Below are 72,089 nucleotides of genomic sequence, written 5' to 3'. Positions count from 1 at the left end.
TTTAAAATATAAGTATTAAAGGTAGGAAAATAAGCCATAAAATCAAGCAAAGATAAAGAAAATAAAAATAATGTTTTACAAAACCCACTCATCTCTGTGTGTGTGTGTGTGTGTGTGTGTGTGTGTAGTTGTGAGTCAATTTAAGTGAACAAATGAACAAACAATAAATAGGACAGTTTGTGTTTTTATGTGTGTATGTCATGTTTGCCTATGTATTAGGAATTGATATTCTGATCTTACAAATAAAAAATAAAATAGTGTCATCATCTATATTAGCATTTGAATAACCTTGATGGAAATGTTGCAAATAAATGCAGAGAATTCTATTTAGAATGAGAATGCCCAAGTAACTTAGATTCCTGGATAAATAAACAAAAGAAATTATTTTAGAGCTTAGAAGGATTTAAAATGTCACCACTATGTTTGAGTTGGATATTGCTCTATTAACAGAATATACCCTTGAACACTGCTATCTTGTGCATCAGAATGTATTCACTTTATACTGCAAAACATTAGACAGAAACCCCATTTAAAATAAGAGAGGGAGACCAGAAGGGGGAGCTCTCATGCCCTGCATGAAGTATAAGAGGGAGTACTGGTTGTAATATCACTCCCAACTTCCTCTACCCTTTATAAGAGTTTCTTCTCGATTGTTTTAGTGAACTTACACCTGGCCCTTCATGATTGAATGTTCCAGATTGCAATTCTTTTTTTGTTCCTGAATAATTCCATTTTGCTGGAGAAATATCTAACTTTTTGTTTAACTTCAACAATATAAAGACAGTCAGGCTTCCATACTGGACCTATTGCTGGTTTAAAATGTCACCTTGAATAATATATCTCATTTTTTTTCCAGATGTATATCCATTTCAGATATGTGAGCAGCCTGAAGTAGAAATCTATCTTAAGAAATAGATAAAAGGCTTCTTTTATAAGCCAAATTATACTTTTGTTAATTGGATTGATTTTGTTTTTATCTTTGCATCTGTGTATTTATCTACCTATCCTTCCATCTATTCATCTACCCATTATTTTTTGTTTTGTTTTTGTTGTTAACCCTCACCTAAAGATATTTTTACCATTGATTTTTAGAGAGAGTAAAAGGGGGGGGGGAGAGACGGAAGAAGGGAGAGAGAAACATTGATTAGTTGCCTCCTGAACAAGTTCCAATCAGGGCCAGGATCAAGCCTAGAACCCAGGTATGTGCCCTTGATCCTGAATTGAACTCATGACTCCAACCACTGAGCAACACCAGCCAGGGCTCATTATTTTTAAATTTTTGTTGTTGTTTTATTCTTATGATATTGCCCAGTTGGTTTTATTTGTATTAATATAGACTGATAGAAGAATGTTTGCATGGAACCTCCACAGGTCAGCAAAGAATTTACTTAAACTCGATCTACTCAGATTAAAATGTTGCAAAAATATCATTACATATCTGAAAATCACAGTTCTTGGGGCTAGACAGAAATTTTATTTTTGGACTTCTTAGCTGACTATGAATCTGGTTACTTAAATAACCCAAGCTTTAACTTTCTCATTTATAAAGTGAGAATAATAAAGGACCTAATTTATGTAAAATTTTTCAAGTACTCAAAGTAACAGAATTGATTGTCATTGAATTAGGTAACTAAAATGACGCTTGGTATCTTAGTAGTGAAACAAATTCAGCAATACTTGCTTGACTATTGGAGAACCAGGCTACTTAGCGGGCGTGCATACGCCACTCTGACTACCTCCTAGACATTACCACCAGTCAGCAGTAGATAGAATGCCATCTGCGGACTGTCTACATGATTTACATGTGGCAGCTCACACAATGTGACATAAACAAGAGACACTTCACACTTACATCTGTGCTCCAGTTTCTCAAACAAGATGCCTCCAAATGTGAAATGAAACCCATCAATAATATGAGCTCAGAAATGAGTCCCTACCACTCACGTTTTAGAATTACATATACTATAATTGTCAAGCCCACCAGCTGTGGCTTAATAAATGAAGCCATCAGGTATCCACTGTATCCACCTTTTACGCATACACATCTAAAAACACATCAATTTCTTGTATTGATAATCAATATTTCATTTTATAAAATATTATTTCAATGAAAATTTTGCCATTCAATTACTCTAGTTCTTCTTATTTTATCCCCTACTGTGAAAAAGACAATGCAAATTTATCTGGGCCTGCAGTTATTTAGTTATTTTAGATTTGTGATATTTATTTCTGGAAGTCACAGAGGACCTTTCTCTTATAGCAATAATTATAAAACACATTTGATTTATAAAATTTCACATTGTATTTTTCTACTAATCAGATGTCTTGTGCAAATGGAAGAATAATGTATGCATTTGGTACTAAGTTTTCCTTAGAATGTCAGTATTTGAGCATTGATTTTTGTAGGAACTAGGCTTTAAACAAATAAAACTATAATAATTTTGATATTAATATTCTTCTAAAAGACTCACTGACTGAAGGAGCTGGTATCTATGCTCACTAATTAAAATAATTGTATAGAACTACCTTTTCTGAGGAAAAATAGCATTTCTCTGGCATCCATCCTTGACATGCAACTGTAGAAAATAGCAGTTATGATGACTATACCTCTTCCTGAAGGAGTTGGACAGCTAAGGAGCATATTGTGATAGAAGAGCAGCATTGCAGCTATCAATCTATCTGTGTCTGTATTTACATACAGACAATGCACTCTTACTGCTGTTCAAGGGCCCTGCTAAGATATATGATGGAACTGGTATACATTAGGTGTGAACTCTTTACAGGCACTACCTCACAAAACATTACAAGCTAGAGAATTTAGAGACTAGACCACCCAAGCCACAGATGTCAAGGCCAATATATCACGTTTTTATTGTTATTTGCTTGAAACTGCCTGTATACTTCAGTTTAATGTTATTTTTTAAAGAAGAAAGTAGGCCTTAGAAGAACTTCTACAGCAATCATGCCTTGTGATTCAGAAGAAAATAAATACCAGTAGCTCATGGCTAGGGGAAAAAAAAAGGAGGGGGACTTTATGACCCTTTTCTGTCCTCTCCCATTTGGCAGAAAAACCTGTGCCATGTCCAAAATGTATGAAACTAGGTTGAGGAAGCACCAAGGCTTAGTGCTAGAGGGAAGAGAGAAAATGATCATGATGCATTCAAATACAAACAGGAGTACTTGCACAATCTGAGTGTAGGGCAAATGCTGCGGTAAGGATGTGATACATCCCATCACAGGGAAGGACATCTAGCCAGGCACACATCTGCTCTGTCCCATCCAGAGCCACCTACCTGAACAAAGGTGAAAACCAAAACAAGTTAAACCAGAAAAATGACTGACAGCATACTACATCTAGACAGATAAAACTTACCTGTCTAGAATATCTGAACTGAAACCTTATTTTAGGAGATAATGCAGGATTATGATTATATTTGAAAGCCTGATTCTCTTTGCCTCATATGGTCCATTTGCTTGTACACTAAGACTTGAACATAAGGTTTGTGATAAAAAGCTATCTTTAAATAAGCTCAATGACATTTGAAGTTATCTTTTGGGAAAAACGATCTTACAGAAATTCATAATAGAATTGCTTTGGGGAAATTGCTTTTGATTTTGATGAGAAAATAGATTACTAAAGCTCACTGAGTTGGGAAGTAGTGATGGGAAGCAAGCATACAAATAACTAGCTAACATAGGTAACAGATACTCATATCAGACATACAGACACCAGAGTCAATCAGATCAAGCATGCCAGTAAATGTTTTAAAAATTAACAACAAAAACAATAAACAATTTGACTATTATAAAACCTGTAGCCATTGCCCTAACCGGTTTGGATCAGTAGATAGAGCATCGGCCTGTAGATTGAAGGGTCCTGGGTTTGATTCCAGTCAAGAGCATGTACTTTGGTTGCAGGCACATCCCCAGTGGGGGGGGGGGGGGTGCAGGAGGTAGCTGATGGATGTTTCTCTCTCATCGATGTTTCTAACTCTCTATCCCTCTCCCTTATTCTCTGTAAAAAAACCAATAAAATATATTTTTAAAAAAACCTGTAGCCATTTACCTTTAACTTATATCTATCTATCTATCTATCTATCTATCTATCTATCTATCTATATTTTAAAATAGAATGAGTGACAGCAATTAAATTATTTTCCTGAACATGTATTTATAGAGGGCTTGTTATATCCCAGATACTAAGCAAGGCAATTGATAAAAAAAATAGTATTCAAAAACTACTCATGGCCTTCAAGAAGTACAGTTTCTAACTAGGGAACTCAGATAAGTAAATGGGTGGTGACAATGTAGGCTTGCAAGTCTGATAACAAGGATAAGTAGTGAATGGACCCACAATGGAGTTAGGAAACTTCATGGAATTTAGAGAATGCTATTTACCCATTGGAACTATCATTTAAGGAATATGTTATACTACAAGAGTTTCTCTTGAATCTGGTTCACTATTAGTTCCAGGGTGGGACTCGGGGATTTTCATTTCCAACAAGTTTGCATATGACTCTGATGCTGTTGATCTGGGAACAGCATTTTGAGAACTGTTGGACAACAGATGTGGAAACTGCTCCTCTTCATCATCAATGTAACTTTTTTTAAATATATTTTTTACAAGGGAGCAGGTTAGGTTATTGTAATCTAATAGTATGGCAGTCAGCCAAAAGCAATCATGTGTTTATGTGTTTAACATCATTATCACCTGACAAGAGAGCAAGAGACAAAGCAGTGTGGAGTTTAAGTATGAGCCCTGATGCCAGATCACCTGGATTGGCCTACTTCTCATTTCTGTCCCCTTTTCTGCTCTGTAAACTTGGAATAATTAGTGAAACTCTCCATAACTGTTTCCTCATTTGTAAGTTAATAGCAGAAACGCCTCACACAGCATTGTGAGGATTAATGAAATACTGATTGTTATGCTGCTAGCAGTTTCAAGCACAGGAGAACTCGTAATAAATATTTGCAAAGGTAAAAGGAAGGAGCAGGAAATAACATTCATACTCATGATACATCAATTTGAGAAATGCTGCTGTGAGAAATTCTAGAATTTTTAGAATATTTTCATAACTTAGTGCATTAAAATAAATATGACATGGATCTTCAGATCTGGGCCTTTAAAAAGGTGACAATGTGCATATTTTTGGAAAGTGAAAGGACAGAGAGGGTCTAGAAGGTAATTATTACTAATTTTTAGTTTCCAAAAGAGCAGAATCCTTAATGGGGAGTTATTAACTGAAATGGGTAGCATAGTTGAGCTTATGAATTATTCACATTTTCCTGAATCTAAGTGAAATGTGTAAGAGAGTGAAGAAGTTCTTATAAATGCTTTTTTTTTTTTCTTCTCTTGTATTTAAGCTAGGGACAGCCTGGATAAATATGCACTGTGCTGTTTGTACTGAGTCCTGGCTAAGCATTATAATTCCCTTGATTTCTCCTAGAGAAATAACACAATTCCCTAATTTTGAAGATGGATTTTCACAGTGATTCTATTAGTATCTGATGGGGGGTAGGAGGGGGAAAGCTCAAAATCTATACAAATAGACTTGCAAAAATTTTCAAGTTGTTCAACAATTTAATAAACAAAAATTTACATAAGCTAATAATTTTGTTCTGTGGTGCCTGGGGCCCGTTTTTGGCAAGTATTCAAGTTCAGTAGATAATTTTGTGGGAGGCACTTTATAGCTGATGATTTTTGGATCTTTTTGTTGCTTTTCTTTTGCTTAGTTTTCTGAGATTGATTCATTGACTCTCAGCAGGGCTGAAAAAAAGAAATTTTCTGTCCCTTATTTCCTCCTTCTTCTCAAAGAAAGTTTGGTGTTTGAAGCTGTCTGCACCGAGGCACCTGAAGGACATTCCACTGGAGCCTTTTTTGGTGCTACTGATACCATTGTCATTAGCTAGTTATTAATAACAGGGAAGGAGCAAAGGGGAGGCCAGACATCATAAGCATGTCATTTGCACAGTTTTACCAGGAAACTGCAATCCCACACTCCCCAGGGAACCGCCGGCCCAATCCCTGCAGATTACTGAGGGAAGGGATTGGACAAAGGGGAAGATGGGCAGATGCGCAGTGAGGTTGGGGTGACATAGGGAAAGTGCCTGTACATCAAATCTGGGAACAGAGATCACTGGCCAGAGGGGGGCAGGGCCAACACAAGCCCATGAAAACTTGGGAATACGTAATCCCCTAGACCCGTGGTCGGCAAACTGCGGCTCGCGAGCCACATGCGGCTCTTTGGCCCCTTGAGTGTGGCTCTTCCACAAAATACCACGGCCTAGGCGAGTCTGTTTTGAAGAAGGGGCATTAGAAGAAATTTAGGTTTAAAAAATGTGGCTCTCAAAGGAAATTTCAATCGTTGTACTGTTGATATTTGGCTCTGTGGACTAATGAGTTTGCCGACCACTGGTCTAGACAAAGGAATTCTCTCTCTTGGCTCTTGGCTCACTTGATACTCTTGGCTCTCTTGTTTTGCTCCTGCATGTGTTCCCTCCATAGCCATGTGGACACCACACACAGTGGACTGGTGGTCTGCAGTGGGGAATACAAACTAGCTAGCCTGATGCTGGACTGGAGTATGGAAAGGAAACTCTGGGCAATGGCTTTAATTCTAGTCCTACTGACGTCACAGCTGGACTTTTCCCTTGGCAGGACCAAGGAAGAGGGGACCTTGGAAACTCAGGGGTAGAATTCCACAGAAATAACGCTTTCAACAATATCTTATCATCCTGTGCAAGTCTCAGAAAATTCTTTTTCTCGGGACAACACAAGAACCCCACTCGCCCTAGCAACCAGTGGGGATTAGGAGCTCTCCCCACTGAAAACACTACCAAGTGGCAGATGTTCTTGGTAGTTATTTTCAAATCACCAATTCTCCTTTCTAAAATTTCAGATTTGGTACATGTACTCTAAACAAGTATTTTAGATAAAGTTGAAAGGTATTCGTTCAACAGCTACTTATTGAGCTACTACTTTATCCCCAATGTGCAGATAAATTAAATGAGGACTTTAAATTAAATGAGGACTTTTTTTTTTAAACACTCTTATTGAAGAAAAAACAATTAAAGGTTTCTGGTTAGAAAGAGAAAAGGAAGATTAAAAAACTGGAAAAAACTGCTAGAGTAGAGATTTTTAGCAACACAAATATTGAAGATATATAGGCACGAGGAAAAATCACTGAAGGGCTCTGAAAAGTGTGCTGGTTGGAAGAGAAGGAAAAGTGAATATAAAACATCAGATAGACCCCCACAAGAGAGTTCTATTTGATTGTGAGATATAATGAGTGTTAAAGCAAACCTTGTGGACTAAAAATCTACCACATATGAAACCTGACAAGCTCAGGGTAGGCTGCATGATGGCCTGACAAACTCAGAGAGAGAAAGTAACCACATAGGACGGTGGGAACTGAAAACTTTCTAACTAAAAGCAGTTCTTGGCAGGTAGTCTGGTCTTAGGGCAGGAGTTTTCCCTAACAAAGGTCAACCTTCACCTTAACTGAGACTGTCTGTTGTCTTTTTTGCATCTAGGAAACATATTGATGACAGGCCTTTGAAATAACGAAGTCATTTCCTGTTTTCAGGATTCCTCAAATCACAATGACCATACCAGAGCTGAGACCACAAATCCCCTCATTGGTATTGTTATTGTGTTTATTGTTGACTGTTAACTATCCTGCGTGCACCCATGTAAAAGAAGCTTGTGTCTATTCATTTTACCTTTAATCCAATCCCAGAGGTTTCCTGGTTTTGCTTTATCCCACCTTCCTAATCTATCACCAATGGATTTCATGTAACCTCCTTACCCCTCCTCCTCTATTGTAACCTATAAAATAAGGTGCTTTTGCCATTCTCTGGTGTGTTTTTTCAATCCCTTGAGATTTTGCTTCCCAACAATTGTTGTCAGTTTGGCTCAAATAAACTCATAAAAAAGTAGGAAAGTAATGCTGACCCTTTGTAAAATAATGATAAAAGATGTGCTCAGGTTGCTAGAAAAGTGCATGCATAGAGCTGTGCACACAATCTAATCCAAAAGGAAGCTGGGATGGATGATGAGTATATGGTAAATCATGGCACATAGTGCTGTCTATTTTATTAGCTCTTTAGGTTGCTGTTGCTATCTAAACACAGAGTTAAATGTTTGTACTGTGTTTGGAATAAGAGATGGATAGGGCAGAGAACTGGATATGTTTGCAGAAATAGACCTCATTTCAACACAAAGAAAATTTCAAAAATAAGGTGGCCTATGAAATATTTTTGAATAAAAGTCTGAAATAAGATTATGCCAGATAGAAGACTGTGAATAACAATTCTCAAGTTTGGGTAGAGATGGTGAGTTTGCTTGTGTGTTATTCAGAAAATAATCCTGTGATCTGGAATTCTAACATGACTAGATGCTAAAAATTTGAGGAAATATAGGAGAATAAACCCCTTAGGGTCAGTTGTCAATATAAATCTATGTCCTCCTTGTGATATATATTTAGAGCCAACACAGAAAAATCTGTATCAGAAATTCAACGTGGACATTTCTCAAGGAAATGGAGTGAGAAGGAAACCTTGTTCAGAAATTAAGTTATTTTAGGAAGAAATGAACCATATGAATAGCAGGTGTCTATGCTAATAGAATGACTATGTTTTAATTAAGCCACATTTCCCTACAGAATAATTATATATGTTGTTTACTCAACTATTTTTTAAAAGATCATTAACACTTCTGTAATGCACTTTCTTCTCAGGCTACAAGTTAACAGCTTTAAGAACATTTGCTTTCATTATGAAAGAAACACATAATAGGTTCTCTGCCTATTGCAAATATTTATTCCCTATAAAATAGGGTGTCCAAGAATTCAAATATACTAATAGCCTTACTTTCATACTTTAAGTTTATAAAATTTATCATAACTTTGTGATAACGAATTATTCCTTAGGTTCTGTGGAACTGCAAATTTTGAGATACCCTCAAATAAAAATTACTATACCTATGGAAAATTCTACAGCGGTGGTAAGTTCTCATAGCTGCTGCTCATAAGAATGAGGGGGAGTGACGCAGAATACACTGCCTGGAAACCATGAAGTGTTATCTTTTGAATTAAATATTTCTTAACTGAAATGAAACTGTCCACCTGAAACACTCAGAACGGGAGCAATTGTGTTCCTTTTGGAAGAATCTTTTGGAAAATCACAAGAAATCGATGCATCTTAAAGGCTTAAAGAGGACTTGACAACGTGGACAGTACATTCCACTTCCTTACTTGGACTACCATAAATCTACAGAATTTTGGAAAAAGGATGTATTAGAGTTGTATTGGTCCTTAGATGAAATGAGCTAATTGGATTCTTTGACAAACAAGCTATTAAGTAGCCCTATGGAAGCAGCTAATAATACTATGTTTCAAAATGTTGAACTTGACATCTAAGAATTCTGTATTTTAGGGTTTCTGGTTTTTGTTTCTCTCTGCAGGGATAGTGGAATCATTGAATCTGTATCAATATACTCATTGTTAGCACAGGAATCTTTAGAAGAGAAAGTGCTTGGTTAAACGTAATTACGGAATTGAAAAGAGATGTCTCCTACTTTTTTAAATCTCTACCTATCAATTTTATAAATTGATGGCAAAAAAATACACTTACATAAGATTGGAAAATGATGCATGCAAAAGAATTTTTGACAAGAACAATTCCGGATATATCCCACCAATTTGAATAGGAAGGCACTATGTTTGAAATGTCGTGTCTGGCTACATCCCAGTTTCTCTAAAAAGGTTGACCTCTGAAGCTGTTAAAGTTAGATATCCAAAGGACAGAGCTTCACCCAATACAAAGAGATATCAATTCAAAATGCATTTTAAATGTATATGTCAACTGTAACAATAAACCTTAAACACATTTCTTTTTTTTATATCAACCATGTTCTGAAGAATGAAAAGCACAGTTAGGCAAAAGATTTTCATCACAGACAATCCTTACAGGGTAGATTTTATGACAAAAAGATTAGGAGTGCTTTTTTCCTCTAGTAAATGTCTGATATAATCTATATATCTTCCAGTTGTATTTAATACTATACAAATACTATTATGACCCCAAATAACAATATCAAAACATGAGTTCTTCCATTTTGGAATGATGAGAAATAATCTTATAGTTTTTTTTGTTTGAAAGTGCATGTTATCAATGTTTACCTAAGAATAATTTTAGGTATAAACACTTTTAAAGTTCAATTTGACTCTGAGTTGTTGTTATTTTCTCAAGCGAATGCTTCGTCTCTGTGTAGGTGTAGCACATGTTACCCACCATTGCTTCACCTTTACTATAAAGCAGTTGATCTAAAAAAACAAACAAACAAAAAACAGTGTCCTATGGTCTTCTGGAAGAGGAAGGAGTTTCTCTGTTTGAATGGCCTAAAATACAAGCTGCAAAGACATGGTCTCTACTCTCTAGATTTCAGAAGGCCCTAAACTAATCTTGCCATCATCTTCCTAATTTTTTATTAATATTGGTATCTCAAGTCATGCAGAAAATTTATAATTTTTGTCTGTTGTGCAGCATAGGGAAATATTGTGTGTAATTTGAAAAATATTCTGCCTACTTCCACCACGACTGAGGGTGTTTGTCTTTACTGCAGACATGGTCCTCTCATCTCTCCTATAACACTGCAAGGTTCCAACTACGTATGTTCTACTTTCTCTACTGCTGCTTTCTCTGTTCTCTTTGATGTTCCTGATATTCTCATTAGCCCGTTTTAGGCTCATTACATTTTTTCAGTGCAAGTGTTCTTTAACTTGGTGTTAGTTCTGAATCCCAGTAATGGTTATATGGCCCTCAAGGAGAGGTTTATATAGAAAAGAAAGGGACTAGCTGAGCTTGGTTTCCATGTAAGTAACTTTAATAAATGTTGCAGAAAATAAAGCTCTATAAGTGTTTTTGAGACTTTCCTTTTGAATTTCACCAAATTTCAGTTTACTTTCCGTTTGAATGGAAAGTTGGTTTGACATTTCAGGAAAGAGAATCAGTGGATCTCGATTTGTAACTATTGTTTAGATGGACACATTGTGCAGATTTTAAGTGCAGCCATGTGGGAGAATAGCAAGGTGGGGGTGGGGCTGGGGGTAGAGGGAGATATATAAGAAGAAATAGAGTTGCTAGCCTAGTTAAATTCCAATTAAATATGTAATATGGTGAGGAAGAAATTAATTTACTAAGGGACAATTTTAATGGCCTGATGAATCTAAAATTAAACACAGCAGGGTGAAAGGATTTATAGTGATAATCAAATATATTATAAACCATCACTTTATACGGGGTAGCATGGAATTTTTTAATTGTTATTCAACATTTCCTAATACAAAGTGTTATTATAAGAACCAATATCAAGATAATACCTTAAAAATCAAGTTGGCCTGGTAGAGGGAGAGGAAGCAGTGTGTGAACCAAAGCCTGAGGGGTTGTCAGTGGTCTGTGATGACTCCAAGTTAGCAGATGATGGTCCTGGAGAGGGGACCATTTGCACTGAGTCCAGCCAGCAGGAGCCCATCACCAATTCAGGCTTCACACACCCAAGCAGCTCTCCTTGTTACTAATTCCACCAAGTGGAGGACGGGCAGCACAGGTCCCTGCACCCTGTGAAGGCGTGCAGCCTCCTGCGGGAGTATCACACCCGGAGCGGAGCCTAGAGAAGTTCTCAGCGATGGTGGTGGAGATCGCTGGCGTTCCGCGTCTGAGGATGTCCCACAGCGACATAGATGTCGCTCTCCCAGCCGCTCACCTGCAAGTTGAGCACGTGTGAACTGGCTCTGCAGCCTCCTGTGGTCTCCAAGGAAACCCGGGAGATATTCTCAGATGACATCGGCAGAGGAAGCATCAGCACCATCAGGAGGCTCAGGAGGAGCACCGTGGAGAGCCCAGGACTGAGATGGAAAAGAACAAGTCCACATCCCCCTGGAGAATCCGCAGTAGTTCCCTGCCTTTAGTTTTTATACTTGCTTTGGGTGCCACCAGCACTGGGGGCCATGCGGCTTTTTCCATTTCTCCTCTCAGCGGAAGTCCAGGTTCCCCAAAACAGACTTTCTGCTGACCCCTGTGTGACCCACTGCCCGTCAGGGCAGTACTTCATTCTTCATTGGGAGTCTGGAAGAAGAATCCCCCCTCCCTTCTTTTGCCCAGATGCTGAGAGTTAGAAGAGCAGAAGCAAAGGCAGATGTGTGCCTCTAACTGCTCCAAAGAGAGGTGAAAACAGCTTAGTCCCTCCTGCCACAGTGACAGGGACAGTGATAACTTGGACCAGGTTCCTGTGCCTAGTTTCCAAAACTCCTTCAGCTAAGGTATTGAAGAGCCTTGAGGAGGTGGACAAGCCAGCTACTTCTGATAGGAGGGCAGGGTAGGGCAGGGTAGGGTAGGGTAGGGTAGGGTAGGGTAGGGTAGGGTAGGAAAAAGAAATAGAAGCTTGTGTTTAGCACCTCAGTCACATACACCAAGTGAAACTATTGGCTTAGGCTACCTTTTCCATCTGTTTTTTTTTTCTTCCCATGCTTTTATTTGAATTTGAACAGATTAGCTCCAGGGCCAGGGTGTTTCTACAACATGAGGGGGAACCAAGAGGATTTTAAAAACAGTGTATTTTCTACCTTCCCATCTTTATACCAAAATAAACTATTGACACCCACTAGGGGAAAACAAACAAACAAAAAGACAAGGTGGCATTCTAGTTCTAATGAAGGTATTCTTTCTCATGTTTCTAGTGGAGTTCTGAGGCATCATTGGAATTTATATATATATTGACTACTATAGGTCCACATATTACTTCCACTTACATTCTACAGCTATTGAAGAGTTTTAAAAATAGAATATATCAAGAAGAACTTCTGCATATTTTCAACATCCCCTAAAGATATCAACATATTTATAAGTTAATTTAAGAAATACTGAAATTCTGTATTTAAACACTTGTACTGAGCACTAATAGAAAATGACCTGGATCCTGAATAAAGAGATCTTGTACATTATTTATAGTAACTATATTACCTTGTGACTCCATACAGTGCATTGGGCCTACCACAAAATAAGAACTCAGGCTAACATTTACAGAACATATATTTTGTGATCAACACCATCCACATTTCATCTGTGAGGGAGATGAAATTAGCCCCATTTTAAAGGCTAGAAAAATGTAGTTAAGAAAAACAGTTGGTCCAAAAATCCACAGGAAAATTAGAATTTGAATACAAATTTTTATCTTAGTAATAATCCCTGATTTTTTCCATACCACTACAAATCCCTCCTAAAATATCTAACATGTAAATGACTTGGGTTTTCCCTACATTTTGTATGTAGCATACTTTTGATTATCCACAACAATCATTTCCTAGGCATAGAACTGGTAATATATTTAATACCTGTATGAAGAAACTAAAAAGAACCAGATGTAAGCTTTATTTTCTTTAATTTATTTTTTAACTTTTTTATTTGTAAATCATTTTGAAAAATAATAATCTTGTATTAGAATCATTTTTTATTTGTAGAAAAATTTCTAAGATAGTACAGATAGTTCCTATATGCTCTACATTCAGCTTCTTATATTGTTAACATTCATTAATGTTATAACCACAGTTGTTCAGAGAAAGAGAACCATTAGAAGATAGAAATATATAGAGCTATATATCTAATGATTTATCAATTGATATTTTTAATATATATATATATATATATATATATATATATATATATATATATATATATATATTTTATTTCAGAGAGGAAGGGAGAGGGAGATAGAAACATCAATGATGAGAAAGAATCATTGACTGGCTGCCCCTGCACACCCCACATGGGGATTGAGCCTGCAACCCAGGCATGTGCCCTGACCAGGAATAAAACCATGACCTCCTGATTCATAGGTCAACACTCAATCACTGAGCCATGCCAGCTGGGCTATCGATTGATACTGACTATAGGAATTGTTCACACAATTATGGATATTGAGGAGTCCTATAATCTGCTGTCTACAAGCTGGAGACCTAGGAAAGCCAGTGGTATAGTTTCAATCCAATTACTAAGACCTGAGAAAGAGGATCATGGACAGTCTAAAAGTCCCAGTCTGAGGGCAGGAAAAGACCAAATAGTACCTCAAGTGGTGAGGCTGAGCAGCAAGTTCTCCCTTACACTACCTTTTTGTTCTATTCAGGCATTCCAAGCCTGCTCACATTGGAGATGGTGACCTGCTTTATTTCGCCTACAATTCAAATGCTTCTCTCAGCCAGAAATACCCTCACAAACATACCCAGCAATGATGTTTAACCAGCACCATCTGACACAGTCAAGTTGATAAAATTAACCATCAGTGTTAGTATGTTATATCTGTTACAATTAATGAACCAATTTGACTTATTAGCTAAAGCATACTTTCTTCAGATTTACTTAGTTTCTATATAATACCCTTTTTCCATTATAGGATCCTATAAAATACCATCATTGGTAGTTTTCCTTTGATATTTATGTTTTTCAAGCTCTTGCCCTATTTAAAATTGATTAAATATCTTTGTGTATTGCTCCTGTTTTGATTTATTTCTTTTTATACATTTGTATTTGTAAAACTTCAGAATTTACATACATGTTATAAACAACAAAGTTGATTTCATTTTTACAAAATATAAACTTTTAATATCATTTGTAGAATAACTCCATGCCCATGCATGGATGTGATTTTTATATTAAATTAACAGATAAGATAGTACTGTATTGTGCAATTTTTTGGTATTGTTTTGAAATAATAACAGATTATTAAAGTTTATTGTAATTCTTGATTCTCTTTTAAACATCTTGTTTTAAAAATAAAATAGTATTTTATATACTTTTATATAAATGAAGACTTTTAAATCATTAACATAATTTCAAGATTTAGCACCAGATTATTCATGTTTATTTAATAAAGTAAAAGTAACCTATGACAAAATAAAAGTCATCCATGGCCGTAGGTTCTAGGGCCTTTAGTGGTGATGAGCCGGGTTTATGGATAGAGCAGCAGCATTAATGAAGAAACTCAATTTACAAAGGAAAGATCATGGAGTTAAGACCTGAAGAAACTGATACTCTTGTGTTGGGGGACTGGTATAAGAACAGGGAAGCTCGGGGCACTTAGAAGAATCAGAGAAAATTTAAAGTGCAATTTCAGCAATTAATAGTCAAAAAGCATTTCATAAAGTTTTACAGTGTGAGGTTCGTTGCAATTAATCCCCTGTAGGATCCTCAGACGATCTCAGCACAAACATGTAAGACTTTCAATGCTTTTGGATTTGGATGTGAGTTCTATTTGGATGCCACTTCATTCATTATACATGAATTTGCCCTGATTTCAGAACCCTGAAGATGCAACTTTACTAGGTTCACTTTACAGCTGCATTTTTAATTTTTACATTGTCATTCTAATGTATACCTTTAATAAGATGCTTATAAAAATAAATTTCAATGTTTAACACCTATCCTTGATATTCTGTGATTTACTAATGTTCATATTTTAACTTATTAATTTCTTAATTGACAGGAATCAGTCTCAAAGAAACAGGTTTTTACTCCAGTTCCACTTCTCACTACTCTTAAGGATTAGTCTTCTATTGAGGAATAATTATTTAGCCTATTAGAATTAGTCTAGCCAAAACCGGTTTGGCTCAGTGGATAGAGCATCGGCCTGCGGACTGAAAGGTCCCGGGTTCGATTCCAGTCAAGGGCATGTACCTTGGTTGCGGGCACACCCCAATAGGGGATGTGCAGGAGGCAGCTGATCGATGATTCTCTCTCATAGATGTTTCTAACTCTCTATCCCTCTCTCTTCCTCTCTGTAAAAATCAATAAAATTAAAAAAAATTAGAATTAGTCTATGCTACTGAGGAAAAAATTGGCATATAGCAGATATATTATGCATGTGCTTTGGTCTATTATATTCCATATATAGTCATTAATAAAAAACATATTCTAAACTTCATTAGAACTTAATATCACCAATGTTTGCCTTTTAACATTTTATTCTAATGACAACATATAGTTGGATTTTCTTAAGTAGGTTCTGCATCATATTATATAATAGCCTTCTCACTATGTCAAAGAACCTTGAATTCCCCTTCTACATATTATAATTGCCAAGTGCACATAACTATACCTCAAAAGTAAGCACATTTTAATGACCTATTAGCTTTTAAAGGAATGGTTGTTGGGAAATTAAAATGGATGTATAACTTGATTAATTCAGTTTGCTATTTAAATGCTTTTCAAAGTAATCTGTTTTCATTATGACATTTATAAATTTGCCATATCCTAATCACTCTTTATATTTAAACACATGTATTTTATTACTTTTAACATATGCCACATCAAGGCTGTATTTCTTATTAGACATAACTAAGTAATGGGAAAGGAGTTCTAAATTGTTGTTTAGCAACTGCTAAATATGAAAATATAAAAATGTTAAGGCATAATGCTATAATAAAAGTTAGATGTTGAAACAAAGAGTTGAAGGATGAATATATGCACATGTACATTTATACACATATGTCATGTCTTTGTGTTCATATGTTCACACAGACATACACATACACTCATTCATAGTATTTTATATTAGAGCCATTGTTATGTAGTACAAGGAAGACCAGATTTTCAGATTTGACATATGCTAGCTGGGCAAGATATTTAATTTAACTAGGACTTACTTTATAGATTGTAATTTTTACACACTTAGTAGAGGCCTAGTGCATGAAATATGTGCATGGCGGGGGGGCGGGGGGAGCCTCAGCCCTGCCTACATCCTCTCACAATCCGGGACCCCTCGGGGAATGTCAGGCCTACACCAGCAGTCGGACATCCCTCTCACAATCTGGGATGCTGCATGCACCAGTGACCCTACTTTTCATACAGGTGAAAGGCATCTTGCTGTTGTATGGGCAGCTACATTTTTTGCCCTGATTATAAAAAGTAGTACATAACATGATCCTTTTGAGGCAGTAGTACCATTTTCCTCATCTTATGGATGGAAAACTGAAGCAGAGAGAAGGTAAGTAATTGGCTTTGTCACACAGTTACAAGTGTCAGAGTCAGGGCTGACCACAAAATGTGTAAGCCAGAGTCCATGCATGTCATCGCTGCATCATCCTGTTTTTTCAGTGTTAGAGTAGCCTTGCCGGGTTTTAATTTTCAAATCTAAGAGACTGTTTCCAATATATAAGGTAGGGTCCCTAGGCCTGGCCGGCGATCAGGATCATCTGTGGGGTGACTGGTAGGGGGAGGATGACCGGGGGGCCCCCACTGGCACCTGCCTTGGCTGGCGGCCTGGCCCTGCCCGCTGGCCGGCCCCACCCTCGGATTGGCCCTGGAAATATCCAACAATATCTAGACAGCACTGTGCCCAAAATTATATGATAAACACATATGACCGAATGAACTTTAGAATAGACAGAAAAATTTAGGAAATCATATATGTACACATAAACATATGCATGTCATATGTATTAGAACATGTGAATTTCAGAAGCTGTGCTACTAAATTCATTCCATGCTTCTAAATAATTACTGAACCCAATACTATGTTTTATGAAATCTCTCAAATACGTTGAGCTGTTTGCATATATATATATATATATATATAAATAATTTTAATTGTACATTAATTCACTTATTAATTGCTAAAATCTTTTTTCCAAATCTAGGAACTTAAAAAATATATATAACCTGGTAATTCATTCTTGAAGCATTCCTAGATAAAGTGATCAAAATTATACACAGCATTCTGTCACCTGAGCAGTGTCCCAAGAAAGTACTTGGCTAGGTTTTATTTTTTTCTAATGTAAGCATATTGCTGGTATATCATACTTCAGACTTTATCATGAAATCAAATTAAAACTTTCAACTAGTTAATTTGTATATTATGTTGTAGATTTTATCCTAGAGGAAAAAATTATCAAGGTAGGCAAGCATAACTGTGGAAGGCATTTCTCAAACTGAGTAGGTAAAGTACTTCTCCATGCATATTATTTTAATTGGCATATATATTCAGATAGTTTATGATAGGGGTGGGGAACCTTGTATCTGCCAAGGGCCATTTGGATATTCATTAACATCATTCACGGGCCATACAAAATTATCAACTTAAAAATTAGCCTGCTATATTTGATCAAACATTTAATTAACTCACCCCCAATGCCTTGGCAGGGCCAGACCAAATGATTTCATGGGCCTTATATGGCCCACAGGCTACACGTTCCCACCGCTGGTTTAAGAGAAAGAGGGTACCTATTTAATGTAAGCTTAGGTTCAGCTGTTGAAAAAGTAAAAGCTAATCTTTGCAATGCTGTTGTTGCATTAAGTGATAATTTGATCAGCACATACATACACATGCAAAGAAAGGTAGAGAGAAAGAAAGATATGATAAAAACAAAATTTGGATTCAGGAAGACAACAAAATGATGGCAGAAGTTGTTTAAAGTGTTGGAGTTGTCAATTTCAAGGTCTGTGTGTTTTCAAATGACCATTAATCTTTAGAGCTCAGACACCATTCCCCAAGCTCACAATTCACTGATAAAAGCTTTAATGGATTCTAACACTTTCCCACAGATTAGATATGTGACTTATAAGTCAATGTACTCTGATGGATTATGCAAAAATACCATGTAGGTAAAAGTTAAAGTAAGTGTTTGATAATTCTCATGCAGTGTACAAATTGGTATAAATATGAAGGCCACTGACTTGTGTCCTAATCCTTAGTGTTGAAGGACAATAATTCAAACATTTTAAATTCATCAATACAATTTGAGTTTCAGAAAAGAATAAAGTTTGGTGCAAACAAAACAGTTAAGTTGTGTTTATACAGATATGCTAAGTGTAATAGTGTACAGCTCTTACAACAGCACAGTGGGATATGCACTTTTGCAGTTAACAGTAAAGGACCTAGATTTTAATATAGTAATAGGGTCTGATTTCAGGATTGATATATAGATTTCAATCCTGACTCAACCAACTCACAAATTATGTGAAAACTGTCAATAAACATACACTCTCTCTATCCCTATTCATCATTTTAAAAAATTGCATTACTACCCTTCATCTGTCCCTCAGACTCTCAAAGTCAGTCAAATACTTGCCTAAATGCCATTGTTCCATCTGTAAGATGGCATTGTTGGCATAGGCAGCTAGTTAGGTATTAACAAAAGAGAAGTGGAAAGGCTGGCAAAACTTAATTAGAAAGGGAAATGACAGCTTCCCATACTCCAGGGAAGAGCCACATTGCCCGTCTGCCAGGGGGAGTAATGTCCCTCCATCTCTCCAAATAGGGAGGAAGGACAGGCTTTCCAACCCAATCACCCCAGGGAACAACCAACTGTTCACCTGGATTGGGGCAGGGGTGCTGGTGGGGCGGGTGGGGTGGGGGAGATAAGCAGTTAGGGGGAAATTCCTCTGCGGAAGCAGTAAAAGCCAGATGACAAAGCGAAAGTATGAGGCATGCACAGTAGGGGGCAAAACAGTGACCATCAAGGGGAGCAATCTAGCCTGGGAAAGTCTGGATAAAAGAATGGGTAGAATAAGGGTACAAAACCCTGGAAGGGACAGGAGAGTTTAAAAGAAAGCCTACTCTTCCCCAAGCCCAAGGAAATATAATCAAAGCCTGACAAAGGCCCAAGGTGGGCACCCTCTCTCTTTGGCAGTCCAGCTGGCTGAACCGCAGCACCAATCATGAGCTGGATGGAAACGGAAGCAGCTCTGGGTCCTGACCCTCTGCCTTGGCTTGGTGAGAACAAGTGTGGGCCTGTGGCTCCAGAGGCTGCACTTTGCCCACAGGCAGACGAAGCTGAGCCACCTAGTCCAACATCAGACGTGGTGTCACTGGGGGAGGAGTGGGGAGGGGGGCAGTCCTTAGTTTTCCCTCCAGTACTTCTTGCCACTAGACTTCAAATCCTCCTATGCATGTTTCTCTGAAATGCATTCCCTGTGATACTGTGGAAGAACCCTATTTCCTCTGGCAACAGTATATCATCTATATTTTTAGTTAGAGTAACAATACAGTAAATTATTATAGTGAAAATGCTTTCAATTATGTGCAATATTTTGAAATTTTTTTTGTTCATGCCAATGATAAGAAATTCAAATGGACTGGCTGCAGGGGAGCCATTAGTGACCTTGGGTCAAGGAATGCTAATTGACCCCAATTGAGAAGTTAAACGCATTTTCTGGCTTCATTAGCACAATTCTCTTATCCACTGTTTAACCAGTCACAGACCCACGTTGTCAAAAACAGGATTATGCACTTTAGCAATAAACTGATATACATAGAAAACTACAGGTATTTATGCAAAACACAGTTTTAAAAAATTTTACTTCCCCATAACCTATCTCTTTTTTTTTCTTTATTGATTAAGGCATTATATATGTGTCCTTATACCCCTCATTGCCCCCTCCCCATATCCTATCTCTGAAGCCTAAATCTACACTGATTGCCAAAGTCACTTAGTAAAAAAACAGGATCTTGTGCTTTGCTCAAGTATATATTTTTAAACAGTTATTAATCATACATTTTAGAAAACACCAACACATCCATCAAAGCAGAAATCTTGTCAAGAAGAGGTTTTTGTTTTTTTTAAAAAAACTGATTGAAAAATATCCAAGCTCAGAAAAAACGATGATATTCTTACCTTCTGAAAATTCAAAATTGGATGAACAAAAATTAACAGTTCACTTCAGATATGAAGCTATTTCATATGGAAATTTAGGCAAAAGAAGATATTTTACATCTTACAAAAAATAAATTCCTAAATGATCACCACAGGGCCCTGGCCAGTGTGGCTCAGTTGATTAGAGTGTTGTCCAGTATACCAAAAGATTGTGGGTTTGAACCCCAATTGGGCAACTTATCAATGTTCTCCTTTGCATCAATGCAAAGGAGGAACTCTCTCTCCTTTCCCCTCTCTCTAAAATCAATAATCATATCCTCAGACAATCAACCTTAAACATAGGTATTAATTTCCATCATAAGATATACATGATCTATTTACTAAATTATTTCAAGATTAATTAAATTCCTAAACTATTGTTTATTTCTGCTCTTGTCTGTATGACAGAGAGAGTGGAAGGAACTCTTTGGTTAATTAATTACACAGAAGAAATAAACAAAAATGCTGGATAAAATATCCAAAACAAAACAAAAACATGATGACAGTTGTGTTAGTGAGAATAAGTTAAATCTTAGAATGCTATAAATAAGATAAAATTGAGAATCCAGAGGGGGGAAAAAAGTCAGTCCTGAAGTAGTGTTTGCTGTAGGAACTTCTACCAAAGACACTAGCCCCAAATTTAGATTGTAACAGGTCTCACATGAAAGACAATATAAGGACTCTACTGTGGGAGGATGAAGCAAAGACTTCCCAAACAAGCCTTGGTCTCCTAAAAGACAGTACCTTCAATGGGCAAAGTAAACTCAAAAAGAAAAACAAAAAGAAGTATTAGTAGAGGGAGACAAAATAAGATGATTCTTCCCTAACAATTTTTAACTACTAGTTGAGTATCACACTGTATTGGAACTGACATTTATAACATTTGTGTCTACCTAAAAACGCACAGGCAAAAATAAAGTAATGATTGTCCTAGATTTTTAAGGCCATGAGGGATCTGTCAGAAGCAACTATAAATACTTTCTGGACAAACTCAGTTAAACCTTCAAAAAATGCCCACAGACAAAGTGCAAGTGCCATGGACTCAACATCAAAGATCACAAAAATATATGAAAAATATATGCAGAAATAACCATTGTGAATGGGAGTTATGAGAAATAACAAAATGCAACACCATTAAATATATATACATACTAGAGGCCCAATGCATGAAATTCATGCAAGAGTAGGCCTTCCTTCCCCCTGCTGCTGGCACCAGCTTCCCTCTGGCACCCGCGATCCGGGCTTCCCTTGCAGCCCCGGCTTCGTCCAGAAGGTAGTCCAGAAGGACATCTAGTCTAATTAGCATATTGCGCTTTTATTATTAAAGATATATACTTTGACACTTTGACATTAGAAATTCAATCCAGAAATAAAAGTAGATTATATTCCACAAAATATGTATACAGTTGGCATCCTGAAGAATAGATAAACTACACAATATAATATAGACAAGAAGACAGTAAACATGAATGTGTGCTAAAGACATTATTAATGGTATAAGCTAGAACTATCATATTACAAACTGGACTTAGAATAGGTGGTGATAGTGAGAGTGGAGAAAGGGAAATATTAAAAATATAAGGTGTTTTTTCTCTCTTCTGCATTCTCTTCCTATATCTATTCTCTTCAACTCATGAAGATTCAGTCCTAAAGCAAATAGGTGGATACAACTCAGGTAGCAATCGAAAGCTGATTGGACTAGAAAGGATATCTACATGAGAAGTGGTGGGAGGGTACAATATGTTGGAGCCTGAATAGTGTGAGGAGAAAATCCACATGTATTTTTTAAATACAGTGTTCCTTATACAAATAAATAGATACATTAAGTATAATTAAAGCCAGTTTCTCATTATTAGAGAAGGTAATTATAAATAAAAAAATAAAAAAACTAGAATAGACCTTATAGTTTTAGATTAGATTTGAATATACCTATGTGCACTCAAAATTTTGATGACAGATTAATAAATGATAGATAGAAGCATAAATATTGATGGAAATGTAACTAAATATAAATTTCCTAACTCATTCAGAGAGCTGGAAGCAGCAATACCCCAATAGCAATAACATACAGAATCTTCAAGTTTTGGCTTACAAATACCACTCTCCTTTAAAACATTCTCATTGAAGAATGGCTGATACAGGCTATAAACAAATAAAAGTGTACAATGATCCTGGAACAACCTATTTTGACAGATAGAAGGAAACTGCTCAAGGATGCAACCATGTCAAAACATACAAACTGAATATACCTACTGGTCAAATATCCATAAATTTGAACATCAAAATAATAATAAAAATAATAGATTATAACATTAAATAAAATAGGAAAACAATAATCTAATGTTATTTTTTTTAAAAAAAAGAAGTTTCATAAGAAGCAGGCATTTACACAGTCTCAAAGTATCTCCTAAGAAAATATTTATTAATTACAAAGGAAAAAGTATAACTTTTGAGTAATAAAATCTGGCAGACATCACCTTATTCAAGTGATCAAAGTGATCATCACTGCTAATGGGACAAATCTAAAGTTTGCACTAACTAATAGGATGCTATAAGAAGACAGTATTATATCTGTGATGTTCCTGCTAACATGTCGTAATGGAGGAAACATTACAAAATTCCATGCTAAGGAACATTCTAAAAAAATAACTACCATAATCTCAAACATGTTAAGGCCATGAAAGTTATATAATAACTAAAGAATTGTTTGAAGTTGGAGGTGGGAGTTTTTTCTATACGCTATAATATCATTGGAGGTCCTATATTGTACATATCACATAGAATCCTTAAGTATTTTGTCGGTGAATTCATAATTTAAAAATTGCACTTACAGAAATTAATTTTTATTACAAAAACTTATACTAAGGTCAATGAATAGTTTCATAGACCCTGAGTATACTTTTCTATTAAAAAAAATGTAAGTCTGAGGGACAGTGAGGGCACCATGATTCGAGAGAAGGTCTGCAAAGTAATTTACACCTTTTTTTAAAAATTAGTTAAGCAACTCTGAAAGTCTGAATTCACAAAGGCTTTATATAGAACCCCAAATACAGTAAGAACTCTTTGAGTGCTTAAACTGCTACTGGTTGCAAATTAAGCAAAAGAAGTTATGTTTTAGTCCCCAAGTTATTATTGCAAAGAAATTACAGCATACATTTACTGTTCAAATTTTACCCTAGTGACCTGAAATGTTGAATGTGGGATCTCTTTAAGAAGGAAGCTTATGCACTTGATTTTGGTTTAGTAATAAATACTGAATTTTAATTTTAATAAATTTTCTGTAGTGTAAAGAATAGTTTGTATTTCAAACTATATTATGTAAATACCAACTGCAAATTATTACAGAAAGTAAATATCTTTAACCACTAAAGATACTTAAATTAAAAATATGAAATAAATATATTTAATATGTGCAAAAAACTAATAATTCAGAGTTATCCCAAAAGAAGTAACAATGTTCAAACAGCCTACAAAATTCTAAACTACTCATAAGGGCAAAATTTTTCATTATTTCCAGCCAAAAATACATATTAATATACAAACAATATTGATAAATAGTGATTATCAATATAAGCATGAAAAAAGTAAAAACTTTCTAACAATTCATGTTTTATGACATTGAAATGAGCTTTCTTATGAGAAAAATCAGTTCCATTTCCTGAAGGCAAAGAAAAAATAGGCAATCACCCTTCAGAGAAATTAAAAAGAAGATAATTATATGTTAGTGCTGACATTCTGTTAATTCATGGACAGGGAGGCCTTGTGTGGAGTTATTGGTAGGTATATGTTATACTCATAAATATTGTAGAAAATCACACACATCATAATATCATAATAATCTGGCCACTCAGTATATATATATCTGAGTGGCCAGATTATTATGATCTCTGAATGAATAACAATCTGGCCACTCAGTGTATATCCTATATAATAAAAGGCTAATATGCAAATTGTCCCCTCGACCAGGAGTTCGACCATGTCCCCTCCCCCTGGCCAGGCTGGCCGGACCCCACCCAAGCACGAATTCATGCATGCACCGGGCCTCTAATACATATATATATATATATATATATATATATATATATATATATATACACACACACACACACACACACACACACACACACACATACATACATGTATACACACATATGTATATATATGTATATATATGTATATATATGTATATATATGTATACACACACACACATATACATACATACACACACTGAGTGGCCAGATTATTATGCATTCAGAGATCATTATAATAATAATCTGGCCACTCAGTGTGTGTGTGTGTGTGTATATATATATATATATATATATATATATATATATATATGTACACACATACACACACACATACACACACATATATACACATATATAAATATATATGTATGTGTGTGTGTGTATATATGTTGATTTGAGAGAGGAAGGGAGAGGGAGAGAGAGATAGAAACATCAATGATGAAATTATGGCAAGAATCATTGACTGGCTGCCTCCTGCATGCCCCTACTGGGGTTTGAGCCTGCAACCCAGGCATGTGCCCTGACCAGGAATCAAACCATGACCCCCTGGTTCATAGCATGATGCTCCACCACTGAGCCACACCAGTCAGGCGAAAAGACATATTTTTGTAAAAAGGGCCTGACAAATGTACCAAAAGTATTGCAGCCTGCTAATTATCCTCCAAATGCATTTCACCACTTCACCTTTTAGTAAACAACGCCTGGGTTTTGTAGGAACAACTAGAGAAGTCGCAGCCTCCCTGCCGCCAGCTGGTCCTGGAAGTCTGTTCAGTGACTCTGAGGGGAAGGGTTGTGTGCAGGTTCCAATCATATCTGAATGAGGACCCGTTTGTTCTCTGCTTTCTCTTTTCCTTTCACACAGGCCAGACAGCAGAAACTGTGAGAACATATCAATTTCGACAGTGCAGACAAGGAATACTTGGAGATAGCACATTAAAACGTAGAGGGAATTCTGAGTTTTGTAGTCACTTCATTTGGGGTCTATTACTGTGTCTTAGCCTAGTGGCTTCTTATGTGCAGGTATGGGACGACTATTTGGAGAGTGTGGAAGCATAGATAGATTTAAGGGAATTCATTTTCAAACCTACAAAGTATTTGCCTGAGAGCATGACTGAGTTACTAAAATAAAGCTCTTCAACTCTACAAAAGAACCACATACCCAGTTAACTACCCCTACCTTAGTATCGTATCATTCTCAGGCTGTGGAAACCCACTTAGCATAAAACTGGGAAGTTTTTTAAATGATTAAATAAGAATCCATAAACTCACAGGACTTCTCACATTCCCCGTCACAATTATAGTTAAGTAACATGAATAAAAGGAGGAATCTAGATTCAATGAAGGCAGTTGGTTCTAGTGCCTGTTCTCTCCATCTCTCTCTCTCTCTCTCTTTCTCTCTCTCTCTCTCTCTCTCTCTCTCTCTCAAAGTTTTTAATTGCCTTTTTAAGAGAGAGAGGAAAAGGGAGGGAGGAAGGGAGAGAGAGAGAAACACTGATAGGCTGCCACCGAGGATCAAACTGGCAACCCTTTGGTGCATGAGATGACACTGAGCCACACCATGTCTGTTCTTTTCATCATAAGACAGACTCTAAAAAGACAAGCCGAGAAGAGAGAACCATCACATACAGAGCTCTGCTCATTGATATTGTTTCTAAGTCATATCAACAATCATTCTCAAGGTGTAAAGCCTCATTTGAATCACCCTTGAGTCTCCTAGGAGTCCTAGTTTAAGAATAAAAATAACAACCCAAAGCTAAAATGTATGGAACATTAACCATATGCTAGGCACTGAATAACACCATTTTCACTCTGCATTATCCTCATTTTACAGAATGAGGCACTAAAAGGTGAAGCAGATATTTTAAAGTGACATGGAAAGTGGTTAAGTAAATATTAAACTATCAGACTTGAAGTAATAATTTGTACTTATATAGTCCAAGGCCTCAATTATAGGTAACTTGTCTGATAAATAAATATCAATAAAGGTGAACATAGATTTATGATCCCTTCTAGACTTTACCCTATCGAATAAAAGAGTAATATGCAAATTGACCGTCACTCCAACACACAAGATGGCTGCTCCCATGTGGTCAAAGATGGCTGCCCCCATGTGGACACAAGATGGCCGCCACAAGATGGCCAGCAGGGGAGGGCAGTTGGAAGGGATCAGGCCTGCAAGGGAGGGCATTTGGGGTCAATGAAGCCTGCAGGGGAGGGCAGTTAGGGGTGAGCAGGCCGGCAGAGGAGGGAAGTTGGGGGTGACCAGGCCTGCAGGGAAGGGCAGTTAGGGGTGACCAGGCCAGCAGGGGAGGGAAGTTAGGGGCAAACAGTCTGGCAGGGGACCAGTTAGTCATCAATCAGGCTGGCAGGCGAGAGGTTAGGGGGTGATCAGGCTGGCAGGCAGAAGCGGTTAGGGGAAATCAGGAAGGCAGGCAGGCGAGCAGTTGGGAGCCAGCAGTCCTGGATTTTGAGAGGGCAGTCGGACATCCCTCGAGGGGTCAGAGATTGGAGAGGGTGCAGGCTGGGCTGAGGGACACCCCCCCGCCCCCATGCACGAATTTCGTGCATTGGGCCTCTAGTATTCTATAAAAGGCCATAGATTTTGTTAAGCAAGAAATCCTTTTGATTACTTAAGACATCATAGAAAACCATACAATAATATTGCCAAAAATGTTGATGCTTTGCATATGGATAATGTTAACTACTTTACTTTTCTATCTATGTAGTCAATCAATTAGTCACATTAGATGGCTTGTCTATTTGAATCCTGGGTTTGCATGAAAATCTATGCTGCTATAGATCTTTATGCATAAGTATTAGGGTAGATATGGGTAAAAACATAGGAATAAAACATCTGGGTTGAATAGATAACTATAAGTGCAATTTTATTAATAACTTAAAATATTTTCTAAAGTAAGTATAGGTTTAACTACATTAATAACTTCAAAGAATTTCCAAAGTGATTATACCATTTTACATCTCCTCTTCTACCAGCACTGCCTGAAAGTTCTAATTGATAAACATCTACACTACTATCTCAATATTTTAAATTTTAGCCATTTTAGTGTGTATATAGCTGTGTCATGCTTTTTTGATGTGCATTTCTCAAAAGATTAATTTTGAACATACTTTTATGTGCCTGTTAGAAATTAATTTATCTTGTCAATTGTCTGTTCAAATCTTTTGGCCATTATGTTGGCTTATTTTTCCCTTACCATTAAGTTGTAAGAATTCTCATTATTATTGTTATAAGTGAAAACACATGTTTTTAACATTTTCTCCAGTCTCTGAGCTGCTATTTCCTCCTCCTTGTTTAAGAAAAGAAGCTTTTAATTTTGATAAAAGTAGATTTATTCATTTACAAATTATGAATGCTTCCTCTCAATTATTCTTTCCTTTCCTGATGTCACACAAATGATCTCAGAGATTTTTAAACAGATGTTTTAGTTTTCACTTTTATGTTTGTATCTATGATTCAATGTGAGTTAAGTTTTTGTATAATGACTGTTAATGCTCAAGGTTCATTTCCCCCCCATAAATATATGGAAGTTGTCAGCTTAATTTGTAAGAAAGATTGCTCTCTCCCTCATTTAATATTCTTAAAGTTTTGGCCAAAGATCATTTGAACTTATACTAGCATGTGGAACTTACTTTTAGACTCACAATTCTTTTGATTTAACAAATATGTCCATTCTTACTCCAGTGACACACTGTTTTGATTACTCTATAAAAAATTCTTGAAATAAGTTCATGTAAGTCCTCTATCTTTGTTCTTTTTTGTATAGTTTTTGACATTAAATGACAATTGCATTGCTATACAAGTTGTAGCAAAAGCTGAATAATTTTTGCAAAATACCTGTTAGCTATTAATTGTACTAAATGTATAAATTAGTTTTCAATAAATATATAAAATGGAATTAGATACTTAGTTTATATATCTATTATAAATTGTAATTATAAATATGACATAATAAATCAAGTTATAGATTTCAAAGACTGCTTCTATAATTTAACATTGTAATATCCAAATATGTCCATATTAAAAAATATGGACCTTATCTCATTCATCTTTGTGGCTACATATCACATTTTTCCATTATATCAATACACCACCATTGATTACTTTTAGAAAATTCAGGATGTTTCCATTATTTCTCTAGATTAAACAGCTCTAAAATAAAAATCTTGTACAGAAATTTGATATAGCAGCCTGCTTATATAACCAGGGTAAATTTCTAAAATAGTAATAACTAGATTTGTACATTTTAATTTTTCAAATGCACATTTTAAAAATGTGAAAATATCCTTCATAAATACTGGCCCAAGTTAGATTTTTATGACTGCATAAGAGGGCCCATTTCCATAGACACCTGAAAACTTTAAGTATGATAAACCTTGTCCTTTTTATTATTTTTCTAATTATTTTGATTATTATCTACTGATAAAATTGTGAAGAATTTACCTGACTGTACTAGAACCTATTAGACATATAATGATTGTTTAGGTGTTCTTAAAGTTTTGGGTGAAGCCAGAAATGTGTAAATTCTAGAAGTAAACTTAAAAAATAGTTGCTCATTCCATGATAAATGAATCATTAGTTAAATATGTCTGAGTACTTCCTATGTTTGCAAGCATTATTTATATACTTTAGATAAATTGGTGAAGAAGACAGACAAATACATCATTTTTCATAGACCTCAACTATAAAGGTGTTGAACATGTAATAAACTAACAAATAGTTATAATAAGAAATATAAAATACTCATTAGTTTTCAAGAAATATGTATTGAGCACCTACACCCCTTAGGATATATCACTGAATAAGGCAGAAAACATTTGCATTCTTGTGGACCTAATATTTTAGAAAAAAACTACATAACAAATATGTAAATAAATTGTATTGTACGCCGAAACCGGTTTGGCTCAGTGGATAGAGCGTCGGCCTGCGGACTCAAGGGTCCCAGGTTCGATTCCGGTCAAGGGCATGTACCTTAGTTGCGGGCACATCCCCAGTAGGGGGTGTGCAAGAGGCAGCTGATCGATGCTTCTCTCTCATCGATGTTTCTAACTCTCTATCCCTCTCGCTTCCTCTCTGTAAAAAATCAATAAAATATATTAAAAAAATTGTATTGTACGTTAGATGCTTGAAAGTAGCATAAAACAATGGTCTAGAGTAAGGGGAATTAGAGGGCAATAATGAGGGGTGCACAGAGTACTATGACAATGTTATGGCAGAATGATGAGTGATCACTAAGAAAGTGATATATATAAGCTGAGATTAAATGACAAAAAAAGAAAATATCCATTTGAAGATTTACAGTCAGAGGGAATAGATAGTGCAAAGGCTCTACAGCAGAAAAACAATTGGCATATTTGAAGTTGAACAAAAAAGGTTGGAGCTTAGACTTAATACAAGAATCATAGGAGCTGGTTTTAGAAGCTGGAAAGGGCCATGGACTTAAGAAAGACATGTATAGAAAAGCCCATCATTTTAAATCATGAAAAATTAAATATGTATATATTCATAAATATTCATATAATTGTGTGTGTGTGTGTGTGTGTGTGTGTGTGTGCGCGCGCGTGCACGCGCGTGTATGTTTCTGGAAACAACCACATAGTGACATGAATGATGGTACTGAGCCCATGTTGTCATTTGATTCCACTGACTTTTTAATAGGATTGGGTAAATTTTCTGAGTTGTTCGAAATGAGATGTCAGGAGCATGCCTTGTTGATTTGTTACATTCAGGAGTGGCCAGAAATGATAAATATATATGCCAGAGAAGCCATAACATTGAATGAGAGAAGATGGCCACAAGGTGTCTGAAAAGAAGGAAATGATAAAAAGAGAGGATGGCATGTAACTGAAATGCCAAGAGTAATACACACACACACACACACACACACACACACACACACTCACACATAAACACAAAACAAAAACAAAAAAACCAACAGGACATAACTTCCTTTGTATTTATTTAACTCCATTTTACTTCTGTTATGTCTCTATTTCATCAGAGGAGACATGATTAAATATCATTTGTGATTCTTGCTATTATCTACTGTTTTGTCTAAATTGCATAGATGGGAGAGGAAGAATTTTTTGTCTTCATTTTAATCTGTCTATGTTAGTCTTGTCCTCAAACACCAGTCTACACACTTGCCAGTGAGTTCCCCTCCACAATCCTTCTTAGACCTCAATTTTCTCCCCCAATATTCATATGGTAAACACAGCACCATATTCATTCTGCTGTCCATTAATATGTCCATCATTTTCTAAGGTCTGTTCTTCCACTTCTTTCTTCTCTTTCCTATTTTCTAAAGTTGTGTCAAAGAAGAAGGACTTAACACCCTTCTACTTTTAAATTTCTTAAAGCATACAGGTCTCTCTGTATATTACCATCTTCTTTCTTAGGAGTTAGCACAGGAGCAGGTTTTTAAAGATTACGCCCCTTTTCCTGGAGGCCATTCACTAATTTCACCTTTATTTTTCCATCCCTGGCCATCCTCAACCCCACAAAATCTGTCAATCTGCTTTCTAAAATCATTTTTTACTGTTGTGAATCATAATATGCCTTGAGGCCCTAGATTTGGAAAACCAAAATGCAAAACGGAAAAGTGAAAATAATGATGAGTTCTTTTGCTTTCATATGCCTCCCATGAATGAATGAGCACAGCACAAGTGTCACCTGATCTGGTGATGGTGTGAGTATATGTGCACATGCACACTGGGGAGGGATATTAAACCCCAGGGTAGATCAAGGGGCCCAAAATATAGAATGCAAGGCAAATGCACCTGCTAATCTCTTAAAATTGTTATACTGCTACCGATTAATAACATTTCAAGTTGAAATGCCAGAGCAGGACACAAGATGGAAAACTTTATCTTAAAGGCAAATTGAATTTGCGAAGTATTTAGATACTCACTTTTATATGCTTGGTACAACTGACCACAAAATGAAATGAACTTAAAATGTTGCTATCATCTAGATGTGGATTTTAGAGAAGTCCCTTGAGTCCTTAGAATAAATAAAGGAAAAAAGACAAAGACCACAACTAAATTTAAAACATAAAATTAGTTTTATTTATTTTTAAATGAGTTCCCGTTTTTGCTTACCATTCATGCAATACATTATAGCAATTTGTAAGAAATAGTATCATTACTAATTATAGTGTTTTGAACTTCAAAGAGCAGCAATATAGTGAAAACTAAGCTCATGGAAGAAGAATTTGCTCTTATATATAGAGATTTGCTTTCACATTTTATTAACCTGTCTATAAAACCTTCCCACAACAATGAATTCAAGTATAGTGAGAATACATACTTTAGCTTTAACTAGCTGTCATTGAACAAAGTCTTTGAAAGTCTTTAGATACTATCTAGCTACATATACATCTGTCACTAAAATGAGTGAGTGAGCTAATTAGAAATCTAAAAGGTAAGGGTAAAAAATTTCCTTGTTAAGTATAATTGATAGGACAAATCTAATTTGAAAGGTTAACAAGCACTTGAAAACTACTGAATCAAGCAAATAGTGATACACCTAATATAATTACATGAAATTTTAGGGCATTTTTATTTGTTAAAATTTGTACTTCATCATGTCAAACAAAATCTGAATAAAATATATTACAGAGTATATTATGTAAAATATGAACTGGGGTTTTTGATTCAAATTTCAAATCCACTTAATTAAACAGTATTTGTATGAACTATTTCTTTTGAAATATCATTATAAAATGTATGCATTTTATACATTTGGTGACTATTATCTGGGTACTTGATATATCTCAGACACTAATTAACAAGGCCCTGACCCTATTTTCAAAAGCTAGTGTGATCCACACAATGATAATTTTAAAAAGTATAATAAGTAATTTTATAGAGGAATTTAGAGTACTTAATGCAGAAAATAGAAGATGCACCTAACTCAGAGATGGGAGAGGGAGGATTTGGGAAATGTTTCTAAGTGGAGTAGACTCAATGATTAGACATTATCTAGACCACGAAAGAGAAGAAGATTGCTCTAAGCAGAGAAAAGTCAGCAGGTGATAAAGCTAAGAGGAAGAAGAAATTAGGCACATTTGTGCCACCCTAGGGAGCTGAATAACCACATCCCAAAATGGACAAGAGAGCATAGTAAGAAAACTGGCAGCTAGATGCCTGAGGCTTAGAGGTTGCATGTATCAAAATAATGGTTTGAACTTTGTTTTCAAGTCCCCTGTGGGATTTTAAACCTAATGGGTTCAGAGATGCATATTTTATCTTATTTCAAAAGGAGATTTTCTTTTAGAGATATTTAGCAGTAAACATGAAATCCAGTATACAAAAGCAGTAAATATGACAGAACCAAGAAGATATGACCCATAAGATATAACGCAAGGCATCTTTTCTCCTTTCTTTTTTTTAAATTTTCATCTCATATTCCTCAGTGGGTAAAACACTGTCTGCCCTTCCTTGTGGGATATCACAGCAGAAGAAGATGTAAAACGTTTGGTCAACTGTAATAGTACAATTGTTCCACCATGATTTTTAGATTCACAAAATCTAACAAGGATTATGTTTTCCAGATGTTGAAATATACCTCAAAGATTAGCATCAGACTGGTTATTTTCAAAACACAGAGCAGTATATAACGTCTCAAGGCACTTAGGGCCATGTTTAACTCAAAAGCAATTTTGAGGTGATCTTTGCAAGAGACTAGCATTACTGATTATTTAGGTCCTAACAGTCTCTTGCACTGACATTCTTTATCCTGAAAGAGAAAATATTTCTTCACTAGTTGAAAAATGTATCTGTATGTGTAAGGTATTTTGGTCATTCATATATGAGAGTATATTTCTAGAAGGATTTTCCCCTTATAATATTTATACTAAAGAAGGAAAAAAGGGAAAGTAGGGAAGGAGGCATGGCTGGAACTCAACCCCAGTAAAACCTCAATCACTTATTCAATTCCAAGCCTATCTGGTGTCTAATCTGCCCAGAATCTAAGAAGTGGGTACACAGACTGGACTAAGAATAAGAACTTAATGAGAATAAACAGAATAAAAGTTTTGTAAAGGGAGAAGTTAGACATCTCCCAATGAGTTTATCAGAAAGAGCTAATGGGTCAGTGAGATCAGACACACTTATCATGTTTAGAACAACAGTTCAGGAATGAAAGTTTTACTTTGCTAAAAACAAAAACAAATAATTAATATGGTACAGACAAGTAATGAAGGCAAAAAAAAAAAAATGAGGAAGAGAGGAAGGGAGAGCACCCAGAGAGACCTTTAAGGAGCTTCTGAAGAGTTAAAGAGATGATATTAACTTTGCAGGTATTTTTACTGTCTAGGTCAAACGTGTATCTCATGAGCTTACACTAGAAGATAAAACTAAGTAGTAGGTTCTAATAACCAATGAAGAAAACTAGGGATCAACCAATGAATGCAAAAATAAGTGTAACAAATCAGTGTTTCTATAAAAGTAAAAAAATAAACACCAGGGATCAAAATTGTCCCTGAATTAAGTTTGAGTGTTAGGTCAAATAAGTTGATCAGAGAAAATTTTAGCTCAGGAAAAAGAATCAAAAGCAAGAGCAGTCAATTCAATGTATTGCAGAACTAGTTACATCTATTAAATTTTATTAATGAATTTTTCAATAGGGAATCTATTTCCCAAGAGAAAAAGGGCTTACTGAGAAAATGAGTTAATATATTAGGCCTAGCTCTAATAATAGTTTTAAAAGAGTTCCTAATTCTCTCTTAATTTTTTAAAACAAATTCTTTTTCTTCTTGTCGCTACTACTACTGCATAATTTTTTTAAGTCTGCAGGATTGTTCAAAAAGAGCAGAGAGTTAAGGAATTCGGATATTGCTATGCTTTACAACAGATTTGTAATTGAAGCAGAAACGTATTTGATGAAAATCACACTCAAATATAATGAAAAAAAACCCTAGGTCCTCTTGGAAACAAAACAAGGCAAAATTAAAGACATAATAAAGAAAATGACACAGAATTTTAGTTATTTAAGTAACAAGAGACTCCATCATTCCTTATAAGCTGAAACCAGTCATCTTCTCTCCTAATGAATTGCAATGGCATTTTGTATGACATTATTTATTATATATTTACAAGAGGCCCAGTGCATGAATTCATGCACAGTGAAAGTAAATTAATTAGAAGGTGGCCAGTGGGGCAGGATTGGGTGAGATGTGCTGGACATGCCCTGGAGCCAACCTCCTGTGATCCCTCCCTGGCCGGCCACACCTGGGATGGTGCTGGGGCTCGAAGTGCTTCTGCAGAGTGAGCGGGGTCCTTCCAGCAGGTGGGGTCCCTTGGCCTGGCCTGCAAGGATCAGGCTGAAACCGGCAGTCCGACATCCCCCAAGGGTGCAAGAGGGCATTCTGCAAAGTTGCTGTTGCTTGGCAGCTCCTGCATTGAGTGCCTGCCCCTGGTGGTCAGTGTGTGTCATTGCTACCGGCCGGTTAGCCGGTTGGCTGGTTGCTTAGGCTTTTATATATATAAATTCATTGATTCATTCATTGCATAATCATGAGCATCTACCAAGTGGTGGAGACTGTGTTTTTCAATTACCAGTTAGCCTACTGGATCTAGAGATTAGTTATGAAAACTGCCTTGTAAGACACAGAGGAACAATTGAACAATTGCATCTGAATCTGGTAAATATTTTAGAAGGGAAAGCATAATAAACTCAGAGGTACATGGGGTGAGGGGTATGTGTAAAGACCCAGAGTTGCAAGGATGGTCACAAAGGATATGAAGAGAATGAAGTTTGAACTGAGACCTGAAATGTTTACAGGAGAAGTTAGCAAATAGAAGGCAAAGTACATAAAAAATGATATTTCAGGAAGAGGTAGCACTATGCACTATAATAGCAAGAGAAGCTTGTTCTAGGAAATAAAAATGAAAAGAATAGCATAGCTTATACACAGAATTGAGAGAGAAAGAACAGTAAGAAGTTTAGTTGCCTATTCAGATTTACAAAGAATCCTCTAACTGCAGTATGGAAACAAATAAATACTTGCTAAATAAATTAAAACATTTTTGTAGTAATGCCTGCCACAGATGGCAGCTTAAAGTACAGTAGTGGTGATGATATAAAAATTAGTTGCCAGATTACAAAACTATTTAAGAAGTAGGTGTTACCAGTTTTACTAATTAAATGGATGCAATTCTTAGGGATTGTTGCAATAAAAGTTTCATTAGATTGAGCGAGAAATACAGGACCTGACAAATGTAGATTTATAGCTCTGAGTATGCAAAACAGAGTTTATTATTATTATTTATTATATTATTTTCCATATGAACAACTGTAAACCTACTTTTGCTCCACCCTGTATTATAACAGAATGAGCAATGAATGTATAATCAGTAATTAAAAACAAATATAAATCTTTCAAAAAGTTTGGCTGGAAAGGGAAGAGAAAAATTATTTGGCAGTGGTGTGTGTGTGTGTGTGGCGGGAGGGGTGAAAGGTGAGAAATTTGAGCATGGTTCCATGCAGAGCAGGAAGTAATACAAAGAAAAAATGGAAAATATACCAAAAAAGTAAGATTGGAAATGAAGTTCTATTCTTAATGAGGCAAATGTGGTTGGATTCAGAGCAAATGTAGAAGCATCGTCTTTATAAAGAAGTATAATTTTTTACAGTAAGTAAGAGGTAATAGATATGTTGTTCTTGAGGGAGTTGTGGCAGGAGTTTGAGGGACAGATAAATATTAAGGCTGAGAGTTAAACTGATCGTGAATTTAGGGAAAGACAAGAGAGATCTGGGAAACTGTGAGTATATGTGAGGAAGTAGCTATGAACCATTACATTTAATCTGAAACAAACAAAACAAAAACACAGGAAAAATAGAAGTGAAATAATAAACAGAGAAGAGAGTGATGAGGGGACTGAGGTCCCCCTTGAGTTTGAAGAATAAAGAAGTGGTGAACAAATCAAAGACAGGAAAGGACCGTTGATGGAATGTTTCTGTGAGTCACTTCATCAGTAGGCGTATCCCACTTATAGGGAAAACAAAGCAAGACATTTGCCAGAGGAAGATATGGCTAAAATGGGTTGAAGGAGAGAGTGAAGCAGATTAGGGAGATCAGGACCAAGGGCCAAATGGATTTTTGATTGGCTATTTAAATATTGAAATCATGCCACCCCTTCTCTCCAAAAAAGGTAAACAGAATAGCTGGGTGGCAAAAGACTTGATGAGAGGAGACAGCAATAGGAAGAGGTAGGACATAATATGTCCAAATGGCTGTTGCCTCAAAAGGGCATGAGGGTGACCCAAGGATGAAGAAATATTGATCTGAAATTGGTTTGGTATAAATACAGAAAACTGGTCCCTTCTCTCACCCTCTCTCACCCCCATATATATGAATGTGAAATAATCAACCTCCTCAAAATCAATAGCCATTTAATCCAAGCCATCAAAAAGTTCCCTTACAAAACAAATATTTTATTCATACATCTCTCCTGTTCCCTCCTTCCAATTTTCTCTATTTATGTTAAGCCTAATATTAATTTCCTTTCCACATCACAGACAATGTGTCCACTTTTATGTCTGTGGTTATGATATAGGATACCAATTATAGTATTGCCAGCACACTAGCAACCTGGCAACTAAAATTTTGTCTCGATAATTTTCCAGCATTTTTCCCTAACATTTTGCCAAAGCCTAAGAGGACTTTAACTAAAAATTTAAACTAGAAATTTTACCAGTATCGGAGAACACATATTTTGGTTAGAATATTTTCAGTCTGGAAGCACACACACACACACACCACACACTTCTAGTTCAAAAATGCTTCAAGCCCAGCCAGTGCGCCTCAGTGCTTGAGCATCAACCTGTAAACCAAGAAGTCACGGGATTGATTCCCACTTAGAGCACATGCCCTGATTGTGGGCAGTAGGGGGCATGCAGGAGGCAGCCAATCAATGTTTCTCTCTATCCCTTCCCCTTCCTCTCTCTCTAAAATCAAGACTATATAATAAAACCCTAATATGCAAATTGACCAAACAGCAAAACGACCAGTGGGATGACCGGTTGCTATGATGCGCACTGACCACCAGAGGGCAGACGCTCAACGCAGGAGATGGAGGCTACCCTGCATTGGCAGCAGCGATTGGGGGGCGGGGCTGGCCAGCAGGCGGCGTCAGGCCGCCAGCCAAGGCAGGTGCCAGTGGGGGCGCCACATTGCCCCGCCAGCCAGTCACCCCACAGATGGCCCTGATCGCCAGCCAGGCTTAGGGACCCTACCCTATATATTGGGAACGGTCTCTTAGATTTAAAAATGAAAACCTGGAAAGGCTACTTTCACACTGAAAAAACAGGATGATGCAGCGATGACATGCATGGACTCTGGCTTGCACATTTTGTGGTCAGCCCTGATTCTGACACATACAACTGTGGCACAAAGCCAATTACTTAACTTTTCTCTGCTTCAGTTTTTCCACCCATAAGATGGGGAAAATGATACTACTGCCTCAGAAGGATCATGTTATGTACTACTTTATAATCAGGGCAAAGAAATATAGCTGCCCATACAACAGCAAGATGCCTTTCACCTGTGTGAAAAGTATGGTCATTGGTGCATGTAGCATCCCGAATTGTGAGAAGGATGTCCAACTGCTGGTTTAGGTCCGACATCCTCCGAGGGGTCCTGGATTGTGAGAGAATGCAGGCTGGGCTGAGGGACACCCCCCCTCCCCCGTCATGCACAATTTCATGTACCGGGCCTCTAGTAAAAACATATTTAAAAAAAATTCTTCAAGCTAAGCTGACTTAATCATGTAGCTAATGCCTGTCTACTTGAATTGATTTATTGTTTCTCATAATATTCATTATTGAAAAGACTTCTGATGAGTTTGATTATGAAGTGATTATTTTCAAATTGTCTGTTAGGTATTAGACAGTACCTCTAAATTTTTCTGATGATTGTAAATTTTAATTTCTTCCAATCTTAATATATTAAATCTCAGAGATTCATTTTACATTCTAACCAAATATATAGTAAAACAAGGAAACATTGGTTATTAAGGGAGCTCTGCCATAAAATTCTGTTAGAAGTTTATTCAATTCTGATTACAGGACTATTGGTCATAAGATTACATTTTTAGCCTTGCAATTAAAACATTAAGATGATCCAGTTTCCTCCAGTTCCGGAGAGCCTCAGAAAACTGAATGTATATCGTGCTATGTTTGTTTTTTTTCTTTATATTATAGGTTTTGTCACAGGAATTGGGTTTTAGAATTGCATTGCTTCATATGTTCCTTGCAAGATAATACTATAGCTGTAACCTTTATCATGTTTTGTACTTTCTCTATAAGGTCAATTTGATCCTTAACCTTTATTTGCTTAGAAGTCAGTGAGAAGACAGAGGCAGGTGCACAAAATAATATTGGTAATTGAAAACTGGCCAAAAGTCAGCAAGCCATACCTGTCTTTCCAGGGTATTCTGTGCTTTTTGACTCTGATTCATCATCCTTGAAACCTAAATAAGCATCAGAATGAAAACAAAATGTCATAAATCAATTAATAAAAAAGCAAAATAATTTTTCGGTGGTTTTATTATGCCACTTCCTGCACAAAACAGTTTGTCACTGAGATGATTATTAATTTACCACATGAGAAACAGGAGCAATTCCCTCCAAGTTCACGTGTATCTGTGAAACCATCCGCAACATTACTTAATAGGAAAATTTTCTAACCTCTCACAAATATTATTGCATTATACATGTCAGTTCAAAAAGTACAAATAACTAAAGGGTATAGTTGCTGCAGTTATAATCTTTAATAGCATGTATCTGCAAGGATGTGGTCTGGATGTGGTTTGTTATTAACAAAATTAGTTTTGACTGTCTATCTTTAGGATCCCTGATAAAAATGAACAAACTTCCAAAATGGCCAAGTGTTTTGAGAACAGGATCTCAAATGCCATACACAGCCACCTGCATTCGTTATTTTGTCTGCATTACCCCAGTGTCATCAGACTCTTCTAGATGATGCCATTCACTTCTGTGCTAATATGTCTCAGTGATGCATCACTAACACTGAGCACTCTTCTCCTTTTGTCCATGTTCTTAGCTGTAAGATGAATATAATTCAGATCATTTACTTGACTTCCTGGTAAATATTAGTGAAAGGCAAGTTTATATTGCATTGGAATTGAAAACAAATGTCATAAATCAATTAATAAAAAAGTAAAATAATTGCATTCTATTTATTTAAATGGTTGTGTTTTTTGTTTTGTTTTGTTAAAGATCCAGCTATTTGACACATTGTATGTCATTTATAGCATCTAAGGATCTTGTCTAAAAGACTTTAGGCTAAGAGGAAAAATGATTTATAAGTTATATACTTTGTTGATTCCTCTACTTTGAAAATGTATTGAGTAGCCAAATAAGTGGTTGAATACTGCACATAAATGTCTAGAGACATGTTAGGGGGTCTGGGTCACTATAATAAAATGCATAGTTTAAATCAACTTGATGTTTTTGGATAGATTGACCTTTTTATTATTACAAGTTGTTTCTATCTCCACACACATTTTTTGTCTTAAATTCCAATTTTTTATTGTAATAAAATCTATACAAAATAAAATTATTTATTTTCACTATTTTCAAGTACATAGTTCAGTGGCATTAGTTTTATCCACATTTGGCAGTCGTCACTACTACACATTTTCAAAACTTTTTTATTGCTTCAAACAGGAACTCTGCAGCCATTAAGGAGTAACTCCCTATTCTCCTCTTGCTCTAGTCCCTGATAAACTGCGATCTATTTCTAACTTTGACTATTATAGATATTTCACATAAGTTGAATTATAGAATATTTGTTCTTTTGTGTCTGGTTTCACTTTAGCACATGGTTTAAGTCCCATCTACATTATAACATGTGTCAAGATAACTGTGTTTATATACACCACATTTTGTTTATCCATTCATGGGTTGATAAATACTTGGACTATTTCCATATTTTGGCTATTATGAACAATTCTGCAATAAACGTTGGCACACACGTTTCTATTTGTGCCCCTGTTTTCAATTCTTATAGGTACATACCTCGGAGTAGAACTGCTGGGTCACATAGTAATTCTGTGTTTGGCTTTGAAGGACTCGCAAAACTGTTTTATACAATGGCTGCATAGTTTAACATTTTAAATCCATTATGCCAATCTCTGCCTTTTCATTGAGAATTTAGTACATTTACATTTAAAGTAATTATCAATAAAGAAGGACTTACTTCTACTGTTTTGCTATTGACTCTTTCATGTGTGTCCTACAATTTTTTTAATTGCTCAAATCTGCTATTGAATCCCTATGGTCAATATTTTAATTTAGTAATTATAATCTTTAGCATCAAATTTCTTTGTTTTTTAAATAATTTTATCTCTCTTTTTTAATGTTATCATCTTGTTCTATATTGTTTCCATGATTTTCTTGAGTTTTTGCCAATGTTTTCCTTTAGATATTTTAGCACATTTAAGACTTTAAAAATATATTTGGTCAATTAAATCTAATTTCTATACTTCGTTAGTGATTGCTTCTGTCAATTTATTTTTTTCCTTCAAATGGAATAGAGTTTCTAGTTTCTCTGTATGCCTTGTAATTATTATTATTATTATTATTATTATTATTATTATTATTGCTGTTGTGGAAAACTGGACATTTGGGGTTTGCTGTTGTTTGATTTTTAATGCTGTAGTCACAAATTTATTTAATGACTTCCAAACTATTTTTTCAAAGACTGTATTCCATTGTGTGTATGGTCACTGAAGTCTCTATTTCCTCAGCTTGTGTTCAGCTAATGTTTTAAGAGATTTCCCTGAACAACAGTGAAAAAAGAAATCAATAAAACAAGAACAAACAACATGACACACAAAGACATAGAAAACAACAAGCAGAAACAAGCACTCTCTTTAAAACAGACTGTGATCATGTTACCAGTGGAGTCCCCCCTGTGTCCACACTTGTTGCTGGTGGAAGTGGAGCTGTTGGGGTACCACGGGAACAAGAATTTCCTGAGGCCCTCATGGGAGGATGAGCTTTCAAGGAAAGCTTTATTGATTTAAGTGAGTTCACCTCCAAGGTCTCCCTCCATTCCACCATGGAAACAGCCTCATATTTGTCTTTAGCAGGGCTAAGACCAAAGCCACTTCTCAGACTCTCACTCCATAGTAAACACAGTCCAGTCCAGCATCTGAATAACTTAGCTTGTGTCCCCATCACCAGTCCATTGCTAGTGGGGCCATGTGGCTTCTAGGGCCACATGGCGGGCTAATGCAGGTCACAGAGCACATGAGTGCAAGGAAGCCGAAGCAAAGAAAGTGGAACAAGAGAGCAAGAAGTCATTGTCTAAGGGTTATAATTAAGAGCTTAACCAATTGAGCCTTCAAGATTTCGAATGCTTGCATTGGCTCAACCCCTGTGGCCAATTATCTTTTTCCCAGGTAAGACTGATACATTCCCAACCTCACTGCTCATGGGGTCCTCTTTGTTGGACCTCCTCCCCCAGGGATCTGCAGGGAATGGACCTATCATTGCCTGGGGAGTGTAAAGTTGGAGCTTCTCAGTGAAGCTGCCCAGATGACGATGCTTATAATGTCTGGCCTCCCCTTTGCTCTCTTTCTATTTTAATATTAGCTAGCTAATCATGATGGTAACAATAAGAGAGTAGGCCATTACATAATGATAATCAGGTCAACCCAACAAAAGAATACAACATTTGTTAATATTTATGCATCCAATGTAGGAGTACCTTAAAATATATAAAGCAAATACTAACAGACATAAGACAGAAACAGCAATACAGTAAGAGTAGGAAACTTTAATACCCTACTAAGATCAATAGATAAGTCATTCAGACAGAAAATCAATAAGCAAACATTAACCTTAAACAAGACATTACATTAGGTGAACTTAACAGATATATGTGGAACATCCCATCCAAAAGCAACAGAATACACATTCTTTTCAAGTACATTTGAATAATATTCCAGGATAAATCATATGTTAGGCCACAAGACAAGTTTTAATGAATTTAAGAAGACTTAAATCATATTAAGTATCTTTTTTCAATTCATAATGGTATGAAATTAGAAATCAACTACAAGAAGAAAACTGAAAAATTCAGAAATATACACAGAGTAAACAGCATACTCCTGAACAACCAATGGGTCAAAGAAGAAGTTTTTTTAAAAAAAATACCTTGAGACAAATAAAAATGGAAATATAACATATCGACACATATGGGATGCAGTGAAAGCAGTTCTAAGAGAGAAATTCAGAATAATAAATGCCGACAACAATAAAATAAGAAAAATCTCAAATAAGCAGCATCACTATACAAGCCATGAAACAACAACAACAACAAAATGAAGCCCAAAGTCAGTAGAAGAATGTATCAGAGAAAAAATAAACGAAATAGAATAAACAGACAGTAAAAAATCAATGAAACGAAAAGCTAGTTCTTTAAAAAAGTAAATAAACCCTCACCAGTTTGGCTCAGTGGATAGTGTCGGCCTTCAGACTGAAGTGTCCCAGGTTCAATTCCAGTCAAAGGCACATGCCTGGGTTGCGGGCTCGATCCCCAGTAGGGAGCATGCAGGAGGCAGATGATCAATGATTCTTTCATCATTTATATTTCTCTCTCTCTCCCTCTCCCTTCCTCTCTGAATTCAATAAAAATATATTTTTAAAAATATATAAACAAAATTGATAACCTTTAGTTAGACTTACAATGATAAAAAGATAACTCAAAATCAGAAATGAAAAAGAATAATTTTAAAATTTGTACAATTAATGTGTTCTGGGTAAATAAAGTGTTGCTGCAACCCTGTTTGCTTTAAATTGTGGTTTTCTAGAAAAAATAGCAGAAAGATTTTAGGCTTTAAAATTTCAAAGTATGACTCCATATGCCTATTCACTTTAAGCTGACATAATTTAGGGGGGTGGAAATGGAAGGAATGTACCTTGAATATCAAACTGAAAATAAGACAGTACATCAATAAATAAGAACACAAATACTGAATATTTTGAGCTATGGGTATACTAAAAAAATTCCAAAAAATGACAGAATCATAGAATGAACAAAGTAACCATACTTGGTAAGAAGTCCTGGCTTTGTAGTTCTGATCTGCTACTTGCTAATAGGGATTCTAATGCAGATATTTAACTTACCTTATCCTTTATTTACTTGCCTATAAAATGAACAGAATAAGTACCTCAGAGTTTTGTCAAGATGAATGAATATAACAATTAAAATGAAAACTGTAAAATCTATATTTAAATAACCAATACATTTATTCTTCTTTAACTAAAACTTCCTAAAAATAATTCCCTCATAAATTATTTATTTTTATGTTGCAGAATGTAGACTTTCTATAGTTTTAATATTGAAAGTTTAGAATTACATTTTTTATGGCTAACATTTACTGAGAGGCACAGCAGTCCTCATTCAGAATAAGGGTAATAATTTATGAACTCAGGAAAAGCTATCCATAAGTGCTAGTTAGCTTCATGCCCTGACAACTTAGGAAACTCATGCATTATCTCCTAGTCTCAGCAAACTATCATTTATAATCCTTATCTGTTTGATGTGTTAAAAAGGACCAGTATTTGTGAAATACTTTATTTTCTAAAAATATTTTTATTTATTTGAGAGGAAGAAAGAGGGAAAGAGAAAAACATAAATGATGACAGACAATCACTGAACAGCTGCTCCTTCATACCTTCTCCTTGGATCCAGCCCACAACCCGGGCAGGTGCCCTTACCAGGAATCGAATCTTGAGCTCCTAATTTATAGGTCTACGCTCAACCACTGCACCACACCAGCCAGGCTATTTATTTTTAAAATATGTGGGTTGTTTTTATTTATTTCAGAGAGAGAAGGGGAGAGGGAGAGAGAGATAGAAACATCCATGAGAGAGAAACATTGATCAGCTGCCACCTGCATGCCTCCTATTGGGGATCAGCCTGCAACCCAGGTATGTGCCTTGACCGGGAATTGAACCAGCAGCCTCCTAGTGCATGGGATAATGCTCAAACAACTGAACCACACTGGCTGGGCATGTGAAATATTTTGCAATCCCTTAAGTATAAATACCATAGCACAAATATTTTTCCCCAATCCACAGTAAAGGATACAAACAGGCTCTTGAGTTTTAAGTAAAATCTCTGGGTAATCCAGTTTCTTGTGATCATAATGGCTGAGTGGTTAATGTAAATTCCATTCTTGTATTTATTGACTGAGATTTCTATACTGCAAAATGAACAAACAGAGTTGGTATAATAAAGCTAAATTACAAATGACAGAGCTGAAGGTGGTTACCTACAAAGTAATATGAAAAAAATTTCCTTGATAAATTACACTACAGGTATTTCTTTTTCCTGACCCTGACATCTACAACCAAGATTATCGTATGCAACAATTTTAACCAGTTTTTGGATTTTGATAAGAACTAATAATGCATCCACATGTTCACATGCTACCCACCCCTTTCCCATTTATAGAAAATTTTGACTCCAGACATTGTTAAAAATAAATGAACACATTACAAACAGATCATAATGTTGAAAAAAGGAGAAACATTAAGATAAAAGAAATTCCTTATTATTTTAACTGAGATTGTGAGAAGGAACTAAAGAATTCTATACAACTGATTGTTGGAAACAAAAACTAATTTCTCTTTAGGAATATTATGCAAATAGAATTATCAAACTTATTCAGGGAAACATATGTCATTTTATATTTCAAAAAAGAAAACAGAATGCCATATACCTCAATGAGCCAGCAAGCATCAACCTGAACATTGCAAAAGCAAAAAAAAATGTCTTTATTTCTGAACCCTAACAACTATCTCAATCTCTATTTTGAAAACATCATTGATGATTGCAAATATATGTAGAGAGAAGAGTCCTTAATTATTACTTCACCATAAATTTAATTTCAATAGATTAAAAAGTACACATTCTCACACAAAACCAAGGTTAACAATTAGAATATTCAACCTTCAAGCTGGACATGTATTAAAGAAGTCATATAATAGGCTCCTGAGAAAATGGCCTCTTGGAACCTTCTGCTAACAACTCTCATCAGTGTCCATCAGATAAAAACCATCTTTCCTTCTATACTCTCTTACCCTTTTCACGTTCCAGCCCCCAAGAGGTCAAGAACTATGGCTAGCCGAAACCGGTTTGGCTCAGTGGATAGAGCATCGGCCTGCGGACTCAAGGGTCCCAGGTTCGATTCCGGTCAAGGGCATGTACCTTGGTTGCGGGCACATCCCCAGTGGGGGTTGTGCAAGAGGCAGCTGATCGATGTTTCTCTCTCATCGATGTTTCTAACTCTCTATCCCTCTCTGTAAAAAATCAGTAAAATATATTTAAAAAAAAAAGAAAAGAACTATGGCTAAATCTGTAAGAGGAAGTATAGATGTGCAGTAGAAGAAAGAAGAATTTGACTATACCGTCTCTCTGAGAGAAGCCTTCTCAATGTATACCATCTCAGGGTAAGGCAGAGAGGGAATGCTTCAACATTAACTGAAGTTAAAAATTATAAAGAATTGGACATTTTAATCACTGGTCAGATAACTTTTATAATCCAAATCTAAAAAAAACCCTCAAGGACCATTTTTCACCCCGGCAACGGGAACTGAGTAACCTTAAAAAGGCAGTGGTGGCCTTGGCCAGTGTGGCTCAGTTGGTTGGGCATCAGCCAGTGTGATTCCCTCTCAGGGCACATGCCTGGGTTTCAGGCTCTATACTCAGTAGGGAACAGGCAGGAGGAGGCAGCCGATCCGTGTTTTACTCTCATATAGCTGTTTCTCTCTCCCTCTAAAATTCAATTTTAAAACTTCTTTTAAAAAGGCAGTGGTGGAAATATAAGTTTTATATTTATTTATAATTGTATCTTGCAAGTTATATTTGATGATATAAAAATTGCATCACGCAAAGAGAGAAATCACTGACTGATACTGGTATAAAAAAAGTTTTGACAGTATCTAGTTTAAACTCATCCTTTTAAATGTTAAATTTAAAAAAAAAAGATAATATTTTGAGAGCTTTTTATAAGTATCTTAATATTTTTCATACAATGTATTTCATTTAATTTTAATAGAAACTCCCTATACTGGTAGATAGAAAACAAAATAATTTTGTAATTTATCCAAGGTCAAGTGGTTGTTAAATGCAGAGTCAAGACTATAACCTGATTTTCTGATTTCAAACACTTATATTGAAATATAACGTTTCCAATATTTTATTACTGCAGAAATAAATTATAGCATATGCCCATTTAGCACTATACTATTTTTAAATCCTCCCTAAATAAGATTTTTTTTTAAATTGGCATATTCACAAGGATAATGAGAAAACAAATGAATCTTGAGTTAGCTTTCTTTTTTCTAATCCTGAGGATAACCAATTGCTTTGTGCTGAGAGAGAGTCTTATAACACCCAAGAGAGACATGTACAAAATAAGGCACCAATGCCTGATGGGATTTCAGCTGGTTTAGAAGGATCCCTCTAAAGGTAATCAGCATAGGATAATTTTTGGAGGGGCTGGTGTTGCTTTGCTTGGTCTGAATTTAAATCGGAATTCACTGCACACACCAGGCTCATATTTCCTCCCACACTTCAAAGCCAGCGAATTTGAGTTCTGAAGAGGTAAATATCTGCTACCACCTCAGCTTTTCACAATTATTTCTGTTGAAGTAGCAGTTTTTATTTTGAATGTAAGTTTTGTTCTCAGTAACAACTGTTTGTTTTTCTCCTTGCTGCAATCTCCACAAACAGGTACCCAAGAGAGAAAAAAAAAAAAAAAGAATCTTTGTATTTCAGTGCCATTGTAGAAAATACTATTCTTTCCCCAGATAATGCAAAAGAAGCCAAACAATACCAGGAAAATAATTGACAGGTTGTACAAAGACCTAAATGAGAACCGGGTTTATTTACTCTGTTGGATTAGTAGCCCTGAGCAAAGTGTAAAGACTGCATTTTGGGAAGTAATCCACCATCAAAGAACGCTACATTTTAATCCATTTGGATTACATTCACTTCACTCCCACTGTCCGTCAGGGACAAAGGCCCCTTTGCTTCCGTCCATGTTTCTTGTCGAACAGCACTGAAAAAGCATTGTTAAGTTTGGCCCTACTGTGTCACTGCGCTGAAAGTAGCAAATATCATAAAACAGCATGTGGTTAAAAACAGTTCTTGACACGATTAGTCACAGCCCAATAACCTCCCATTCTGTATAGGTCTAAGCTGAGTTTTCATTTAAGGTATATGATGACGATTCCCAAAGCATAGAAATCAGACACGTTTGGTTCCAAAGTAAATAAATATCATCAATTGGTTTTGGCGACAATTAAGAGTTAGTAGAACTCCTGCAAAAATACGTTTTTATACCAAGACAGAAATAGTGGCCTGGAAATAGGCTGGCATTTCTCAGCTGGACGAGGGAAATTTTATTTTGACCCTACTTCCTCAGTACCCAGAAGTATTTCTCAGTTTCCCCCAGACATTTGTAACAAAGACTCTCCTTTTTCACTGAGGCAAATTCAGTCAAAACTGCCAAGTGGATGACATGTCTCTGTGTATTTCTATTTCTCCTTCCTAGGTCTTTGAGTTGACCCAAGCACCCCTTCATTCTTCATCCTTTCACAGGATATATATATATATATATATATATTTTTACCATTCCTTCGTCTCTTAGCTATATTTATTTCCTCAATAAGCACAGAGACAAAACAATGCATATGCATCCCTGGCAGGTGTAAGGGTTACCCTCCTTAGCTAGTTACTGATGGGAAAGGAAATGAAGGGGGAAGTCAGGAACTGTCCAGCATATTTCACTGGGAAGCAGACACCTGTTGGCCTCACAGGAAGCTACACTTTACACCCCAGAAATGGCAGCAGCATCCCTCCAAGGGGATTAACATCCCTCCCTCCCCCCTCAGGTACTGGATTGTGTGTGTGTAGGAGCGGGAGCAGGGGCAGATAAGGACAGTGGAATAAAGTAACAATGGTGGAGGGGGAGGTGCTTGACAACCTAGAGGCCTGTCATTAAGATCTGGGAAAGGGACCACTGGAAGCATCAGAAGGCCAGGGAAAGTTTGGAAAGTTGATTGGTTAATTTGTAAAGGCCTTTCGTATAAATTCACTTATATGAGGAGACAAGGATCGAGGTTGGGGACAGCCCTCTCCCATGGCTCAGGGGCCCTGGTCCTTCTGTACAGAAATTCTAGAATTGTCCCTGAAAATACTCTGGAAAGGAAAATTCAAAAGGTTTTGTAGGAGTTGGTATATAAGACCAGAAATATAAACTTTATACTGCCAAGAATTCTTTCTTGTGCCCAGACAAGGTTAAAAAAAAAAAAAGGTAATGGAGAAATGTCAGGAAAAATATACTTCTCTGGGTCTCTAAAAATTATCTCTTGAACGATGACCTCTTGGGCCTATTTCAGAAGTGAATGGAATTAAAAAAGACCAAGAGTTTTGCGAAGATCTGAGAGCAGAACAATTTTCAATTGGGCCATGGATTACTAATGTGGTCCAGACATCCCCTAGAGCAAGCTGTGGAGTGGACTTCATGATGACATGCTTCCCAACAGAACAGAGTTGGCCTGAGATAGCTCGTAAATCTCCTAATTGCCTTGCATATGACTGAATTTTAGTGTGCTACTTTGAAGGACATGGGCATCTTTTTGTGAGGGATAAAATCAATAGTCAGAGGTCCACAGTCCAAATGAGGGAAAGCTGCAGCAAAAGGCGGTGTGGAATATAAAACCAGAGTAATAGGGTCACACACATTTCAGTGGGTACAACTACATCAGATAGCTACTGCTAGGCAACAAATCACTCTCACATTTTAGTGATTGAAGCTCAAGAATGTATTAGTTCTCACAGCTCTACGGGACTGTGGGTTCTGTGGGTCTAAGTCGGCTCTATCTGATCTTGGATAGCATTGCTCATGAATCTGCAATCAGCTGGATATAGGGCTGGAGACTGACTAGGCCATTCTAGGAGGACCTCGGCTAGAATGAGTTTGCTCTCGTTCATGTCTCTCTCACATCTCTCAAGTAGGCATGCTCTTATTTTGGTGGCAGGATGGAAGGATGAATGAGAGATGTGCAAGCATATTTCCCAGGCTGTTTGCTGCTATTGCATAGGTAAAGTAACTCTCATGAGAGGTGTCTGCATCTTATATGACCATGATGGGAATAAAAGGAGGACATTGATTGGGGACATGAATGCCATTTGTTGACATCAGATAAAGAGGAAGGCTACAAACAGTAGCAAGTAGTTTACCACTGGACAGTGATTTATAGGTAGCACTGTGGCAAAAAGAAATATTACCTAGTGTCTTCATCCTATAATTTAGAGGCTATTTCTAGGTGTGATAGGCACCTCTCACCAACACTAGAGAGGTGTTCCCAGACAGGACGGCCCCCTGAGTCATGGGAAAGGCTGTCCCCAAACTCGATCCTTGTCTACTCATATAAGTGAATTTATACGAGAAACTTTGACTGCATTGTAAAAAAACACACAACTTATTATAGCAATGGAAGCACGCATCTTTACTGATAAAAGCAAAAGCAAAGCAAGCAAACCTATACCGTACATTTGGCTTATGAAGCACAGACAGGCTCTCAGCTAATCTGAAGAACAGGCTGAGTGGGGGTCTGAGGCATCATAGACCCTCCTGTCTATAGGTCTTAAAATTCCTCTGTTGAATAATCTGGTACCGATTCTCAAGCATCCCTTTTATTTTGTTGTGGGCTTCCCAGAAATCATAAAAAAACACCTGGCAACTTTATCTTGCCAAGCCTTGAGACTGCTGGCTTCTCTGCTTAGACCCCGAGTAAAACAAACCTGTTTTCCATTCCCTTTACCCTTCCCTTTCTGCACTCTCTCATTAGGGAGGTTTATGTGATAATTTGCTCTGGGGTCCTTGGCTGGGGAAGATAATGGTTTGTTAGTTGCAAACCGGCTGCAAATTGCCCACATTTTTTGGTCTTGTTTTAACTTTCCTACCTCAGTTTCCCTATTTCTCCTGACCTGGAATCCTGTAACATTCTGCACCTGCAAGATAAACATCTTTGAGGTTTAGGGCTCGGCCCTACTCTGCCCTGCCATTATGTCTGTACTTTCTTCTTCTTCCAACCCTTATCCTGCCTGCCTAACCCTGTTTCTAACTCCTAAATTAGGGAGAAGGATATAGAGAAGAGCACACTGAATTAAAGGAGCTTATCCAGAAACTTGAAAATAATGCTTTTCTGAAATTTAAAGATAAAGATAATTTATAGGGAAACTTATTTTTTGCTTACTTGGATATATGGTCTTAGAAGTCAAAGGAGCATAGGTGTGATTTCATTGTAAAATAAAACATTTTAATGTTTCTATTAATTTTAATTGATCTGTTAGTTTTTTCCACCTTACTTTTGCTAACCAAAGAAGCCATGTGTATATAAATTGAAGAAAAGCTATACTTTTATTTCCTGAAATATTTTATAGTTATTTAATTTCAATATTCAGGGCTACCACCCAATTCAAATCCTTATTATCTTATATTTACACAATTTTATTAGCATCCTGTCTCTGTTTTATGTGTCTCTTGTTCAATTTATAGATTCAATTACAAATGAGTTGTAACAAATGAGTTAGCACATATATTGCCATCACACTGACTGGTGATTGGCACATCATAAGGAACTCACACTAGTAGTTGCCATGATACTTAATATTATCTCAATATCAAGCCCAATGCAACCTCATTAATAAACCAGATTTTCATTTTTCTGCTTCCACAACTCTGGTTATTCTTATTTATTTTCATTTCTCACTATTTTTTTTTTGCAAGAAATGCCACATGCACACATAGTAATTTTTTTCTCTTTCAAGATTCCTGGCTAAAATCCTGTCACTCTTTAAGTTTCTATGAGGCTGCATGAGCCCTATTTTCTCTATGAAATATTTATGGCACAGCTACCACCAGGGAAAGTACTTCCATCTCTACTGACAATGTATGCATTAAATACGTGTAAATCTAATGAGCAGGTGACATATAGGAATGTATCTCTCCTAAATCTTATAAAATATACTTTATCCAGAGCGCTAAAAATATTTCTGCCAGTTAAACTTTTTTCATACAAAAATGATTTCCAGTTTCCCTTGAAATATTAGAACTTCTAGCAGGATTAGAAATGCATTTCCAAAGAGCAGAACTTTCTGGTTCGCCATAATCCCCATAATTCCTAACTTTATCAGAGGCTATTTACCACTGAAATTGTGCTCTTTGTTTTCTACACTAGGGTATAAATATATATTTATTATGTCTATCATGCGTGAGAAATTTAGGTGTTTTGAAATACAGGAGCAAGCATATTTCTACACGCAAGGTCAAATGTTAACACAAGTTTACTAAGAAAGCATCTCCTCTGTTACTGTCATACTTGTTACTCCTGTAGATTTTTGATTTTGCAATCTGTGCCACTCACTAATAACAAATTATCTTACTTTTTAGTTATTCTGTGTATTCTGTGTATATGCTGTATGTCATTTTTCAGATAAATTTTCAGTATAAGGAATCACATTGTAGTGCACAGTTTACACTTAATACTTTAATGCTTTAACTACATTTATTTTCATAAATAATTTCACCTTCTTTCTAATTCTATATACACACACATACACAAACACACACAACGAGAAAGAGAAGAAGCATTTGTGGAGGATATCTTTCAGGGTATGTCGTCAAAGTAGTTTTACAGTGTCCTTCACATTTAATGTAGGGGTTAAGGAACTATTATGTTGTCACTGGCTTATAATTATGAATATTGGAGTTTTAATCTCTTTCACCGCACCTCTCAATTTCCTCTTAGCTGTGCATAGTTTGGATTTGCATCAATTTTCAGGTCTGGGTGAACTTCTGTTTCATAATGTAGTCTCCTAAGTTCTCATGTTTGTCAATGAGTCCTCTCCCATTCTTTGGCATTATAACTCAGTCTTCCTTGTCAACACCGACCTACATGATGGCCTTGAAAAGAGAGTCAAGATCAAGTAACTTTGTGAAATGTAGTAATGTATATGTTCATTTCAGAGGTCTATTAGAAAATGTTAGTTTCTCCAAAACTCTCTGAAATGTTGGTTGAAGAACTCCTTTAATTTAGTATAATTCAGTATTTTCAAATGTTTTTGACCTTAGAGCAGTTTTTCCCCCCAGCTATCCAAAATGAAGTCTGGTTCCAATTGATATCTATATCCATATCCATATCCATATCCATATCCATATCCATATCCATCTATCTATCTGTGTGTATATGTGTGTGTGTATAATATCATTTTAAACCATCTGAACATAGCAAATAACTGTGAAAATTCCATTCACATTTTCAAATAAAGTATTTTAAAAGTATTTTGATTATGCTGATGAAGGAGATTTTCTTAGACTCACTACAAGGCAAAGGGAAGCTTAAAGCTGAGGCAATTATCTTCTTAAAGTGACATAAAAAAAAAAACATGAAAACATGAATAAAACCTTAAAGAAAAAAGTTGTCTTTATTCTTTATGATCAAAACTCATTATATAAATTACCTAAATGATTAGATGAATTGTTTGTCTCTACTTTAATTTAGTCAGTGGAGAACTACCTTTTTGTATTTCTTCATCAATAGAAGCATTACACTTGCATGATATTAAGCAATATTTATAACCTGTCACAGTGGCAAGGGTTAATTCTATGGATGCTATCAGTAGAAATTCTAAGATACACTACTTAAACACTGCCTATAGTTTTAAAAATTCTAATGATAAGAGAATTTTGGTCCAGCATGAAAACAACCATCGTCTATTATGAGACACTAGAGGCCTAGTGCATGAAAATCATGCACTGGGGGTGTGAGGTTCCCTCAGCCTGGCCTGTGCCCTCTCACACGCAGTCCAGGAGCCCTCAGGGGATGTTGGATATCCTTAGCGCTGCCACGGAGGCAGGAGAGGCTCCCTCCACCGCCTCTGCGCACCACCTGTGAGTGCACTGACCACCAGGGGGTGGCCCCCTAGTGATCAGTGCATGTCATAGCACCAGTCGTTTCGCCACTCGGTCAATTTGCATATTAGCCTTTTATTATATAGGATGTTAAAAAAACACATTTCTTATTTTCTAATTTAATCTAAAACCTATCCAAAAACCTATTTCTGTGACCCAATAAGACTGAATATTCTTGGGATATCACTAGGAAGATTTTATCAAATTAAAATTTTTGTGTGTTTTAAGATCCTGATAAGCCCAAGAAAAAACAATAAGAACATCTCTCTCTCTTTGTCTCTCTCCCTTCCTCTCCCCATCATTTTATTGCTCAATTTTTTAAAAAAAATTTTTAATTTCCATTTAATTCCTTAGAAAATCAAATTTAAATTTAAAGCTGAGCCACAACGATGAATTCCAGTGTGCTTAATATATTTGCTTTCTTCTTATTTGGTTCCTATAACTTAACTTATCCTGCGTTTATTTTAAATCACCATTTTAAAATGTTTTATTTTAAACTTACCACTCATATTTTGTAAAACATGACAAAATTAACATATAGACTTATTTTTTATTCCACCAAATAATGATAAATAATCTATATATATAAAAGCCTAAGCGACCATTACGACCGGACAACTGGCCAGTAGCTATGACACGCACTGACCACCAGGGGACAGATGCTCAATGCAGGAGCTGCCCCTAGTGGTCAGTGCACACCCAAGGCCACTCTCCCACGGTCCCTCCCCTCAGCCAGCTGGCCCCAATTGGCCCCTATCACCGGCCAGGCTAAGGGACACCACCTGTGCATGAATTCATGCACCGGGCCTCTAGTAGTAGGAATAAAAGTTTGTTTGTAGTCATGCCAGGACATGTATGTATATACATGTTCTTCCACCTACCAAAAATTTTTAAATTCTCTTAAATTCCTGGTTTGAATCTGGCTTTATCCAAATCATCCTTCTCAAGGTAAAGATATATTAAGCTTTGGCTGCAGTTTCAACTACATGTGTATAATAAACTTATTTTTATCCATACTTAAAATGTTAAAAAAGCAGTGTTTTCATATTTCTCAACATTCTTTTTATTATAGTATACTGAAGGCTACTAATAATTCTTCCTCTCCAATAATACAATCCTTTGTTTTGAAATTCAATCAAGTTATGCATTTGAATGGCAGTAGCTGTTTTTATTTATTAAAAGGTAAAATATTTGCAAACTTTAATAATTCAATCTGAGTAACAAATTTTTCAAGCATTTCAAAATAATCTGGACATTCTAACATCTTAAAATATTGAAACAGAGAATCCTTGAACCACATAGTACAGTTTCTTATAATTTTATTCCTTCATTTTATTTGAAGTTTATACTTCAATAGTATATTTGACTCAGAAATGTGAGCATATATCATTTTCATTCAAAGCTCAACTTTATTGATTTAACTGAGACCTTAACAGTGCTCTTTCCTATGAGAAATGCTCCTATCATATTGATGAATTTGAGAGATGCAAAATCAAGCCAAGGGAATAAGATATATATTTTTGCAACTTATTAAACTAGCAAGAGGTCAAATATATTTATTGCTCCATAAACCTTTTAAAACATGCATTTACTTTTATAATCTAAAGCTTAAAAGTATAGTTTAAAATATTTACAATAGTGATAATAAAGTTTTTTTTTATGTTAATGTCCTCAGAGTCTCTGTAATCCTTCTCAGTGTTCAGTAGTAAGTTGTTTTTTGGACATAATTAGTATTGTGCTTAGACTGGACAGGAACTACTAATCTCTTTAAACCAGTAGGATTCAACTATGTACAGTTATATTTGAGATGATTTTTTAAAGATGTATTTTTATTGATTTCAGAGAGGAAGGGAGAGGGAGGGATAGATAGAAACATCAATGATGAGAGAGAATCATTGATTGGTTGCCTCCTGCATGCCCCCTACTGAGGATCAAGTCCACAACCCAGGCATGTGCCCTTTATGGGAATCAAACCCAGGACCCTTCAGTTCGCAGGCCGACGTTCTATCCACTGAGCCAAACCAGCTAGGGCTGAGATGATTTTTAAGTAAAATTTAAATTATTTAGTCTAAATATACTATGTATAGTATGAAACAGCAGCTCATTACAAATGGTCATCTTTCTTTTTCATAAAATTACTGCTATGGGCAATATTGCATTTTATATTATAAAACTGGTGCTACTACTAAGATTAAAGAGTTTAGTTCTATAACATTAAGGAATTTACAATTAAGAAGGCGATTTAAACCAAAAAGTAGCAATCTGGTTACACAAATAGATGGTATGCTAGAAATTCAATTTTGAGAAAACAGTATATGTTTTCACTGTGAGAGTCAGGGCAACATGTACCAAGATGATATGGGCCTGTTTTTTGTTGTTGTTATTGTTGTGTGTTTTTTAAATAAACCTGCAATCGTTAGAGATAAAGGTATTTATTCACAGAGAAAGGTAAAGTGCAAGTTGTGTGGTGGCAAAAACAGCATGTGCAAGTAGAAATATAATAGTGTTTTGAATGAACTGAATCATGTGGCTGTGCCATTGGACGTAGAATAAGAAAATAATGAGGATTCCAGGTGGCTATAATAAAACCTGGAAAGACTGCAAATGTCAGGCTAAAAAACACAAATTTTATTTGAGGAGCTTTTGAAGGTTTTTGAACAAGAGGATGACACAATACTAATTGAATTATAGGGAACTTGCTATAATGGTTGCCTGCATTACTCATTGCAGTGGTGAGTTCCAGAAAGCAATCTCTGTTCAGGTGAGAGATGTCAAGGAACTAAACTAGAAAAGAGGCTGTGAAATCAAACAGAATTTTTATTTGGAAATGAAGCCACAAAGTGATCTGTAGTTTATAATATGATAAAGCCAAACCCTCCCCACCCGACCCCACCCCCACCCCCCGTGTAAATTAGAATAACCACAGAGAAATGCCATCTCTTCAGTCCATATAAAAATAAAAAAACACATGTTCTTTACCCTTCTTTATAAAGCATGTGTACTAGTATACTGAAAACATTATCTAACCTAAAGGATGGTTGCAGAAACATCATTTGTTTTTTCCCCATTGATCCAGCTGCCCCATTTCCATCAGGACTCTCAGTACCAGGGAACACAATGTGATTCAGAGTTAGTGACTAATCTTAACTCTGGGCCACTGGGGATGTCACAAAATAATAAGAAATGTGGGATGGGCCATATCTGCTTCTGCCACCAGACTAGAGGCCCAGTGCATGAAATTCATGCATGGAGGGGGGCGGGGGTAATGTATCCCTCAGCCCAGCCTGCACCCTCTCCAATCTGGGATCCCTCTCAGAATCCAGGACTGCTGGCTCCCAACTGCTCGTCTGCCTGCCTGCCTGCATGCCAGCCTGATCAGCCCCTAACCACTCCCCTGCCAGCCTGATCGACGCCTAACTGCTCCCCTGCCAGCCCGATTACCCCTAACTGTCCTCCCCTGCAGGCCTGGTTGCCCCCAACTGCCCTCCCCTGCTGGCCTGGTCACCCCTAACTGCCCTCCCTTGCCAGCCTGGTCACCCCCAACTGCCCTCCCCTGCAGGCCTGATCACCCCCAACTGCCCTCCCTTGCAGGCCTGGTCCCTACCAACTGCCCTCCCCTGCTAGCCATCTTGTGGTGGCCATCTTGTGTTCACATTGGGGCGGCTATCTTGTGTGTCCAAGTGATGGTCAATTTGCATATTACCTCTTTATTAGATAGGATTACTATATAGGATTATATAGGATTAGTAGCTACTGTTTGTTTTTGTCCCCTCAAAATGCATATGTTGAAATCCTAACCCCTAAGACAGTATTTGGAGGTGAGATCTTTGGAAGTTGCTTAGGTCATGAGGACAGAGCCCTCATAAATGGAATTAGTGTACAGAAAGAGATCACACAGATCCCTCATCTTTTCACCATGTGAGGAAACGACAGAAGTGTATAATCCAAAAGAAGGCCCTCACCTGATCGTGGTGGCCACCTGATCTTGGACTTCCAGCCTCAGAACTTTGAGCAATAAATGTGTGCTGCTTAAAATATAGTTTTATTCCTGTTTAATATGGGAGAACAATAATATTCTTGGAAATAGTTTTAGTCATTGGATTGACTTATTTGAACTTTGTGGAGGAAAAGCAAAAGTAAAAACAATATTAAAATTCAAGACAAATTATGTACCAGACACTGAGTTAAACTTTACACAAGTGATCCCACTTAACCTGCAAGACTATTTAATTTCCCATGAACTATCATTACACCCATGCTATAGTTAAATATATTGAAACATATAAAAATGGAATTATTCCTACAAATTACAATGCAGGTAAATGGGCAGGCGACTCAGGACCCCAGACCTTTCTCAGGCTGCATTTCCAGGCTCTCAGGCACTCCTCAACAGTACACTCTCTAATACTTGATTACTTCCATACAAAGACCTAACGATCACTATGCTATTCATTGCAATAGTCACACTTCTCTTACTATATATGTCATCCTATGAAAATGGTAAATATTCCTTGTACCTTTTACTTGTGATATCCCATTGTCAAAAGAATTCTGAAATGTTAGCATTCCTTCTGCTTAAAGATACAAAGGGTTTTAATGATGAAGACACTAATGGCGATAAAGGTCAAATTAACACTTACTAATCAGTTAACGCATGCTAGGATCTGTCCTATATGGGTCCTAATCCAATAAAAAAGTTTTAAAATAAAGAAAGAAGAAGGTTGTGTATTATGAAAGTTTTTTTTTTTATCTGCATGGGACACATTCCTTCACCAAATTTGCCTACATAATTTCAACTTATTCTTCAAGTTTCAGCTGACAAGTCCCTGCTCCTAGTAGATTTTCCAGTGCTCTATGTTTATGCCTGCCAGGAATGCCAATGTACCTATAGGGAGGAATTCCTTCACCATTGTACCTTACTCCTCAAATAGTTTTGCAAATTGAATTTAAAAAAATATTTATTTATTTATTTATTTATTATTTATTTATTTCAGAAAGGGAGAGGGAGAGAAAGACTGAAACATCAATGATGAGAGAGAATAATTGATCAGCTGCTTCCTGCACACCCCCTACTGGGGATTGAGCCCACAACCCAGGCATGTGCCCTTGACCAGAATCAAACCCGGGACCCTTCAGTCTGCAGGCTGACACTCTATCCACTGAGCCAAACTGGCTAGGGCTCCATTGATTTTTAGAGAGTAGAAGGGAATGAGAGAGACACACAGAGAGAAACATTGATGTGAGAGAGAGATATCAACTGACTGCCTCCCGCATGCTCCTGGACCAGGGCTGAGGATTAAGCCTGCAACTGAGGTACATGCCCTTCACTGGAATCAAACCAGGGACCCTTCAGTCTGTGGGCTGATGCTCTATCCACTGAGCCAAACTGGCTAGGGAAAGAATATAATTTTGAGTACATTTAATTTTCCAGATATTTTTCTCACTTTGTTTTGGAAGTATTTTTGTATTTTATATCAATTATCTTCACCCTCTGGCTTTTCATAGAAAGAATACTTTCTTAAGGGATGTATGTGACTCAGCTATTCTTCACAATTACCAAAGCCACTAACTTACTTTATCAAGCACAGTGTAGAATTGTTGAACTTTTAATCTTCTCTAAAAGGCCCTCTTTATTCACATTAATAAATAACATGATCTCACTCATATGTGGAATCTAAAAACAAAATAAATGATACACAAGATAGATCCAGAGACACAGAAACATGGAATAGACTGTGGAATCTCAGAGGGAAGGTTGGGGTGGGTGGATGCATGGGAAGTGATCAACCAAAGAACTTGTATGCTTATCTATTATATATATATATATAAAAATCCAGCGACCAGAACACCTTAACTACTGGTCACTATGATGCCCACTGTGGCCAGCGAACTGGCCCAATCAAGAGGTGGGGCCAACCGGCCAACCTCTTGCGGCCCCTCCTTCTGCCTGGCCCCACCCCAGATTGGCCCCCCATCCCCAATCAGGGGTAGGGCTGGCCAGCAAACCACCCATGGCCCCTACCCCAGGCCACTGGCCTCCAATCACCTCCCCCTCCCCATTCGGGGGTGGGGCCGGCCGGCCCACCACCCACAGCCCCTCCACCCAGCTGGTCCAGCCCTGATTGGGCCCCAATCAGGGTGGGCCAGTCAGCCAACCTCCCACCATCTCCTCCTCCCAACAGGCCCGGACCAGATCTGCCGATTTGAACACGGCCAGCTGGACCCTAGCCGTGCACGAATTTGTGCACTGTGCCTCTAGTATATAATAACCCATGGACATAGACAATAGTGTAGTAAAGGCCTGGGCAAGGGGTGGGGACAGGCTAGAGGTGTCAATAGGGGGAAAAAGAAGACATATATAATACTTTCAACAATAAAGATTTTTTTCAAAAAACTACATATTTTTCCTCATTTTTTTCTATTAATGTATTTAATTGCAATAAGTGATTTTTAATGATAAATCAATATTGCAAAACTAGTTTGGAAGTGCTTGCTATTTTGTATAATGTATTAGAGATTTAGAGTAAAACTGATGCTAATTTCAACTTTAATGTTGGAAAAAGATGTCAGGAAAGATTAAGATGACAAAGATTTCTCTTTGGGAAGTTTTTTAGTAAGAGAGTGATTATTTTAATTGATGCAAAATAATTTTTAATTTTAAAAATTAATGTAATAATGTTTAAATCTGTTTTTTTTCTAGTAAGTTTTTATTTCACGAAAATCTTCCATTCCATTTAAATGGTTAAATATAATAACATAAATATGTTCATGATATTTTCTTATTATATGTATTTCTTAATGTCTATAGGAAGTTTAGTGAGGTTTCTCTTTCCATTCCTTATAATGATATTGTATGGATTTGTTAGAATGAACTACCCTTGACCTCTCCTGTCTGGACATATTGTCTGAAATATATTGTTATGAGCTTTTTCCTTTGGCTTCAGGCAGAGAACTGGCACCCACAGAAGCAAGATAAGATGCACTCCCTCTGGCTGACCAGCTCGTGCACCCACACCTTGACTGAGTAAGAAGAGAACATAACCACTCCATCGCTGCTGATAAAGACACACTGGTCTTAGCATGCTGTGAGAGAATGCAATAAAATTTCTTAAACTCAAAAAAATTTTTTTTCTTAAACTCTCACAAGGTCTCTTGGCCTGATTCCTGTAGGCATGGGCCTAACAATATTCTCTCTTCTTGATCAGTTACCAGTATACAAGAGTTTAATCAAGTTTATTGATCTTTAAAAATAACCAATTTTAGACTTCATTGATTTCTCAATTTTGTATTTTTATTTTTGCTTTCTTCCCTATCTTTATTATTTCCTTTCTTCTTTTCAAGGATTTGATTTATAGGGCCTTTTCATTTCATGAGATGAATGTGGAGGTAATTCAGTTTCACCTTTTGATGTATGATTTTGGAGCTATATCAATTTAGCAGCATTTTGGATATTTTGGTATTTTGCAACTTTATTATCATTTTAACTGAAAATATTTTCTAGTTTTCATAGCATGTTTTTCTTTTATCTATGTTGTGTTTAGATTGTATTCCTCATTTAATTTCCAAACACTGGAAATCATTTTTTTTCAAGCCAAATTCCACTGTGGTAATATACAGTATATTAAATTAATTAAATCTCCTGTAGTTGGTGGGGGTTGCCTTACCACATGGTCCATTTTAGTAAATATTTCATATTTACCTAACAAATGTCTCCTTTGTAAATGTTTGAGTGTAGTTTTATACAAGACTAGAGGTCCGATGCACGAAAATTCGTGCAAGAGTAGGCCTTCCTTCCCCTGGCTGCTGACACCGGCTTCCCTCGGGCACCCCTCCGGCACCTGGGACCTGGGCTTCCCTCCTCCGGCCACCAGCAGGCACCTGGGACCTGGGCTGCTTTCCTTGGGCCCTGGCTTCATCAGGAAGGATGTCCGGAATGTCATCCAGAAGGACATCTGGTCTAATTAGCATATTACCCTTTTATTATTATAGATAAGCAGGTCAAGATTTTTAATTTTGTTGTTTACACTGTCCATGTCTTTATTGTATAAAAAAATTATAGAAACTTTAGTTGTTAATGTCCTTTAGTGATGGCTCACCATGAAGCAGTTCAGGACAGAACTAAATTCCAGTTTTAGTGAGTGTCTGATTACTTCTGTTCCTGTACCTCCGTATATTCTACTTGGAATTTTCAAATGATAGCTTAGTACAATGTGTCCTTTTTCAATGTAGAGCTTCAAGGCTACTTTTCTCTCAGTGAAACTTTCTTGAATTACAGTTTTTAGTTTAGTTTGGTCTCTTTCATAATTTTCCTTCCTAGTGTCTATTGTTGCCCGTATCTTAGATCTTCTTTGTCTTTCATTTAAAGCTATATTTTAGTGGAATTTTCAAGACTTTCTTCATTTTGTTTTCCATTTTTTTGTATTTTATGTCTTTCCATGTTATATTGCTCTTAAAATTGTATCTATGGAATTTTATTTCTCTGGTAGTACTTCAATGTAGTCTTCATTTTGAAAATCCATTTTTTCTTTTTTGTTAACTCCATTCTGTCAGTTCTCTTCAAGTGATATTTTTTATTCAATATTTCATTGCAGTGATTTGGAACCTAATTTAAACACTGGAATCCCAAATTCTACTGTGTTTTTTTTAATGCTTTTATCATTTAAAAAATGGTATATGTTAATGTTATGATCTGTTTTATATGCATGTATTTCTGTTAAGCCTTCAATATCTAATCAGAAATATAATTATTTTCATTTCCATTTTCCTTATAATAACTTTGGGTGAGTGAAAACAACAACAACATAAAAGGTTTTGTATTGTATCTTTTTTATGTTTTGTTTTTTAAACATAGGAATGATGCCCAATCCTATGGAAGGTGGTAGGGTAGTATATGTCTATAAATATTATATGCATACATGTAAAATAATCTGTAATCCCTAGCACATATTTGGCCAGTGTATCTTCTATTGAAGACTAGAAGTCTAGTGGTTTATTTAGAGACAGATTCTGTTCTTGACATTTTTTGCCTCCACTTTGTACTTTGAACTCTAATCCAAATAAGAATCCATTCTCAAATGTTTTATGTTTACCTAGAACAAATGGATCCATAAATTAACTTTCAATATATCTACCTCAGACAGTGCACCAATATTATATGTCCATAATTTATCACAAAATAAACCTAAAGAAATGTGTTTAAGTGAGGGCATTCATGAATTATCCTATTGCTTAAAGAATATCCACCCATTCTCACAATAATCAGTCACAGAATTCAATGAAGAAGTCTTTTGAATGTGAGATTTTAGAGAAAAAATTAACTTGTCATTAAACTATACCAGAAAGTATAGAAGATAATCAAATAATTGTGTCAGCAACTACAAAACTGTGTGTGTGTGTGTGTGTGTGTGTTTCATTTGTATAATAACTTGTAAGAGAAGTGCATAATGGCATCTGTTTAGATACATGGCATATTTTTGTCATTTTATAACTGACATGTCAGCATTTAGAAGGAAGAAGCTACTGACATGGATCTGTTTGCATCACACAAAAAATAGATTTTTTAAAAAGGGAGAAATTCTCAATGCTAATTTTGGTAATATGGAAACAGTACATTTTACCCAGGAGTCCACAAATTGAAATGAGCTTTAGTAAAAACTACCCCTTGGAAATATTTGAAATCTCAATGACAAAATACAAAATAAATGTTTCCTTTGAGATATAAACTAACTTTAGTTAAGGAGAAAGCTCATTTTATTATATACTTTAAGCTAATATTATAGTTTAGAATTCCAAAATTTCAAATGGAAAAATCATTATTGTCAGTGATAATAATAAGAAAACTATCTTCTCCAAGAATTGGGCATTGTTTTTAACCCCAAGAGCCACGATGAGTTTGATAGTATGTAAATTGAGTAAATCCTTTTGAAATGCTTTTCTTCTTTTTACATCTCTCCTATCAGTTATCTAAGAAAAATCAATAATATTTCAAGAAGGTCACAAGGGCAAAATTACAAAACAAAATAGCCAGTCTAAGAAGAAAGATTGACTACTTTATTTTCCTTTTGTATTTTTCTTTTTCATTTACAGTGTCTCCCATTCAGTAACTTATGGCTTCTGTCAAGTGGTCCTCTTGAATGTAGTGTTTTTACCTACTTAATGTCATCACAAATCATTTGGCTTACAAAACAAACCTGTAAATGCACATAACCAGTTATTATTTCCATGTTACCAGAGAGTAAATGTGGACAAATTGTTTGACTCAAGATCATACCAATTTTAGTGACAGTACACACACACACAAATAAAAAATACCTTTTTTTTATCTTGATATCCCAAGTTAATTTGGAGAAACTAAGATGATATTGGTAGTATTCTGTCAAGTGCAAGACATGTTACAAATTTAACTTTTCTTATTACATTATTCCTTACGTTAAGAAGTATTTTAAAACTTAAATTATATGTTATTTTTAAATAAAATGTAATTCTATGCCTCTATTTTATTTGTACAAACATAAAACGATGTTTAAACTCCTTTTGCATATGTGCTTATGCAACTATAAGTCAGAGGCAAATTTACAAATTAATCACGAACAAACCTATCCAAGAGTAAAATTCCAATTAACATAATTGAGCCTGGCTGGTGTGGCTCAGTGGATTGAACCTTGTCCCATGCAACAAGAGGTCAGTGGTTCTATTCAGGACACATGCCTGGGTTGCAGGCTTGGTCCCCAGGAGAGGGCGTGCAGGAGGCAGTGGATAGATGTTTCTCTCTCATGGATATTTCTATCTCTCTCCCTCCCTTCCTCTCTATGTAAAAAAATCAACAAAAACATATTTTAAAAGCAACAACAACAGCTACACTGAGTATGATGGATGATACTGGATTAGAAATAAATCACTGATCTTGATTTTAAATTAGAAATATGATGTGGCATGTCTTGTTCTACATATAATTTGCTTTTTTTCTCTTTTCTTCCAAAAACACTAATATAGAATATGCTGATTACAAACCATATTGTAAAATATGGACTTAAAAATACTAAGGCTTTGTTATTAGAAATCAAACTTCATGTTTATCCAACACTCTACTAATGAGCATTTGCCACTGTCAAGGTATGCCATTGATTATTATAATGCTACCTCATTCTCTAAAATTTAAGATGAACCCTATAGTTTAATAAACTCTGAATTGAATGAGCAAATAATCCAATCATTGTTAGAACAGAAAAATGCTCCTGGCTCACTTAGTAGTACTTCATAAAGAGAGCATTGCAGGTTGTTGCATGCAAGCAGGTGATTCAAACATTGAATTTATCTGTGCAAAATGTGAATATACTACTAACTCTTGTTTTGAATTCTGCTGTCTACACTAGAGTGTGCTGTGCGACAACCCAGTTCCCCTGATTCTTTGCACTAAATTTAGACTACTAGCTATCTTTGCTTGCAAAAAGCACTAGATCATTTAGCTTTTACTTGTCAAAAATATGATTGTAAATACAGACATATTAGTTATGAAATGCTAGCAATCTTCAGTTGATTTATATCAGGTTGAACATGCTTTTAGTACTTTTTAAAAGAAATTATAGTCATGAAAACCCAAATTATAACTATTTTAGAGAGAATAAAGAGTTCCAAGAACATTTCCAAATATGTCCATGGTCATCAGTTTGAGAAATTCTGCCATACTGTCTCCCAGTAGAAGAATCTATTAAACAATTTAAAAGAAAAAAAAAAGGCAGCATTCCTTGCTTGTCATCATCACCATCTTTTCTATAATTATTTTAAAATGTATTAATTTATTCTCTGGGTGAACATTCCATTCTTTAGTATTCTAATTTCAGGACAATGAAATGTTCTCCTTTGAGAATTGATTTTTCCCTACTTGAATGAATTCATTCTTACTTCTGAATGCATATATTCACCATAAAAATTTTATAATAATAATAATAATAATAATAATAATAATAATAATACTCTTCTGAGAATATGGCAACCAAAGTATTACAAACTCTCTTAAGAGTGAAATATTTAAATATAGCAGTTTCTCCTGTCCTCCATAAAGTTAATAATTATAGAATCACATAATTTAAATATTTGTCCTTGAATTAGAGTGTTTTAAAAACAATATATACAGTATACATATTAATAGGTAAATCCTATCATAAAATATCATACCTCAATCAAATGACTTTTGTAAGAAAAAAAAAATTTACTACCTGGCCATTGTTTCTGAAATGTAGTAGAAAAGACTTTTCTAATAATTTTTAAGAAAAAGACTATGAACCTGTTTATCCAGAACACATTACATAAATGTCTACAAAGTTTATAAAGATTGACTTTGAATACATAATTTACCAAACATGTGTAAGCATACTATACTTTTAAAAATAAGTATTACAAGATAAAATATTAATTAGAATTATGATATACAAATATTACTAAGGCAAAAAACTTAAAAATTAGAAAAATCTATGCTAATGACGTGAGCCTTTAGAGTAGTTGTAATTTCATAAATATTACAAGTGGAGAATTCTTAGAGATTAATTTTCTCCACTTTTTAGATGAGTCAAGATGTCTCACTCAGCTAGGTATGGAGATGACAAGGGATAAGATGTTAATTATCTTATTTCAATTGTTTCTTCAGTTCAACTTGACCAATTTTCCACCAGTTGCCAGAGAATATATTTATTTATTTATTTTGTATTTTTTTCAGAGAATATATTTAAAGTGTTTTCTTTCTCTTAAACAACTACATCTATATTAGCTGTTTGATCACTTAACCATAACTATACTCCTAGTAGATGTTGCTTCCCAAGTCCTTTACCTTAAAATGGGAATAAAAACCTATCTCAGAGAGCTGTAAAGATTAATGGAGATAGCATACATAAAATATTTATCAGAGAGCTTGGCACAGATTTAAAATATAATAAAAGGTCATAATATTAGCAATGCTATCATAATTTGATGTCAAGCCCACTTATATATCTTGTGCTCAATAATTATGGCTTTTATTTATGTGACTAGAGGCCCGGTGCATGAAATTCGTGCACAGATGGTGGGGAGGGGTGTTCTTCAGCCCAGCCTGCACCTTCTCCAATCTGGGACATCCCTCTCACAATCCAGGACTGCTGGCTTCCAACCACTCACCTGCCTGCTGGCCTGATTGCACCTAACTGCTTCTGCCTGCCAGCCTGATCACCCCCTAACCAATCCCCTGCCAGCCCAACTGCCCCCAACTGCCCTCCCCTGCTGGCCTGGACACCCCTAACTGCCCTCCCTTGCCAGCCCAGTAACCCCCAACTGCCCTCCCCTGCAGGCCTGGTCCCCCCCAACTGCTCTTTCCTGCAGGCCTGGGTTCCCCTCAACTGTCCTCCCCTGCAGGCCTGGTCACCCCCAACTACCCTCCCCTGCCAGCCCAGTCACCCCTAACTGTCCTCCCCTGCCGGCTAACTTGTGGTGGCCATCCTTTGTCCACATGGGGGCAGCCATCTTTGACCACATGGTGGCAGCCATATTGTGTGTTGGAGTGATGGTCAATTTGCATATTACTCTTTTATTAGATAGGAAGATTAAATCTTTTAGGCAACCATGTTATATTAATCAACTTAGAGATTGGTATATGCAGATACATTTTACCTGATCATTTTTTTTTTCTGCATCAAGATTATTTCATTAAATTTCAGGTATTTTTGGAAAGTAGCCTTAATAATGTTCCAATCAGGAAACAGAAAAAGAACATATGGATTCTGAGGGAGAAGAGGGAATGAGGAAAGAAAAAAAAAAGAGATTGAATAAGATAGATTCAAACAGAGATAATGAGGAGAAGAGTAAGAAGAGAATGCCTGCTTAGTGCAGTGTTTTCTGATGTTAAACCTAAGATGCCTTTGGTTCTGGAGCCTTAGGGGGAGGGGCTTTGGCCAATTCCAACTCCAGGAATTGGCACAGTTAGCCTCAGGTTGGGTGGTTTTCTAATGTGAGCATCATGTTATTCCTAGATGTAGATGAGCAAGACTGGTGTATGTGATTTTCAGGCCTGGATAACATTACTTCGGATAACATCCTGTCCCCAGTGGACTGAGCCAAGGTACCCAATATCTGGCTTGCACTCATTTGACTCCTTCTTGATATGTTTCTTGACAAGGTCGTTTCTTAAAAATCTGGATACCATCCAGGAGATTTGTACCTGAAATTTATGCCTCTGAGTAATTTCCAAGGCATATGCTAAAATTTATGTGACAGTTATTAGAAAGGTTGAATTATATGGGTGTGGGCAAGCAGAATTTTTTTTTTCTTCTCATAAATATCTTCAAGCATATTTTTAAAGATTTCCCTCCTAGTTACCCATGGATATCTTAAAGAAACCCTATAATTTGGGGGATACTTATGGATATTAAACATCTTATTTTGAAATATTAAAAAGTCCAAACGAACTGTATTAGTTTTCTTTTGTAACAAATTACCACAAAGCTAATAGCTTAACACAAATTTATTATCCCCCAGTTTCTCTTGGCTGGTTTCTATGTCCTGGGTTCCACAATGCTAAAGTTAATCTACTTTCAAGATCATTCAAGTTGTTGGCTGAATCTAGTTCCTTGTAATTTTAGGACTGAGCTCTCCATTTTCTTGCTGATTAGCACCAGGAGGTCACTCAGCTCTTAGAGTGCTCTCTTTGGTCCATGCACATATGAGCCCCTCCAACTCAGGGTTAGAAGCAGGATGTCAAATCCTTCTCATCCTTAGAATCTCTCTAGATCAGTGGTTCTCAACCCTTCTAATGCCGCAACCCTTTAATTCAGTTCCTCATGTTGTGGTGACCCCCAACCATAAAATTATTTTCGTTACTACTTCATAACTATAATTTTGCTACTGTTAATGAATCATAATGTAAATATCTGTGTTTTCCGATGGTCTTAGGCGACCCTGCTAGCAGTTCTCAACCTGTAGGTCGCAACCCACAGGTTGAGAACCGCTGCTGTAGAGCCTAAGACCATAGGAAAACACAGATATTTACATAATGAATCATTAACAGTAGCAAAATTACAGTTATGAAGTAGTAACGAAAATAATTTTATGATTGGGGGTCACAACATGAGGAACTGTATTAAAGGGTCGCGGCATTAGAAGGGTTGAGAGCCACTGCCCTAGATTCTCTTTATTTTTTATTTATTTATCTTTATTGTTGAAAGTATTACAGACCTTCCCTTTGTTTTTCATGTTTGTTTGGTTTTTCCCCCCAGTGACCCTCTCTACCCTGCACTCGCCCCTCCCAGGCCTTCACCATACTATTATCTGTGTCCATGGGCTATGCATATATGCATATAAGTTCCCCTGCTAATCACTCCTTTGTCAATATCATCTGGAAAAAGATTACTAGGAACATACTTGTAGTTCAATAAGTTGGATATCTAATTTGTTGTAGCAAGAGAAAACACACACAAACGGAATTGTGGGATTTAGAAAAGACTTATTCAAAGGGTTTCCATTTTTGTTTTGTGATTTAGGGAGGTTTAAGGAAATGGGGTTTATTCTGGATTGGATGTCGGCAGGAAGTGGAGTACTTATATGATTAATGTCTTAGTCTGTTCAGGCTGCTACAACAAAATACCATACCCTGAGTGGCCTATAAACAGCAGAACTTTATTGTTCACAGTTCACAGTTCAGGAGACAGGAATCAACAATGCCAGCATAGTTGGGTGAGGGCCCTCTTCTTCAGTCTTCTCCTTGTGTCCTCACATGACAAAACGGGGCATGGGAGTTCTGTGGGAAGCCTTTTACGAGAGCACTGATCTCATTCATGAGGGCACTACCCTCATAACCTGGTCACTTCCCAAAGGTTTCCACCTCCTAATACAATCAACTTTGGGTGTTAGGATTTCAAGATATGGATTTTGGAGGGACACAAACATTCTGACCACAGCTATTGGGCTGGATATCTTAAATAGTATGCATAGGAAGGGCATTCTTAAAGCAAACCTAAATTTATAAAAGGCAAAGAAACAGAAGTCAGTCATTTTAGTCAGAAGAGTGGAATGTTTGGTATTTTGTATGTTGGACAATGTTTATGCTGATCTATGTTCAGACATGATTATGCAATGGTCTTGTTTTTGTCTGGACCCATCAAGATCAGAGTAACTTTGTCTGATACTGACGTTTTATAAAATTATATATGTTCCACAGACGAACACCAAAACCTGACTGTAAGTATGCTGGCTCATAGTAATGCCAGGGCCTGCCTGTGTTTTGATTACCTTACATTATTATATGTCTCCTTCCCACTAAAATAATATACCTCTGAGATTAAATAATTATTTATTATTATACCCCAAGGACTTGTTATTATACCCACCAGACATGTAATGGGACACAATGAATATTTATTGAATTAACATTTTATGTAACAAATAATTAGTTTTTTAATAGCCATGTAAAGGGACCACTCATTTATTTATTGAACATCCATTTCTTCTATCACCATTAACTGATTGCTAGATATGTCCAATATATAAATACTGCATTCCTTATCAAAATAAGTATAGACTCTAAATTAATTATTCTTAAAAGAATCATGATTTAAAATAAAACGTGCTATAAAAAATATAAAATTAATTGCAATTTGTGATTAAAGTTTTTAGACAGAAAATTTATAAATGAAATTTAAATTATAATCCCTATTTCCTAATTGACATTTTTGGCCATGTTTGCATCCATACTGCAATTATAATACTTTCTCCTTGACAAACCTTGTAATGACCATAAGTTTATTCTACCGGGATTCAAGGATACGACTTAAGAAATATGAGCACAGCATCTCATATCTGGGGCCATGTGCTTGAGCACCAGCTGTTGACATTGTGATGACACATTACACTAATAAATAATTAAACTGACATCTATCCTATCCCCAGTGCTCCACTGACAGATGAGACTAGGTAGTATATTATCAAAGCACCATTGTATTTGTGATGCATTAGAACAGAATGCCACCAGAGAGTCTTTCTCCCAAGTGAAATATGGCTCTGTCCCAGGGTCTTGGACATCTAAGCATCCATTTCTAAATCCATCCATGGGAATATTTGAGAAATAATAACAAAGTTTTTTTTAAATTTATTTTTTAATCTTAATATATCAAAAATTGGGATGTATATGTATGATAGCTGGGAGCTCAAGCAGTTCAAAGTCATAAATAATGCATTTTCTATGTATTCTATCTATGGGAAAAGGCTAGTTCACTTTCTGAGGAAAAAAGCTTAAGGTAAAGGGCAAACATACTAAACAACTGTCTATAAGAGTGAGTGTGATTACAGGCCCTGAGATGAACAGAAGCAGTTTATGTGAGGTTTAAGAAAAATAGACTCAGAACTACCACACACACAAAAATGATACAGTGAGACGTCTTACTATAAGATGAGTTCTAAAACCTTTCACCCCAATGCTTGAAAGCCTTTAGTGTCAACACCACCCATTTAAGCAATTATGAACAGAACAGAACAAAGGAGGACATGAGGCATCAAGATTCAGGCTCAACAATAGAGGGAGAATATAAAGGCTGTGAAATCCAATCTGGCTACTCCATAGCTACTTAGGTATATGGCTTTTTGTAAATGCTAGATAATTCTGACTCAAGATAATCATCCAGTTTACAATCAATTCAAACAAAGAACTATCAAAGCTATACGAGCCCATGGGGAAGTGTCGTAAGCCTACCCGGTCCAGATGTACAGATACAGTGCCTTACTGAATGTAATTGGCTCAACAGACACACCTGTAACTTGAAATCCATTCCACAGTCTGCTCATCATGCCAGAAGCCCTTACGTGGTGGGGTCAAGCCAGAACATGGAGAATTTTTGCCAAATTATTTCTGGAGTGAGTGACTTATGGAAAGTCTACCCATAGGGAGTATCTTTTTGTAATTTGTACATAGTTGGCATATGTGCTTCTAGAAAACATGGGAAAGAGAAAAAATGGTCAGATGCCTAATATGAAATTCTGTTTAAAAGGTAAAAGTAATTTCAACCCCATTTCAGAAGATACAATAGGTCAAGTACACTACATAATTAGTATCACCGAGGGACTCAGCTTACCTTACCAATTAGAAAAGGACTGGCTGGATCCAAGACATACTTTCACAGAAACCTCTTTGATACCCTGGATCATTTTAATGATTTTAGCTTGGTTCAACACTTGACTTTATTCTGTGCATTTATGGACTCCCAGTTGAGCAGGTTAATCTGCCAAATTACGTACCCATATTTCCCCCTGCATTGTTAATTCCCACACTGATGTTGAAACCATAGACAACAATCAACATCTATAAGAATGATACAACAT

The sequence above is a fragment of the Cnephaeus nilssonii genome (genome assembly GCF_951640355.1).
Source record: "Cnephaeus nilssonii genome assembly, chromosome: 16".
Lineage (NCBI taxonomy): Eukaryota > Metazoa > Chordata > Mammalia > Chiroptera > Vespertilionidae > Cnephaeus > Cnephaeus nilssonii.
This window is presented reverse-complemented; position numbering follows the sequence as displayed.